The sequence below is a fragment of the Chaetodon trifascialis genome, chromosome 12 (genome assembly GCF_039877785.1).
Source record: "Chaetodon trifascialis isolate fChaTrf1 chromosome 12, fChaTrf1.hap1, whole genome shotgun sequence".
Classification (NCBI taxonomy): domain Eukaryota; kingdom Metazoa; phylum Chordata; class Actinopteri; order Chaetodontiformes; family Chaetodontidae; genus Chaetodon; species Chaetodon trifascialis.
In genome coordinates this window covers 12,277,741-12,349,127 of record NC_092067.1, presented here as the reverse complement: position 1 = coordinate 12,349,127, position 71,387 = coordinate 12,277,741, and the positions used below count along the sequence as shown (strand labels likewise).

General features: G+C 43.5%; 3 protein-coding genes across 5 annotated transcripts; 1 reads left to right on the top strand and 2 right to left on the bottom strand.

Moving 5' to 3' along the window:
• The first annotated feature begins 12,885 nt into the window (after positions 1 to 12,885).
• bcl9 (BCL9 transcription coactivator) lies at positions 12,886 to 39,929 on the top strand. Its single transcript, XM_070975722.1, has 10 exons — positions 12,886 to 13,052; positions 15,042 to 15,212; positions 29,187 to 29,681; positions 31,849 to 32,162; positions 32,829 to 32,936; positions 33,083 to 33,269; positions 34,152 to 34,248; positions 34,356 to 36,540; positions 37,074 to 37,346; positions 37,498 to 39,929. The coding sequence occupies exons 3-10, from the start codon at positions 29,395 to 29,397 to the stop codon at positions 38,535 to 38,537; spliced, it is 4,491 nt and encodes a 1,496-aa protein (XP_070831823.1). The 5' UTR covers positions 12,886 to 13,052; positions 15,042 to 15,212; positions 29,187 to 29,394; the 3' UTR covers positions 38,538 to 39,929.
• Positions 39,930 to 40,316: 387 nt separating this feature from the next.
• acp6 (acid phosphatase 6, lysophosphatidic) lies at positions 40,317 to 46,573 on the bottom strand. The gene is made up of 11 exons (XM_070975262.1): positions 46,476 to 46,573; positions 44,941 to 45,163; positions 44,713 to 44,841; positions 43,758 to 43,888; positions 43,520 to 43,599; positions 43,342 to 43,429; positions 43,023 to 43,155; positions 42,177 to 42,277; positions 41,990 to 42,082; positions 41,729 to 41,894; positions 40,317 to 41,642 (listed from the first exon to the last, which is right to left on the bottom strand). The coding sequence occupies exons 2-11, from the start codon at positions 45,154 to 45,156 to the stop codon at positions 41,508 to 41,510; spliced, it is 1,272 nt and encodes a 423-aa protein (XP_070831363.1). The 5' UTR covers positions 45,157 to 45,163; positions 46,476 to 46,573; the 3' UTR covers positions 40,317 to 41,507.
• Positions 46,574 to 48,128: 1,555 nt separating this feature from the next.
• On the bottom strand, positions 48,129 to 63,565 carry gja5a (gap junction protein, alpha 5a). 3 transcript variants are annotated; one of them, XM_070975266.1, is made up of 3 exons: positions 58,740 to 63,565; positions 57,997 to 58,522; positions 48,129 to 50,746 (listed from the first exon to the last, which is right to left on the bottom strand). In XM_070975266.1, the coding sequence occupies exon 3, from the start codon at positions 50,653 to 50,655 to the stop codon at positions 49,510 to 49,512; it is 1,146 nt and encodes a 381-aa protein (XP_070831367.1). In that variant the 5' UTR covers positions 50,656 to 50,746; positions 57,997 to 58,522; positions 58,740 to 63,565; the 3' UTR covers positions 48,129 to 49,509. The 3 variants fall into 3 exon arrangements, with proteins under 3 accessions (XP_070831367.1, XP_070831366.1, XP_070831368.1); XM_070975265.1 differs by having other exon boundaries at positions 57,997 to 63,565; XM_070975267.1 differs by lacking the exons at positions 57,997 to 58,522; positions 58,740 to 63,565 and adding an exon at positions 51,822 to 51,893.
• Positions 63,566 to 71,387: the final 7,822 nt, after the last annotated feature.

Below are 71,387 nucleotides of genomic sequence, written 5' to 3'. Positions count from 1 at the left end.
GCAGGAATGCTTGGGCTGTACCAAGTGCAGCCAGGCGAGAGGGGGGTTCCACAAGAGGAACAGACCCGGATTGAGGAGCCAGTGTGTGGCTGAAGTAATCCTTCGGTGGTGTCGGCTCTTTGATGTTGTATCTTTGTGGATGTGTGTGTGTGTGTGTGTGTGTGTGTGTGTGTGTGTGTGTGTGTTTGTGTGTGTGTGTGTGTGTGTGTGTGTGTGTGTGTGTGTGTGCGTGTGTGTGTGCGTGTGTGTGTGTGTGTGTATGCTTGGGGAAAGGAGGGAGGGAGCAGTGTGTGGGTGTGAATGGGGCCGGAGAGAGCGTTCTGTATGGATATGTGCTCTCTCTCCCCAGCAGCAACAAAAGAGAGGGAATGAGACACCCCCCCTCCCCTCCCCTGCTCTCAAGAGAAAGAAAGCAAAAAAAAAGGAAAAGAAGATGATGAAACCTGAAGTGGTCCTGCAGTGTGAATTGTGTGTGTGTGTGCGCGTGTGTGTGTGTGTGCATGCATTCACACAGATGCTCATATGTGCATCTGCATATTTGTCTGTCTGTGTGTGTGTCTGTATGCATGCCAGTGTGAATAGCTTCTCCAATTTAATCTGTTTACTAACAATCTGCGTGAGCTATTTATGTGTGTGTGTGTGTGTGTGTGTGTGTGTGTGTGTGTGTGTGTGTGTGTGTGTGTGTGTGTGTGTAGCTCAATCTGTGGGTGGGTTTCTGCATGCAATTGTCCCTGTGTGTTTGAGTGGTGTGGTCATGTTATGTGTTTTCTCCCCAGTAGAGGCTGTTATTGTCCTAAGAATGTGTGTGTGTGTCTGTGTGTGTCTGTCTGTGTGTGTGTGTGTGTGTGTGTGTGTGTGTGTGTGTGTGTGCGTGCGCGCACGTGCACGAACCCACGAGGTCAATCTCCAGTAGCCTGTTGCTTTCTGCTTCTGACTGCTCTCAGCTCCACATCGGGAGGAATGCAGACTGAGATGGATTCCTGCAGGATTCCTCTTCCCTGGCTTCATTATTCCCAGTACCGCCGCTGAACAAACACACACAAAAACACACACATTTCTGCTGGCTTACAGGAATATTCTACAACCTGATGTGACTGGTCTTAATTATGAGCACACAGTGAGCAGTTTACTTCTCTTTCTCCCCAAAACTTGAGCAACTTTCCTCTCTAAATGACAAACTCTTGGTCCTGAGAGAGGGTTCTCATATTCTCATAGATACACACTCTGCTGTTGGCAGTCACAGGGTTTTATTTCCACACTCATCGTGTATGTGTGTGTGTGTGTGTGTGTGTGTGTGTGTGTGTGTGTGTGTGTGTGTGTGTGTGTGTGTGTGTGTGTATGTGTGTGTGGAAAAGCAGTAAAGTTTGAGAACGTCCAGTCAGCAGCAGAAGGCTACTGAAGAGCAGCAGCCTCTATATTACACAGGAGGAACTGAAAGCTCCTCTCATCCCCTCACCCCTGCTCATCATCTGTTTCCAGGGCTTGTGGTAAAAAAAAAAAAAAAAGGAGGCCAAGAAATGGGATGCAATTTTAGATGAATTAGGCCGTGAAAAATTTTCAGGATGTCAAAATGTATTGGGGTGAAGGCGTTTATGTAATTGGAGCACTTGGTTCACTGGTATACAGCTTAAGAGAGGAAATTCTTTATTAGGACTGGAACACACTGCACACACGCAACCCGTAACGAATACACACACATATTCACAGACTTTAATTTGTGCACGTATGCGTTGGTGTCACGCCTACGCTCACACCTGAGTGATGTGGTTGATGTACTCGACTATGCTGACCTCATTTACATGTCCTCTTGAGGAGGTGTACTGTAAAGAACAGAGGGGACGGGGCAGGAAGAAGAGAGACAAGCAGGGGAAAAGAGGAGAGGAAAGGGAAAGGCTAAGGAAGAGTGGAGAGGAAAAGACAAGAGAGGAAAAGAGAAAGAGAATAGGAAATAATAGGAGAGAAAAAGAGGAGAGCAGAAGAAAGGAGAGAAAAGGAAAGAGGAATAGAAGAGATAAGAGAAGAGAGAAGAAAAGGAGAGAAGGGAGAGGTGAGGCGAGGAGGAGAGGAGAAGTAGAGTAGAGGGGAAAATGAGGCGAGTGGAAAGGACAGGCAAGGAAAAGAGAAGGAAAAGGAGAGATGAGATGGGAGAGGGAAGTAAGGGAGAGAAGAGAGGAGAGCTTGAGAGGGCAGAGGAAAGGAGAAGAGAGGTGAAGAGGAGAGGTTAAGAGATGATAGGAGAGGAAAGGAAACGTGAGAGGAGAGAAATGTTTAGTGAAGAGGTGATGATAAAAGAAGACGAGTTGTGCAATGTAACGTGAAATGAAGGGGAGGATAGGCTGAGCTGTGAGGAGACAGGAGAGGAAAGGAGAGAGGAAAGGGGAGGAATAGAGAGAGAAGAAAGGAGATGAGAATATGAAAAGAAGAGGAATAAGAGGCAAAAAAAATGAAGGGGAAAATGAAGCTAAAGGAACAGGGAGGGAAAGATGAGGAAATAAGGCAGGGAAAGAGGAAGTGAGGGAGGGTACATGGGAGGAGAAAAAGATGGGGTGTAAAAGGGTAGATGAAAGAGAGGGAAAGTTGAAAGGTAAAGGGGGCGGAGAAAGGAATGAAGACTGTGGCGAAGGAAGGCAGGGATGGAGGGAGGGAGTGAGGGAGGCTGGCGGAGGAGGGAGGGAGGGAAGGGGAAGGGAGGAGGGTTGATCTCTGGGGTTTGAAGCACATTAGTATTCATGGGGAAGAGGAGGCCACAGACAGCAGAGAAACAGAGGGACCAGACTGAGAGCAGCATACCACACACACAAACATAAATACACTCACACTGCGTGTAAGCAAGCACTCACACATCTCTCTGCGTACATGCCCACACACACACACAGCGTATGTATTATGTGGATTTAGATGCTACAGAGGGCCTAACCACTCCTTGCACTGAAAGCAGAGACATTTGCGCTCCATCTTGCTTAATATCTCCAGGTTGCACACATTAATGTGCGTGCAGGCCCTGATAATCCTCCCCAGAGATGGTTTAGTGGTTCAGGCCTCCGAAACCACACGCACCCCCGCTGGCCTCGGATCGAATCCCGCTTCAGAAGCGTCTCTCTTGTGTTTTCACCGCTTTGCATCCCTGTCCTCCCTCTGAGCTGTCAATAAAGGCAGAACACACCGGAGGGCTGTGGATGACGTCTGCCCAGTTTGCTTTTCCTTTTCAAAAAAGAAGACCTCAGCCGCTACCGTATACCTACAGAAGCGTAGAGGAGCGAAGGAGTGCAGGTGACTCATTTCACTGTGGGAGAGAAAGGGCTGGGCTGAGCTCTGGGGAAAGGGTGGAAGACAGAAAAGATTCCTATCGTGTTGGAGGCCACTTGCAAAACACCGCTGACGGTGGCAGGAGGAGAGCAGGGAGAGGGAAGAGGAGGTGGAGGGAGAAACAGCAACACTCTCTGGGTGTTCTATTCTTAGTCACTTCTCCTCAGACTTTGGGTGTACGTGTGTGTGTGTGTGTGTGTGTGTGTGTGTGTGTGTGTGTGTGTGTATGTGTGGGCAGGCAGGTGGTGTACAGCTGACAGTTGATTTGCTGTGACACCAGACACACTGGCTGCCTTGGACTCCCGTGGCCTAGATATCAGAGTCTCCTGGAAGCCCCTCACACTCTATTTCACACGCACATGCATGGTCACACACAAACACACACACACACTTAATCACATGCACACACTCATCTGTGTCACTCTCTTTTCTTTCTTTTTTTACCCCTCTCTCTAGACCTACATATCATTTTCTGATTGGCAAGCAGGTGGTCTCTACTGTATGTCCTTTAGGGTTTGGTAAAAAAAAAAAAAAAAAAAAAAAAAGCCTAGTAAAGATAAGACCAGCAGCAAGGCAGCAGGCGAAAGGAGCCAGAGAAAGAAAAGGGAGCTTGAGACTGAGGAGTACAGGGAAACTGTGACAAGAGAGAGACAAATAGAGTGAGAAACAGGGAAAAGGGAGAAAAAACGAGAAAGAGAGGAGTGACGGAGTGCAGGAAGCTGATAGAGAGAGAGAGACCGATGGAGTGAGAGGGAAGAAGAGAGTGAGATCCCATCATGTAAACAGTCTGAAGCACCGCATAGAGATGGAGGAGGCTGTTGCCATGGCGGCAGAGGCTGCATCCTTTTGTTAAAGATGTCACTCAGGGGGAATCAGGGCTAATGAGGAAGGACTTTGCGCCTGCTCGCGCGTGTGTGCGCGCCCGGGTGTTTTGTCCATGTGTATCTGAGCAACACGGTCCGCTCGTATTCTTGGCAGTATAATGGTTCTTACTTCGGGAAATAAAAAAGAGAAAAAAAGTAAAGGGTTATGGTGGAAAATACAGTTGAGAGCATGAGCATGAGTGGGGAATTAAAAATAGAGGAGAGCTGAAGTCAAGCAGGGGTTACACGGTCCATGTGGAGAAATGTCAATGTCATTTGTGAGAAGGGCGCGAGGCAGTGAACTACAGATGAATGTATCTGTGTGTGTGTGTGTGTGTGTGTGTGTGTGTGTGTGTGCCTGAGTGAACTCTATTGAGACTTAGGCAAGTGATGTGCGTGTGTGCATGTGTGTGGTTTGGTGTGGCGCTGTGCTGCGTAGGTGGTTTGTTCTCTGTGCTCTTCATCTCACTGCAAATTAGTGAAGAATCAAAGGGAAACAGGTTTCATTTAATCCTACCCTCTCTGTCTCTCCACGTCTTCCTTTCTTTTTCTCTCTTCCCTCTCTTGTCTCTCTGTCCTCGGCAAACAGCCTTGAGCCTCCCACAGAGTGAATGCAGACATCTGCCTCCACTTTCTCTATCTCTCAGTCTCTCCCTCGTTTTCTGTCTTGGAACCGACACACAAGCACACACACACACACACACACACACACACACACACACACACACACACACACACACACACACACACACACACACACACACACACACACACACACACACACACAGCATATTTGTTTTGCTGTCAGCACTGTCATCAAAGAGAGTGAGAGAGGTGTTCACGCCATTCTTCCATTCTACTCCATTTCCCTCTCCTCACTCATTTTTCCCTCTCTACCAGCCCTCTTTTTCCTGATCTCCCCCTCTTTCCCTCTCTTCCTCTGCCTTTATAGACAGGGATAAATAATTTGATCTGGAGGGTTTTTAAATTCCACCACTCTGAGAGGCGTGACGTTAATCTTTTATTATCTGCTCTCTCATTCTTCCTCTCCCTTTCTCTTCCATTCCGTTTTCCTTCTTATCTCTCTACCAGACCCCCCACCCCCCACCCCCCTTTCCCCCAGCCCGTCCTTGCAGTATTCTAATGATTCATATTTCACATCCACTGCCTTTTCATTTAGCCTGTCTACACCGCTTCAGGGACAGCTACTCACAATCTTAATTGACTGAGGAGATAGAGGGGCTGGGTAGGTGGCAGAGGTAGAGCCACCATCCAACCCCCCACCATGCACAAACAAGGGTGAAACAGAGAAAGACGCGAGTGCACAGAAATACTCTCTCCAGCATCCGCCTATTCGAACAGAAACACATTGGTGCATGGGCAGGCATGCAGATTTGCATGCTGTGGTAATTAAACTGTCGATTTTTCTTAGGGTCAAGGGAGTGACGCAGGAGAGCAGAGCAGAAATGATGATGTGAAGCAAAGGATGCTCAGATGAGGAGAAATGAGAGGACTCACTCCCTCCTTTCTCACCTCTCTCTCTCTCTCTCTCCATCTCTACCTCTCTCCTCCTCTCTCTGTCTCTGTAACCCCCCCTCCGAACCCACCCTCCCACCACCAACCCATCTCTCTGTCTGTCTGTGCCTCTCTTTGATCTCAGCCTCTGTCCCACACTGCATATTAAGATGCCCGGGCCCCTGTTTGGTATTCTGAGGCGGGCACTGGGATGCCAGTCTCCATATCCTCTCCTCGCTTCTCTCTGAAAGAGAGCAAAAACCCCTCTGTCTGTCTCAAGATGCTTATCCCGCTAAATGGGTCTGAAATAGCTGGAGAACAGGGCGGGGGAGCGGTGGTGGCGGCAGGGTAGAGAAGAAGAGAGATGCATGGTGGGGGAGAGGGCGGTAAGGGGAAGTATTAGACACACCACAGACGGGTGGCGGGGGAGGAGGGGAGGGGGCAGGGAGTGGGAAGAGGGGTAAGGAAACAGAGGCAGAGTGATGGGGCTGATTTTAGCTGAGAGGATAATTAAACGCTATTATCACAATGGGCCAATAATACAGCTAGCTTGTACATAGAGAAGCCAGCCCTCCCATGTTTGCCTCACTAAAAGGAGGGAGGAAGGAATGAGGGAGGCAGAGGAGAGGAGAGGGAAGCACAGATTAATAGGAGGAGGAAGAGCAAAAGAAACAGAGGGAGAGAGACGGGGAGGGGAGAGAGAGAGGGAGGAATAGAGAGAGAGACGGTAAAATAGGCAAACAGAATTAGAATGGGAGAGTGAGTGGGAGAGTTTAGTGGTGGGGTGATTGCTCAGTGTTTGGGATTAGCATGACTCTCTCTCACCCACCCTCTACCTCTCTCTCTCTCTCTCTCCATATAGCTCCCTCTTTCTTTCTCTCCCTCTCCTTCTATAAGCCCTGGGGATGGCACAGCTTTAGTTAAACTGCTCTATTAAACGGCGCCTGCTGAGAAAATCAAATTATAACTTCCTTTAATCAGCGAGTATCAGTGGCCCACACAGGAGCAACCGGCTCTGACAGCACAGAGAGAGAGAGAGAGAGAGAGAGAGAGAGAGAGAGAGAGAAGGAGACTGTGACTGGAGACCTGAGGGAGGCCGATATGAACCTGTCTCCCGTCTGCTTTGGTTCCCATGGCAACAAGATAGAGTGAGGGGGAATATGGGTTGTGGAATGTCTGCATCTATCGTTTCCTCTCGGTAAGCATTCATACACAGAGATAGGAGAGAGGAAGAGAACACGCTCAGTGAGCCAGGGCGTTCGTCTCTTTGGGTGGAGTTTGGTGGTGGGTACACATGCTCTCAAACTATTGTCATCTGTGTGGCCCCTGTGAGACCTGAGCCGTGGTGGAAAGAAACTAAATAGATTTACTAAAGTACTGTGCTTAGATACAATTTTGAGGTACTTGCACTTAATCTGAGAATATCCATTTTTGAGGCTTCTAAAATTGTGAGGGAAATATACATTTTACTCCACCACATTTATCAACAGCTTTAAATTAATGTTATATTAAAATCCTACGATAAGGTTATACAACCATGCATTCCAAAAAAGTTTGGATGCTTTGCAAAACATAAATCAAACACAATGTGATTATCCTGTTTGACATATACTCTATCAACAGCACAAAGACAATATATTTAATGTTTGACCTCATCAGCTTCATTGATTTTTGAAAATATCTGCTTATTCTGAATTTGATGCAGAAACACGTTTTAAACAAGTTGCAACAAAGAGCAAGAGCAACTTAAGACTGAGAAAGTTGTGGAATGTTCCAAAAACTCCCGTTTGGAACATTCCACAGGTAAACAGGCCCATTGGTAACAGGTGAGAGTATCATGATTGGGTATGAAAGGGGCTCCATGAACACAAAGGATATTAATACATGGGCTCAGGAACACTTCGTAAAACCCTTTGCAAATGATTGCATTCTGTTTTTATTCACACTTAACACAGCGCACCAACTTTATGGAATAGGGATTGTAAGACCTACATTTAGCCACATTGTTTTCCCAGTTATGTTGTACAAATACAATTGATGCCTGTATTAAGCAACCTTTTTGGCTGGACTGCAGCAAAGCAGGGTCAACTATATAAACTGCCCCGACTTACTGAATGAGTGATTAAGTTACACCAATGGTCTGTTGAGTGTTGGACTTTCCCCACTGGCCGTAACTCCTTCAAAATGAATAGGGGCAAACAGTCTTCAATATCGTCCTCAAGGGGCTTTTACAGTGGTTCCACTCATTGACTGCCACTCCTTTCAAGTCAATCACACCCTAAGAATGGAATATTCTGCTGGTCTTGGATACTACTATCTCAAGACTAAAGACTTCTTCTTCATCTTAAGTCAAGCATCTTAAGATATGAGTGGAAAGTATTGTTCTTGCAACTGCATTTCTAACATTTTTGGACTCAAACGTAGCTTAACCATGTCATGTGATATACTTCAGTGCACTGCAAGAACAAATATAACAGGGGCCACTAGAAAAATTGCAGATGTATGATTAATATTCAGAAATTCACATTACAGACACTACTGTTTACTCTCCATGTAACAATTCCACCACAATTTATCACAAAAACCATACACAGTCCAGTCATTTATGAGGGTTTTGACCTTGTCTTGTTTTTCGAGGGAATGAAGCGCTACATTTATGACCCAAACCAGAGATGCAGGGACCAGAGACTGGGGTTCATCTGTGGTTAGGTTTAGGCAATGAAAGCACTTTAGGCCTGTGGTTTCAGTTCAATGTTAACTATCACATTGCATCTGGTGATTCTAGTCACTACACTTTAACTGTATTAAACTAAATCATGATCTTTTCCTAACCAAAAGAAGTGTGTAACAGGACATAGCTAAAACCAGCCCCACCTTGACAAGTAAGTAAAACATTATTCACACACTGATGCATCTGTGTTAACAATCTAAAACTGTCATAATACATTAGTAGGTAGGTTTAGTAGGATTATAAAGGCAGGACTTTGACTTGTAGTAGAGTATTTCTATATTGTTATATTGGTGCTTTTACTCAAGTAAAGGACCTGAGTACTTCCTCCACCAGTGGAGCACAGCTCCTGCTATCACTGTTAAGGCCTCGGCTATATAGGCATAATAGTCTCGTGCAATCATAAATCCTTCTCGTTAGGAGGCGATCTAATCGCTTTTGCCTCTGATTAGTCATTAACAGTCCAGTTAGTGAAATGGTGAGACGCAGGTGGGTGGGCAAGTGCTCAGATCTCCAGGGTCTGCCTTGACTCGTTAATGATCGGTTAATTAACATTGTTTCAGTCCTCCAGCTTGTTTACACTCACCTGCCACGGGGAAGAGTCAGAAAACACTGCTGCAGGGGACAGTAAACAAGGGGAGGCGGGAGGAAGACGGCAGGGCAGAAAGGAGGAAATGAGGTGAAATGATGTTGAAACTTATAATTGAATTCAGTCTTTATGTCTGCAATCTAAGTTCAGCTTCAGCAAGACCGATACAAAGAGAAGAAGTGTAGAAAAGAGCAGGGCTGGTGGTGAAAGTGACAAGAATACACTGGAATAGAATAAGCCAAGTGGCAGCATCTCAGTGCATCAACCATCATTAGGGATCCGTGAGGCAGTGCTTGTCTCTGTTACTCATAGCAACACTGCATACCATGATAATAGGCTGACTGATGATTGGTCAGGCTGCCACACTCTGGTAAGTGACCTCACTGCTGTGTGAGTGAGCTCACTGTCTCAGTATTTTGATAACCCAGCCAGTCCTGGCGTTCTTTGCAGCACCGCCACCAAGCCAATTAATGAACAAACCTGAACATGACCAGCCTATCCTGCTGCAGGCCAACATAAGAGCCCCGGGGATACAGTGCACACTGCCCATCCTCCGAACCCACCATGCATCCCAGTCTTCCCACAGCTGCTGGTCTGAGGCCAGCTGTGTGCCTGTTTTACTGTATTCTTTTAATATTCTACATGCTCATTTGTCAGAGTTACTGTCTTTAAGAGTATCACACCTCCAACCCCCCACCTCACCCTCCCCCCTGTGTCTACAGTGTATCTCTCCAGCGTAAGACTGTTTATCGAAGCTTTAAATAATGCAGATGGTAATATGATAAGTGAACAGTCAATGTTGGTGTCCTGCTTAAACACACACTCGCTCACACAGATGATGCACACACGCCCACGCATGCAGGCAGACAGATGAGCACACATACAAACGTTGTGCTCGCAGTGCAATAAATATGATTCAGATTTTCTCTGTTTGTTTTAATCTGACATTGGGCAGAATCTGGATTTTTGTTTTCCTGTTTCCGAAGTATTCTGGGTTAGTCATGCCAGAGAGTTGCAGCGCTGGAGAGCCAGAACATCGACCTGAAGAGCTTTGCTAGTGTGCATGTCTAATGCAACCCAGTCTGGGAATACTGCCAGTCTACTGTTACTCCACCAGTGGGGTTTATCATACACACATGCACACACCCACACACTTACACACACGGAACCAGAGAGGGAGGGAGCGTACTGAATGTGTGTGTGTGAGAGAGAGACAGAAAGAAAGACAGAGCTTTGTGGTGTGTCACTGATCTCTGCTAGCATGCACAAACATGTCCCACGTAGCCATGGCCTGCTTTGTCAAAAGTCACAAATATGCAGCACTCATCCCATGATTTTATGTCCTATGTACTGTAAGTAATTCCGCTATGCTTGCTGCAGTAAGAAGCCTAAATGTTGCTGGTGTTCTACAGCCATGTACCATGTATGCAGAGACACATATGGTGTGTTAAACACAGCAAGAAAGAAAGAAAAACAAGGGTTCAGCCAAGTCTCAAACACAACCAAATAACTAATTAAGTTCACACAGACTTAAAGAGGTACTAAAAGAGGTGGTTTAAGTAAGAAGAAGTTATTGTTGAAATATTTTTAAGCAAAAAATCAAGCAATCCCAGCTTTTAAAATGAGACTATTTGTTGGTTTTCTTGGTCTTCTGTGATTGCAAACTCTTTTTGGATCATTGGTCTGACACAGCAAGCAATTTAAAAATGTCAACTTTGGCTTTGGGAAATTGAGATGGACATTTTAAACTTTTCTCTGATATTTTGTAGACCATGAATAGAGTGAAAATAATTGGCATGGTTAGTCAATAAAGAAAAGAATAGTTTCTGCCCCAAATGATACAAGTATTGAGCACAAAACATGCAAACCGAACAACTTTAGAGCAAACCACATGTACTTTCTGTGTGTTCAGTTCCAAATATGCTGTTACTACAGGCTTTTTTCCAGCTAGTTTGGCATTTTGAACATTATGAGAAAAGAAACCCTGTTGCTAACTCAAATGTATTGATGCAACTCCTCTTAAAAATTCAAGATACAATACACCCATGATTCTGTCCTTGTACATTTAGACCGTCGTGCACACGTAAAACTGAGCCTTCAGCCTCAAACAGCCTCTTGAAGAAGAGTGCTCTCAGTTTGCAAAAAACATCTTCAGTTTGAGAGTCTGAATCAGTTCTCAGAGAAGTAAAGGAACCCACACACACACACACACACACACACACACACACACACACACACACACACACACACACACACCACACACACACACACACACACACACACACACACACACACACACACACACACACACACACACACAATCAGGCCAGCTAATGATGTGTGCACTTAAACACCAATTCATTCAATCCCCATGTCATGATTATACATTTGGGTTAGATTTGAAATGTATCTTGATTAAATATTGAGGAGGACCACTCTCACATTGCAAGCCCTTAATGTTTCACTCTTCCTCTGAGACTTGTGATAGTCTGATAAATGTGTGTGTGTGTGTGTGTGTGTGTGTGTGTGTGTGCGCGCGCATGTATGCGTGTCGTCTTGTAACATTAAATGGGTAAACCAACTGCATCACCAATGACAACCATCCCCTGTATGAAACTAAAATAATCCTGTCCATTTATACATACATGGATTTGTATATGTGTATTTAAATGTAATTTAAATGTACATGATGGTATGTAAATCTGTGAAAGTATGTTTTTAGACCCTCTCTGCTTTAAAGGTCAGTTTACTTGTCACAAGGGGTACTGCTCAGCCTCTGCAATATAACAATATTTGTCTAATATCTTCTGAGGCTTTGAAAGCAACATTGTCAAGTCTGAATAGAGTGACCCCCGATGATGTCATCAGGGTTATCTCAGACTGCAAATTTACAACAGAAAACATGAGTCACAAACTGAAAAGTGTGAGTTTTTGAAAGACATGGGTATTCTCCAGGCTGGAAGGATCTAATGAAAAGATGGTTTATGGATTTATGGATAGTGTAGGAGCAAGGGTTGCTGTGGCCCAAAAAACATGGATGTTGCTATCTTTGCTGCTTTAACTATGTCTTTCTCAAGTGAGTCCCCAGCCTTAGGAAAGTGCAATATTAAATGGCTGGATTCATTTTAGCACAAATGTAGATAAGTAGGTGCTTCTTTAAAAAAACAACAACAAAACAACAAAACCAAGAGACTTTAATATGGCTGTTGCTGTATTAAAAAACAAAACAAAAACAAAAACAAAACACGACAATATTAATTCCACAACTGGCTATGAATAACACCAGGACATTAACAGTAAAACTTGAACCCAACAGTTATCAGAAGATAAAATCCTGAATATTTGTCACAAATTCCTGAAAACCTGTGTGACTATTGCCTGTTCACTATCGTAGAAGACAAATAAAATCTCACTGTTGAGAAGCTCAAACTAGAGATGTTTGACAGTTGAAAAATATTTTCCAATGAGTAATCGGTTACCAAAACGATTTGGCTGTCTTTCTTCTTCTTCTTGTTTTTTAAAAAAGCCGATTGGACTAATAATGTCATAAAGTGTGCGTTTGCACTGAAAAGCTTTATCCTGTGACAACTTCCACAAGTTTAATGCTTTCCGGCTCGCAGCTCCTTTCATGTGAGCAAGTTCGCTGTCAGCACAAAGACGACGGTATAAGTCCGCAAAAAAATGTTTCAGACACAGTTTAGGTGTGTTTGTCCTCTGTACAGCTGCATCTTATATAATGTTTACCGTGTTACGTGGAATGGACATTGGTGTCTTGCCGCTGTCCGACAGTAACATTCACACTGGCACACAGACCTGACCTAGAATTGCTACTTAGAATTCGGACTAAACCATCGCGCTGGAACGGAGGGGGGTGGAGAGACGACAGGAAATCTTGACTGGGATGTAATGGAGTAGGACCACTGGAAAGCTCGGGCGAAAGGGGGGAGACATATTTCTATTTTACAATGTTACCGTGATAATGTTGTGATTTGATAAGTGTACGACATGAATCCGTCGTTCGAGGAAAACGGAAATTAAGCTAACATTCCAGGTGAGTGCTCTCTTTTTCAAATCCAGGTGGAAAGTGTCGGTACCAGAGCTCGCCTCCTGGCAACGGGCACACGCGGGTCCTCCTCCCGGGGACATCTCACTCCGGTATCCGTTCTTCTCTGCCTCTGTCCCCGAAGGCTGGCTAGCAAACCCACGTCGTGTCTGGCCTGGCAGACAGTGAGCACCCTTTCAACCGTGAATGCCGATGTTTTTTCCAGCGCACCAAAAGCGGATTATTCACGATGTTTTCAGCATGGTGTAAAACCCGCGGAGAAATATTGGTTTTTACCCCATTATACTGGAGGACCGCCCGTGCTTGGTGAAAATGAAAAAAGGATACAATGCAGCATGCATGTTCTGCATTCTTCGGGAGTACCACACCGCTGGTATTGTATTTTCTTTCTTAAAAATGTCTGTGATATCATTTATAAACGCGTAGCGAGATTATAGGCCTCGGCTGCTGATTGTGTCGGCCAGCCCTATCATCTGCCGAGCGATTTAATTGTTACATTGTTAACGGAGCTAGCACAACTTGAAAATGAACGTTTGCCCGAGGAGTGTCTGAATTGTTTTATTAGCAGGCAAAACCCTCAAACGAAACGCATTTCGTGTGTGTTTCTGCGTGTGCTTGTGGCCGACGTCGTTGTTCTCGCTCTCAGCCGCCGTCCAGTGCCTCCCTCTTCGGGGAAGACTTTGTTTGCGCTGGCCGACGCTCCATGAATGCAAGTGCTGAAGTCCTCCCTTCCCCCCCAGTTCTCTGGCGAAACAGGAACAACTTCTTTTAGGAAAAAGAAAAAAAAAGTTCCTGGAGTTTCAAGCGCCATGGAATTACTTTGTCCGCCAAGAGTTGTCCAGTGAGGCGCTGAGATTTCAGGGGGGAAGTCTAGACTCTGGTTGTTGTGAGCTTTGCGTTTATTGCACAGTTTTAGGTTTGTTGCATGTCTTGTGTATATTTTAGGAGGACTTCCTCGAGTAGGCCCGTTTCAGAGTAACTTGTGTGGCATTGTGCTGCGTTACCTTGGCAAGACCAGAGAGCTAAACATAGCAAAGAATGTGCTCAGTCTTTTGGCTTTTTTTTTCTCCTCAATCAATCTTTTTTAACTTGGCTTGTAAGTGAACACAAACCAGAGGCCCTGTAGTGTAGAAATGTTTGGTAAAAGACGTTTTGTGAATTAACTCCTCTAATGAATAACGTCTTGTTACCTTTCAGGAGTTTATTAAAGTGTCACTAAGTCCTTTATTTTCATTTTTTAGAAAACATTTTCAAATCAGTTTTTAAAACAAATGCTTATCCAGCATCACATTGGTTTCATGCTAATGCTGTTTTCTCTCCTATAATTGTGAGCAGAAAACCTCAGCGCCCTTTGTGCTTTGTTGCAGTCCGCCTTTAACTGATGCTGTTATCCAGAGCGACTTCTGGGTTTGCAGGTAGGGGCTTGGTGGTCTTGTTCAAGGACCGTTTTGAAGCATACCTGCCAGCGGCTGAGACTGAACTGCAGACATTCCTGTTACAGGACTCTCGTCTCTTCAATTGCTAGGCAACACCGCTGTCTGCCATGAGCATGTCTATCTGTTGCACAGTCTTTGAGGTGTTTCATATTTATCTTTTCTCTATTTCTCTATATAAGTCTACCTTATTTTCTTTGCATTGTTGAGGTGTGAAAAAGAAAAGTCACTTTTTTGCTCCCACAGTTGATATTCGGAGGAAGTCCTCTTGGATGCAAAGAAGCAAGGAAGCTCTTGATGGAGTATCATATGCTATCTTGTAATCCCTTATGTGTACACCGGTCGATAACTGAAGTTTAAATGAATGTCTGGGTTAAAAAGGCGAGTATACACAGCTCCTGTAGCCCCTAATGACTGAAGCTTTGCGCTGGCTGTGTGTTTGCTACACGCTGGTCATGTCAACATGAGCGACTGAGTGCTTTTCCTTGCCGTTTGCTTGTTTGTGTTTCACCCGATGAGCAAAGTTCTTCTCCCTCTGTTCCAGGTGTGAATGACTTGTGGCTGTAGGGTGTCGTGAGTGGGCCAGGTTCCTGCACAGCACAGCCTCCGTGGCTGACGGGGAGGAGTCGAGTGGAGAGCAGACATCAGTGCCCAGGGGACCCGAGACCTGGTTCTCCATATGAGGCCCTGCTGAAAGGGCAGGGGGGCTTCTGAGGTAACACAACTCAACTTTGGCTCTCTCTCACTCTTTTTTTTTGACTTTGTCACACTTCATCACCCAGTTTCTCTCACACGCATACATCTCCACTCCTCTCAAAAACACACATCCATGACAGACGTACAGTAAATAGGATTCCCTTATTCTAATTGCTTTACAACTCTATGAGCATAACTGTTGACATACTAAGAAACAAGTACCACAAGAAGTGGCAGGAGCCCGTGGGCTGTGTCAGAAATCGCTCTCTATTTGCTATATAGTGCACTATATTTACTGTCCTCCATTTTATTTGAGAGTCTGAATTCTGAGTATTTTTGTGGTGCCCTTTCAAAATCCCCACCAAAAAGCAGTATCCATGGCATGTACAGTGCTTTCTGCTAACAATCCCACAATGCAGTGCTCCATATGCAGTCATTGTGTAGCAATACAGCAAGTATTTGCTTACCATACGTAGTATGAAGTGAAGTAGAATGAGACGTACCTGTTTGACAGCTTTTCCTCTTGACTATAATGTTTCTGTTTTTAAATCTAAGGCCAACTTTGGTTGCGTTATCAAGCACAGCAGCAAACGCTTCTCTCTCTGACTCAAAGACTAACTGGTGCCACAACTTGATAGCTCAGTGCTGGTCTGATGCAACACTAACAAGCCAGGCACAGACTCTTCCTGACATTGGTCACTATCTCTTTGACATTTATCTATGGATGTGCTCACACTGATAGCTGCATTTTGATGAGAGAGGCCTTGAGTTGGACAGCGGTTACCCCTGTGTGGCTGCTCCTGATGCTCAGGGAAGAAGCTTGAGGAAAAGGGCCTCAGAGCTGCACTGTTTCAGACGATCAGTGCGATGTTTGGTCTTATTCTCTGATCTGCACATGCTGAGGACACGACATGGTCAGGGCGCTCTTCCTAAGAATGCTGTCCAGACTGTTTATTTAACTGCTATCTAATCCGAAGCGTGTTAACCAAAAACCACAGTGACGGACGCAGGGAAATGGATATTGATGTAAGGTGGCAACAGATTTATTTTCTCCTCTGTGAATTGGCCTCTCATGTTTCTGTGCCCTTGTTTGCATAGGTTTTGTAATTAAAACTCGCATGGCTTGTTGTGTGACATGGGAGGAAGTGTTGGAAGGACGGGTTGTCTCATTGCCTGTGCAGTGGGTGGCAGTGGGCTCCCCTCCCCATTCATACAGTAGGTTAGATCTAAGTCTGTACCTCAGGTTTTTTACGAGAAATGTTTATTTTCACTCTGTTGCCTCATTCAGATCTCTTTTCTCGTACCGGTTTGCTCCTAAACTAAGGAGTGTTGACATTTAGCATAATACCCATCAGTTTCTCATTTCTTTGTGTGTTCTGATCAAGATGTCCATTCACAATTAATTAAAGAATTTAGTTCATCCGCTGAATGACTCCTACACTCGTCAGGCCTCCATTGTACAGCAATTATGTAGTATCCCCCAGGGAGCTGGAAAAATGCTATTTGGTTTTTAACCATTGCAGGGCTGCCAGTTTACATTTAACCCATTTGGAAGTGTAGGGGCGGCATGTTTGACATTTGCCACAGAACATGAAAATATATCACTACAAGACACAAAAAGAAAATTCAAAGATTGTATTTAAAGAGCGGATTTTTTTTTTTCTGTGCATTCCAAGAAACTGGCTTGATGGAAAACACTTTTTTTATTCCTCAGTCTGTAAAAGTTTGGTCAAAGTTAAGTAAAATGAGCATTTGATTTCTGTGTCTATTGATTGATCCATCCTCCAGCAGTTGTGTGATCTGTGCTGATCTGATGCATTTTATGTGTATCAGCACCCACAGTGACTTAATTAACCCGGTATTGGCCAGAGGTGACCAGTCCACACTAAATACTGTATCTGTTGGTATAAAATCGAGCCACCACAGTATATAAAGCTTCTAAACACAACATATTTCAAATCAGTTTGGGTGAAAAAGTAGACTTGGTGTATCCATTAAAAATAATAATTGTGTAGCACTTGTGAAAGGCCAAGCTGTGAAGTGCACAAGCAAGTTAGGAATAGTAACAATAAAATGTGAAAAACAACAACATCAAAAAAAAAGATAAAATGGCAGACAATACATAAAAACATTTGATTGCAATTTAGAAAGCAGGAATTTGTAATGGATTGATGATGGATAGATTGATACTGTTTTGGTGTTATTAAAATAACTAAATTGGTGTTCAATAAAGAAGATCTTATTTTTGTAGGAACACAAACACCACTTATTTAAAACCCAAACTAGTCTGTCACTCAATTTATGGTCATTCATGCATGCAGACTGCTGACCAATACAGCGCGGTCTTCAGTTAGACATATGATAAAGGTGAATTATTATAGTTGAGCATCGATTACACAAGGTTTGAGGCTTCGTTTAAAAACACATTTTTTTAGTAGTAAAAAAAATGTGTGTGTCTTTTTAAACAGTCACAGCTATAAAAATGAGTGTGTTTTCTTTCAGCTGCATTTCATATCTTTTTTTAGTGTGGGAGGTCTCAGTCTCACATGTGTGGATGTGTGGTAGGATTGTTGCCCATACAGGATCCTCAGGGACGTGTCTGGCTGAGTCAGAATGTACCTGTAATTCTGTGATTGACAGTTATTGCATTGATGGACTGCCCCCCCCCCCCCCCCCCCCCCCACTACTGTGAGGGGAGGGTTCCAGAACTGTTCTCAGGTAGAACCTGAGGGGTGTGGTGACCTGCAGTTACCCATCAGCATTTCATGCTAAAAACTGCCAGCCAGGCTGAGGACCTGTCAAGCTGCCAGGTTGGCTATTGCCACTGGCTAGCCTAGTTTAATGTAGCACCATGACACAGTGCAAACCAGCAGATGTTAAGAGAGCCAAACCTCTTTTAAAATCTGGTTTTCACAATCCACTTTATTAGATGCAAGCACTGGACAGTAATAGCACTCAGGAATAATCCATATCTGTCCGCTGCAATCAGGCTGAAGTGTTAAAGTTAAGATTTCAGCCACTATACCTGCAGAGATTTTTTTCGGTTCAAAGAGGTTGGTTTTAATTTGAAATCAGTTTGCTAATTTTATGAGCCAGTGATAAGCGTCCATCAACTGTGTCAAATCTTCATTATCTAGTGTTCTTTGACTACGCTGTGAGTGTAAATGAGAGGAAGCTTCTGGTGTGTTAAATCCTTTATGTTCCGCGGTTGAGCTCCTGATAAGTGAGGTGGCGTGTTTGGCAGTACTTTCCAGAATCTCACTGCAAGTCTTGAACATTAGTTTGGAAGAAAATAAGCAAAACTTTACTGAAGTGTATATTGTTTGTATTAACCCTGCTTTCTGATATAGACATTTGTTCTATATTATTTCAATGAGAGCACGCTAAGATCTTTGGTGGAATTTTGAAATGTGAACGTAACGAGCTCGTGATGGTGAGTGTGTTTGCTTGTTTGAGTTTATGTAGGTTCAGATTTTTAGAAAGACTTAGTTTTAATTTTTCTATATTTAGTTTCTCAGTAGTATTAGTTAGTTTTTTTTAAGGCCTGGGCTGAATGTGTCAGTTTGTAGCTACATGCATGTGCAAAATACAATCAGATATCTTGCTATGTTCTATGCTATGCTAATGTGCTAACATCTATTCTGATTCCCTGAGTACTACAATTCTGTAAGGTTCTTGTTTTATAGGAATTTTGGTGTTTTCTGGTTGCTTTTTTAAAATGGGATGAATAAATTTGTATTATGTTATGTTATGTTATTATATTACACATCTTCCAGGGTTGTGTCTGGAGTCTGTTGGGCAGGTAAATCAACAGGTTCCCTCCTTTCAGCGTCTGCTGCGTTTAGTTCTGGGTGATGTCGAGCTGCCTGCATGTTGGTTGTTTTAGTGCCATAATTTATTTTATTTGCAGTAATTAAGACAGTCTTATCACGATTCATGTCAAATTTTAAAATCGTGACATCCAAAACAGTGCCACACCTTGGATTAGAACTGCTCAGACCTCGTCTTTATCCTCCATGTTTGCCTCTGCTCTCTGTCTAGCAATTCGAGCCGTTTGCTTTTGCTCATAAACAAATGAAGTGAGTCTGTTTTTTTGTGCCTTTCCATTTATCGCTTTTACCCACCTTGAATGCAATGACAAAAACAATTATATCCCTTAAAACACAGCAAAAAAAACATTGATTCTGGAATCATAAGGAAGATACAAAAACAGGTGTGACAAAAGAGTGTGTAACAGCATTATCGTCTCCACGCTCCTGAAAAGATAAGGTGTTAAGTGTAAGGGAGGAAGTTTTTTGTGTCAGGATTAATTGGCAGACTTTGTTTTAAGCCACTTTACCTGGACTACATGGGCAACATACTGCATGCTTTGAACACATCACCGCGTCTTGTTTCAGAGGAACCTAAAGGAGACAGAAATGCTAACAAGTAAGCAAGCTTGGACTCATGGGAGCAGTCGATGTCATTATGTTGTAGCACAGTTTCACTGCATCTCAGGCAATATTAGGACAGTATTGCTGCGTGCGGGTGTTTGAATGTGCAAAAGAATGAGTATGTGCATGTATATTTCTCTGTGCTTGTATTTTTAATTGGGCAGGTCTTAGCCAGTGTGTTTAAAATTCCATGGGAATGACACGAGTGCGAACTGGGGTAATTCAGGGACACAATCTGGCTCATATCGTCTCCAGAGTGCTAATTTTGTTGTATGTTAGCGGAGAGGAGACAGCACATGTATTGCGTACTCTGCGTGTTTGCGAGTGTTCTGCTTTGAGTAAAATGTTTTTGCTTGTTTGTTGTCATGCCAGGTCAGTAGAGATCGCTGAACTGTGTCACATGGGCTGACAGGTTGAGATGTCACTTTTTACTTCTGTTGCGTAGTGATTTGTAATGCACATAAAGAATCTAAATATATTTTGGGCAGCACATCCTAAAATTTCATTCCTTTCCTGCTTAATGTTCTTAGCGCTATAAACTGAGGCTTTGCACAGTGTGGGTTGTATTGACTGCTGCTTCAAATGTGGGTATTTGATGTTTCTGTGCTGTTTGTTGTGAGGCTCAGTATCAAGACATTAATGACAGCCATGTGTTCGTGTTTTACTTGTGGCAAGTGTGTAATATATTGGCCAGTGGCTTTGAAGAAGAGCCTTTTGACTGGCAAGCGAGGAACGCAAGCGTCCTTTACACTTTTACGTCTACATGGCCTCTACAGGGCCTGGCCGTTGGGATTTCCCACAATGCTTTTAGCCACAGGGAGACGTCCTCCCAGCATGAGCAAGGGAGGAATGTGGCCTGAGTGTGGGAGCGACTGTCGGGATGGAGGGAGGGAGTCACGGACCAGAGAGCATGGTCAAGGGAAGGGAGGAAATAAGGGGTCTGCACAGAGGGCAGCAGATTCCCTCTTAAGCAAATGGAGTTTCTGTTTGGCTTTTTATTTGAGCTGCAAATGAGAGAAACCTACTGTAGAGGAAAAACATGGAGTTTTTAATTAGCAGATTTGCTTTGTGTGTATGCATTTGCACTGCAAGTGTGTCTTACTTTACTATACTGTTAATGTCAGTGTTCCTACCGTTGATTTTAGTGGCACTATAAACAGAGCGGGTTGCTCCAGCCTTAATTAGCAGTTTTGTGTTACTCAGTCATAAGGAAGTGCCCTTCTGCTAGAGGCCTTCATGTGTTCAAAATTTTGATCCCATGGAAAATTCACCTTGACCAATGTGCATACATTAATAGAGAAAAAGGGACCCAATTCAAAAAGAATCTGAAAACCTTACAACTAGACCTGACTATAATAAGCATAGTTAGTGGTGGTGTTTCATGATGTGCTGCAAATCAACAAGCAGCAGAAGTCTGAAACGGTGAGAGTTAATCTATTGAAGTGTTTGCCGGCAGTTTGCATGTGCACAGTTGTAAAACGAAAGTAATGTAAAAGAAAGGAAAAGAGCACAATTGTGTGTGCCCGATCAAGAAGAAATCTTGCTGCCTCAAGATTGCGTACATTTTGTCGCTGTTTGTCTTCACGTGTTAGCTTTAGCTTTAGCTCTGCTCATGGTTCTTAGTTTTGGCTTTCATTGCTCTCACTTCCCCATGTATTCCGTTGTATTTCTCTACAATAATGGAAAATCTTAAAGACAGAACAAACAGTACTGGCCAACAATCTCACAATTAAGTTGTAATCAGAAGTAAATGCAACCCAGCAAGAAAATCCTGGGCGTGAATGTCAGACTGGACTCTTTGAGCTAACGGTGAATTAAGCTTTAACTGATGCTGATATATTCAAACTCACCATTGACGTTTTCAGAGTAGTACAATCTGCCAGTTGTTGTTGAGTGCTTGTTGATACACACACCTGCTAAGAGACCGCATGGCATTAAATGCTGAACATTCGTTTAGAGCAACACTGTGTCGCCTTAAATGTTGACCAGATTTGATGTGCAGCCAGACTTACCGCATTGCATTTCACAGTTCTGAGCATTCATCATGGTCCACCTGTCAGAGCTTTGTCACCTTAGCCATACACACTTGTATCTAGGGACAAATAAATATGAATTTCATTTTTTTCATAGTTACCTGATTTTGGATTTGGTTCTAACCTAACTTTCACTTTCCAATCCGAAACATGAATGGATGTATGAAATTGAAGAGACGCAGATGCGCTGCATTTAAAGTACTGTCAGGTCAGATGTTACTTTTCACAAATAACCTTCTGATATAAATGCTGTTTTAAAGTGTAAAGTGTTTATTCTCATGCTTTTGAGTCCAGAAGCTGATGTATCTGCTGACGTGATCAGTCCTTCATTTAATGAAATCCAGGGTTAACTGTGTGTTTACCTGGTTCTTTCTTATCACTAAACGATTGGCCACAACAATCGCACCGTAAGCATTTGATCCTGGCACACCCCTAATTTGCACCCACGCTTGTTGTATCAGAGAAATAATGGCACATTGTTGCCATTTATCCAGTCTCTTTGTCTCATATTGAGTAGAAGTGTGTGTGTGTGTGTGTGTGTGTGTGTGTGTGTGTGTGTGTGTGTGTGTGTGTGTGTGTGTGTGTGTGTGTGTGTGTGTGTGTGTGTGTGTGTGTGTGTGTGTGTGTGTGTGTGTGTAAAAAGACACACCCACTTTGCCAGAGATGCAGAGACAGAGGGCAGATCGACAGAGATGGAAGTGCAGGGTGAAGTGTGTGAGACGGAGATCACAGCAGGCTGGAGTGCTGAGTGCCAGTCCTGCTGCTGGAGCTGGCCGCCACACATGGCACCATGCCCAGGCTACGCCAGCAGATGTGTCACTAGTGAGTCAGCTGTGTGCATGTGTGTCCGAGGCACAGACACCCACCCTCACACTCTATGAAGACAGCGACTTGTGTAATAACCCCCCCCCCACGGGTATATCTGTATTGCACCCCTTTCCCATCCTCCTGTTTTCATTGCCACTTCCATCATTGTGATGGACACGGTGAGGCTTCTGTCACCACGATATGATATGACGAAATGTGACATTACACACATGTCGCCTCCCTGGGGATGAAGGGGCATCGTCTGCCAACCAGAGGAAAGGATGTACTGAGGACAGGGGAGCAGAAGAAGATAAACCAGCAGAGTGATGGTTGATGCTGGGGGTAACAGAGGGAGTGAGGGGGGCAAAAAACTAAAAACCATTCAGGTGAGCAGAAGAAAAAACCTGGGTGAAGAAAGATGGAGATATGCAGCTCTTCTACTCTGGGAGTAGTTATTAGTTTGGAGAATGCGGAACACTTTTAAAGTTCATTGTAAATATTTGCTTGGTTTCAGTCGAGACAGCAGCTCAGTCATACTTGTGCGAGCGCTCTCGTTCCTGTCACGGCACATGCATTATGTCAAATGTTACATCTGTGGCGTCACAGCTCTATCTTTAGTGACACTCGGCATTCCTAACATTCTGCATGTACTGAGTGTGAGTCATGAGTGCTGTGTGCAGGGTGTGGCATGTTGGGATGGTGCTCTCAGGAAGCCACCTCAACAGGTCAGTGTGCAGGTATTTCCGCAGCTAAAGCGCTGCAGGACGCCCAACAATCTTTGCTTGGAGGCTGGCAGACGCCTTGCTTTTTGCTCCTTTTTTAAATAGAGTTAATGCTGTTTGTTCTGTCTGCAGTTAGTTACTTTTTCACTAGCCGAGAGGCAGGTACGTATGTGTAGGAAGTAGCTGTAGTTAGGAAACCAGTTATTTAGAAGGAAATGCTGAGCTTTTTACTCGACTAAAGGTGACAAGAAATACTGGATTGATATTATCATCATTTTGGCTTTTTAGCGATTGTAGTAAAAAAAAATAATTGAAGTTGTCAGAAAAAGTAAAGTTTCAGTATTGGTTTACTTTTAATAGTAAATAAGCAGCTAAAGAATTAAGGAGTAGCACATTCATTTTCATACAAATGAGAAGTTTCAGTCAAAATAAGTCATTCACTGATTTTATGACTCAGCTCTGTAGAAGAAGTTGTTGCACACTAATAAATTTAATGTATGGGTGCGTTTGGTCAAAATATGATGTTTGAAGGAACCAAAATGATCCGGCTTCATGTTCATCACTTTATTTATGATGTTTCAGGTCTTAGTCCATCAGGGAAAAATTCATAATTCATACCCCAAGAGGACAACAGGAAGTAAACACACACTGTAGTACCTCGTGAGAAGACTTGTTGTTTCCTGCTTATGGTCCTGTTTCTTAAGAAACTGATGATGGCATCAAAGTATTGACTAAGGAGAGGGAAGTTTGGGAAAGTATGAAATGTCACTGTGCCGTTATCTCATAATGTCCACCTGTGGCTGCTTTGCAACAAAAGTTATTCGACTCAGTGTAGGATTTCCTTTTTTTTTTTTTTGCATACTTTCATTTAACACGCATGTACAGTCTTTTAGACTATCAGAGTCTAAATCTTCTTGTCATTGAAATGTTGTTTGCAAAGCTCTGACTTGTGATTTGTGAGCTGGATGCTGCTTCCACACACTGTACAGCTCCCCGCTTATGGCTGTGCACATTTGTATGTTCTTGTGGAAAACTGTGAGGAGAGGTGGAAATAATGTTTCTGATATAACCCTAAACAAATAATGGACTAAAGAAGATGGAGGCAGAGCAGACGGAGAGCGTGTAGGGGAGCTCGAGAGCGAGAAAAGAGAGAGCAATACTCCATTGTGACTGAACTGCAAAATGGGATTTGCATAAATAAGGCTGAAACATCAGCAGGCCCTTTTACAGCCAACAGCAGGACTGAGATGAGGGAAGAGAGTTGGTGTGTGTGTGTGTGTGTGTGTGTGTGTGTGTGTGTGTGTGTGTGTGTGTGTGTGTGTGTGTGTGTGTGTGTGTGTGTGTGTGTGTGTGTGTGTGTGTGTGTGTGTGTGTGTACGTTTGCACTTGAGTTTTTTTTTTCCTTCTTTTTAAAATAATGTCTTTGTAGCTTTGTGGTGTTAAAATTTGAGCCAGTGGATTGGGTCGGCAGCAAGGTCATGGTTGCTCTGCTGTTATGGATCCCAGTGGATTCTCCGCTGGTATAAAGCCTTCCATCTCCCCTTCAGAGGAATTTGGGTGACGTAGCAGGGAAGGGTCTACTCTCCACACTGTGCTCAGCCAGCGTACGATGACTGTTACATAAGCATGAAATGAAATGCTCCCTTTTAGTGCCACCCGCATTTGAAAACCCAAATCTAATTGAATTGAACTATTTTCTGCCCTCTTTTCATGTGGAACCTCATATTTATATCAGAGGCGAAAAGCTCATTTTTAGAGCCTCATTATACTGTTTTCCCATTAACTTGCATGCACTGCAGCTCCTCGTGTGTGCTGTGATAGACAGTTCAGCGTCTTTACTGGAGATAGAGGGAGAGAAATCTCTGATTACCTCTACGGTGCTTTGTTGTGTGAGCGTGCGGTTGGCTGTTGTGTGCGCCTGATGTGCGTGTGTGCGTGTCAGTGTATTCCTTATGACAGTCTTGTCAGCAAGCTCCCCAATTAGTGTCTCGTTAGCGTGCGATTGGAGGGAACAGATGATTGACAGGTCCTGCTGTTTGTGTCTGTATTTGTGCACGTACACACATTACGAACGTTTGCGTATGATTGGGGTTTAGGTTTAGATGAGACCCTTTTTGGGCAGAAGGGTTGGGCGGTAGTTTCTATTTTTGTGTTGTCCAGTCGTGGTTACAGAGATCACCGATAGGCGATTCGATCGCCAGGGAGTGGCAGGAATGGGAGGGGGTGGGGGGAATTACGCCAGTGAGATGGCAGCATGGACGATTTAGTCTTGGTGTCAAGGAAAACATAACAGCTTTCAGTTTGGGATATTATTGGTTTTACCCAGATGCCAAAGGTGAACCTAAGCACAGCAGTGTGTGTGTGTGTGTGTGTGTGTGTGTGTGTGTGTGTGTGTGTGTGTGTGTGCGTGCGTGCGTGCGTGCGTGCGTGCGTGCGTGCGTGCGTGCGTGCGTGCGTGCATGCGTGTGTGTGCAATAGTATCACAGCATCATGTTCAGTTTCACATTATCTTTAATATCACAATCCAAAGCATATCCATGTTAACTACTCTCATGGAGTGCAGAGCAAAGGTTTAGTGAACAGCCAGATGGAGAACGGAGGTGCAGGGAGTCAGATCCATGGAAACGGGTTTGTAATTCAGGATTTAAAATTCACTCACGTGTGCTGATTAACGGGGCTCAGTGGGCGGACATGTGGCACCACCACAAACATCTGTCAAACCAAAGTAAGGCCCAGATTCTAGAGATACTTTTTATAACGTCTTGATTTTGATAATAAGTTAGTTGAAAATCACCTTAGTATTGGCTGGCCTAGAGGCCGAGAGGGCGTGCTGTAAATGGTAGTTTGGGCTGAATGAAGTCAGTGCTCTCTAAACTTGTGTGGTATGCAGCAACACATTCTCCACGCAACATTTAAGGTTATAAAGGGTACATCTGAAATGTGAACAGGATCATTATGAATAATAATTATTTGATACTCTCAAGGCCATTAGCAGTTTATTGATCAAGAGAAAATAGCTCATAATGTGAAGTTATGTGGCTTTTAAGATTGAGCTAGCTGGCTTGCTAACTTGCAACTAACTCACTGAGATGAGTCTTCGTCATCCACAGAGCCGACGTGCCTCCTCTTCAGATGCTCCAGATAGCTGATGTGCTTCCATGCCAGGCAAGGTCAGCTTTGCCAATGTTGCAGTTGGCAAGTTTGGCTCAGTTAAGAGTGAAATGCGTCCACACGTTGGAGGTTTTTGGTCATGAAAGTGCTGCCATCGTACTATTGTTCACTTCACTCCAGTAAATTTGCAGGATGATCTCCAGTGGGCGATTGGCCGTCATGTCTCTCTGAGGCGCCTGTGGTAGATTAATTCAGCCAAGGCTCTTGTTTGTCCTTGCCCCACAGTGGAGCAAAGGCCGGAAAACTCACTCGTGCCAAAGAGCTCAATATGGAGCAGCAGCATATTAACCCCCCCCCCCCCCCCCCCCCAAAAAAAAACAGCTTTCTGTACATTGTAATAGAGGCGATTATGTCCATCACATTTTGTAATGACCTGAAACTGAAAATCCGACATTCACACCCACTTCATACTGTGAAAGAACCTTTATGTACACTTTAGGGTATGAGATCTTCACAGTATGACAACTCCCAGTTAAGATCATATTGTTGTAATTGTTGAATTATTTTTCTTAATATTATTACAATTCAAGAAAACCTGCAGCACTGGCACTGTAGCATTCAACACACTCTTAAAAAGACTGAAAACCTTTATTGTAAGTCACTTCGGACAAAAGCATTTGTCAAATGAATGTAATGTCTGATTTCTGTGTGCCATGTAATCCTCACTTATCAAATGTGTCCTGTAATGAGTTTTTGCCCACACCGTCCATTTTTATGGAAGAGCATCAGATTGTGAGTGTTATTATTTACAGTGTTTTGGTTGAGAGCGGCTGTCTGGCAGGTCTTTTCCACTGTGACTTACATAAGCCACGGCTTCACTTTGATGAGCAAATAACAGTCAACACCAAAATCAAACTGCATCTGTGTTTTTGCCACTTTTTCATCTCGTCCTCCCTCACACATTGTTTTCCTGCCCTTAACCCAAACTCTGCCCCAACAAAACCCCCAAGTCTAGAAACAACCACCGATCTGAAAATGTTGGACTTATTTAGATGCAGAGTGTTCGTACTAGGTCCACAGTTACAGCAGAAGTGTGTGAAATTTCTGCTTATGTCTGTGCGCACATCACTGCTGCAGAATTACTCATGTATAATTGTGCGCTGTGGTCCTTGTTTCCAAAGTTATGTATCAAACTGTGTTGTGTCGCAAAATAGAAACATGTCATTTCACTCAGAATAGAGGTCTTTCGTGCTGTTCTGTTGTAAATATGTCATATCACAAGTTCAGCAATCACTAATCAAGTGAAGAGCCCCCACTTCTGCCACAAAGTGTATTTTTATATTTAAAAGGTTAGTCTAATCAATGTAGCTTGGATAAACAAGGCTCCTCTGTGCTCCCCCCCCACCCCCCCCTCGTGGAGAAGCCAGCCTTTGCTCATGTGCAGTAGTGATCTATGGTCCTCATCGTCGTAAATCACTTCTCTTGTAGACCATGGGGAGACGAGTGTTGCTGCTGTAGTAGGAGACGGTGCATTTGTCTGGTTCCCAGTGACCACACCCCCACCCCGAACCCCCCGAACACTCCACCTCCTTCTCCCCAGGGGAACTCTGGAGCCAGTTACAATGTTGAGTGTTTTGGAAGAGCTCTTAAATATTTTCAGGATGACAATGTAATCTGACTGACTGGGCCGCTCTCTCTCAAACAGGATTCTCATGCGATTTTCGTGCTCACTCACCAGCACACACACGCACAGAAACACACGGCGGTTAGTTTGGACCACAATACTACCTCTCCCACTCCTCCACCACACTTCACTGTGTGCTACGGTTGCATTGTAGTGCTGCTATTTATTTAGTTAACGCAATACCCCACCCAGAATCCTTATAGCGTTGAAGACTAAGCTGACTGATGTTAGACTTAAGTGTTAATTTTGTCTTTTTTTATTCAGTCTTTGTCCTGTGTCAAATGTGCTTGTTAATTTTTTTTTATCATATTTAGTCAACCTCACCCTTTTTTCTCCTTTAAGTCAATTTTTAGTTGATTTTGTCGAAGTCAAAGATAACTAACTATATTTGTCCAATTTTAGTCAATGAAAACTGTTTTTTTTAGTCATCAGATTATATTAAACATTTCAGCCAAATCTAATCAAGACAAAACCTTTAATTATTTTGTCATTTTAGTCAAACTAATTTCACATAATTTTGGCTAGTTAGCTCACTAGTTTTAGACTGAAGCTCCTACTGCTGCTTTAAATAAACTTGCAATCTCGCTGAAGCAGCCGTGCAGTTCGTCCTGCTGCAGTTTTCACAACAAAATGAATGCTGGGATCCCTTAAATTTCAGTGTTTGAAGAACAGTCACGGTGTGCACTGAGGGGAACAGTTGAAACATAAAGCTGAAAACTTGTCAGTGTTCTCTGGTGGACTAACTTTGTAATGGTGACTCTCTTTGGAGTTGAACCCAAACATATCTTGTCCAATTTATTGTTCTAGCTCCACAAAAGACTCAATGAATGGTAGCTGTAATTTGGCAGCATTGTAAAAATTCCCATTTCCATCTCTCGCCATACCAAGCACACAGATGGAGATTATGCTGCAGGAGAGTTTTGAGACATTTTTTTGTTATTAACACCTGTGCTTTCACTGCTGGGAAATGTCAAAATGTCTGCCGTGGTAAAGACCTGTTGGAATCCTTTCCCGCTGGCACAAATTAAAGCTGACCACTGTGACAGAGAAAATTACCAACTTTTAACAGGTGCAATTCAAGCCTACACAAGTAGATTGGTATTAAAAAGATTTTTGGTGGTGTGTGACTTTAAGTTTGGCCAGACTGTGGCCCTGTTATCCAGTTTTGTTAACTGTCTTCTCCTCTCTCTTCTCTCTTAACAGTGTGCCCAAGGGCCGTTGAAAGCCCCCTTGGGGGAGTTTCATAAGTACACACCGAAAGAGAAAAGACTCCTGGACTATTGTTATTGTTTTCACACTCTTTCACACACACACACACACACACACACACACACACACACACACACACACACACACACACACACTCCCACACGCACCCACCCACAGACACACAGACAAGGACATAGAGAGAATGTTGGAGGTCCAAGAGGAGAGGCCAGCGGCGGCAGGTACAGCAGCGACACATTTCAGCAAGAAGGAGCGAGGGAAGAAAGAGCGAGAGGAGGCCAAGGACAGTCGAGCAAACCTCTCGAACATTGGGAATCCTGTTCCTGGCTCCAGGAACGCGCGCGGAAAAGCGCCACTTCCGCACACAGGCAGTCCTCACCAGCTCATCACTTCACCCTGTTCTGTAGTCCTGGGAGCCCCATCAATGCACTCCAATAGGCTAAAGAACTCCCCGTCCACCAACACACAGAGGTGAGTGGACTTGTACACCGACATCCTGCGGGTGTAGTGATGATACAGCTATGCAATGCTGTGATGGCAGTAATAAGCAAGCACTGGTTTGTGTGTACATGTGAGATCATGATGGTTGTTATAACAGCCCAATCAGCCAAACACCGATGTGAACATTGATTAAAATTATGCATTTAATCCAGATTTTCTGCAACTGCACAGCAAGCAGAAGTAAAATTTCAACTGCTCCAGGTTGTTTTTATGGCTGCACAGCGTTGTTGTCGTGAGTAGGGGACACTAAATCAAGTTTTCATCCTATGTATTGTTGTTGAGTGCTGATGACTGAAGTACTCAGTCATGTCTTTCAACATCAATAAAATGAGCAGGTTTTACTGGAGAAGCACAAGCGTCTGTCCAGTCAATAAACCTGTTTCAAGTAATTAAAAAAAAATCATCACACAATATCAAAAATGAATAAACATTAGCTGTCAGTGTTTATTAACAGTTTGTGAAGAGAGAGGAAACACAAACACTCAACCCTCTGTTCAAAACAGCATTAAGTGAAATAAAAACAGGTCTCTGTAAAAATAAAAACACGGATGCTACTTGAAGAATGTATGGACCCAAGATTTTTGTGCACTTCAGCCAAGTACAGATGCCAGTTTGTTGGCTGATAAGATTAGCTGTAGAGTGATCAGTGCATCCTGGTGTTGTGAAACTCTCATATCTTACCAGTTGCAAGGTGCATAATGTGCTGAGTTTTAAATTTTGAAAAAGCTGATCAGGAGAGAGTCCACAGAAAACTTCAGATACAGCCCTTAAACAGCATTTTTTGTTATACTTTATTAATACCTGTGGGGGAAAGTGACCCATCCCATCTATTTAAGTACAGTGAGCAACCGTTTCTAAGGCCAGAGGCTTGGTCGGTGAGAGAAAGCTCTCTGTTACTGAACATGCATGTTTTTTCAATGTGGGGAGGAAATCTGATGACCTGGCGAAAACCCATGTAAATTTGAGGAGAACACAGAGCCAAACCTGATGCCTTGTTTTAAGGTGTCAGTGTTAACTTGCTAGCTTTCGTGCAACTTTGAGTCTTGGCAATGTTAAGTGGACACAAACCTGAGTGTCACATTTGCCATACCCATTCTGTTAGGAGAGCAAGTGTAGGTCAGGTGTAATGCAGATCTAAGATCAGCTTCCCCACTCCTTTCTTTTACCTGGAAGATCTTGATGTGTGATCCAGAGCTGTTTTAGGGTCAGGGAGTACACTGAGCTTGGAAGTTTTCCCTGCTGACTCATGGTTCTGGAGCCTCTGGAAACGGCTGTCTGGACTGCCAAAATTCTGGCTTTGCCTCCTTTTTCTACTAGCTGTGTGTCTGTGTGTATGTACATAAAGTGTGCTGTGCTGCGGCTGTGCTTTTTAGACATGTTGGCATTTGTTTCATGCTAATTGTACAAGTGTGTGTGTGTGTGTGTGTGTGTGTGTGTGTGTGTGTGTGTGTGTGTGTGTGTGTGTGTGTGTGTGTGTGTGTGTGTGTGTGTGTGTGTGAGGGAGAGAGAGACAGAGAAAGAGATTAGGGTGTGGTAAGGGAATTCTCTGCCAATTGGATGTGTCCTGCTTCCCTAAACTGAACTGCTCTCATAACTAGTAAGCAGTAGTCTTTTGTAGATGGCCTGTGTCTCTTCAGTGTGTTCCTTCAAGTTTAACTGTGCTCATGGATTGATTACAGTACCGTTCAACCTAAACTTCCGTTCATAGACATCCATAACAAGTGCTGGGAGATATGGTGTTAAGTATTTGCAAAGGAAAAAAGTGGGCAAAAAATGAACAATCACGTTTTCTTTTCAATCTCTTGGGCACCACAGTGGGTAACATTGGTGCATGTTATAGTGGGAAGCTGGGAGATATTTCGTGGCATAGGCCTCATGATTACTGGGTAACCTCACTTCAAGCCCTAGGCTTTTTGCTTGATATGCCCCATTTCCGCCCTGTTGTGTGTGTTTTGCTGAGTGAAAACAGTGTTACAAATGTTTGTAAGTTTGTTGAATGTCTTGCTTCATCCGAAGCACACTTATAGACCGTTATATTCAAATTTGTTATATATCTATCACCTTGCACTGTTTTGATTTCTTAATGCACAGTATAAAATATTAATTACGCTTGTGACCTTTTTCCTCTGTCTGTCAGCCCTAAACCTAAGACGGAGGCCATGGTACGCTCACCTCCCGTCATGTCCCCCTCCACTGCCACCCAGATGGACTCTAAAATGCCCAATCAGGGTAAACCAGGGAGCACTGGCAGCCAATCACAGCCCTCACCCTGTGACCCCAAGACCCTGGGTGCCAAGGGGGCTCAGAATGTGGCAGGGGCAATGGGGTTGAAGAATGGCCAGGGCCTGACCTCTGGCCCAAGCTCCAAGGTTAAAGTCAAAAGGGAGAGAAGCACCTCGGTGGAGTCGTTTGAACAGGCAGAGAGCGGCACACCCACTAGTGAGGAAAAAGGTAAGGACCACTGTAACCTATACTCATTATTATCAGACCACTTCATGTCCAGCAGGTAGCTGGGGTCACGAATTGACAAAGAGTCCTTGTGAAGTGCTACAAGTCAGTTTGATTTGTAGAATTGGATGTTGTTTTTATTCTCACCAGAATGCTGAAATAGTTGAACTAAAGTAGGTGGGCAAGGTGCATGAGTTTATTGATGATGTTTTTAGGAGAGTAATTAGCAGCTGTGCTTCCATACATCTCTCCATTTGTAATGAACTGCTCAGTATAGATAAAATACCTACAGTGCTTAAACAATGCCATGTCAGTAGTGCTTGTATTGTGATTGTTCCTGAACATATTGTAGTTTTACACACCATTCCCTGTAGAGGCAGTCTGTCAAATTTATTCAGCACTCACTAATGGAGGAAATGGCACACATTCTTCCTAATTTCAGACAGCGTTGGTTGTTGCATTCCTCTTATCCTGTACCACTGCAAAACTTTATTTTCATTATGTCTTTGGTGTAAAACACAATATGCCCAGAAAAGCCAGCAGTTGGAAATGCTGAAAAAGGTACTTTGCAGTCCCACATTGACACAGATAAACCTGAGCCCACTGATAGATTGTGTGTCTGTGTGTGTCTGTCTGTGTGCATGTGTGTGCCCGTGTGTGTGTTTCCAGACAGCAGCAGGGTGAAGAGGATGTGTGTGGCAGAGAGGAGGCAGCCGTATAGTGGAGCTGACTGGTGCTCTGGGGGAGAAAGTGACGAAGATGACAAAGGATTCTTCAGTAAGTGTGTTAACGTGTTCATCCAAGCATGTGTAGCAGTCCCTTTGCTGATCAACTTGACTTGTGACAGTTCCTTAGTAAAACTACATTGCCCATGAGCCTGTGCAGGTCCTAAAGCCATAGTCTTCCCTGTTGTCTCCCTATAGACTGCAACTCCAGTGATGTGAAGCCCCAGGACTCAGTCACACATTCTACCTCCAATGCCGGACTTAGTCGCTCCTCCACACCTTCCCACAATACCCTGGGAGGTCAAGGCTCCACAACAGAACCTCCTAGTGGCCAGAAACCAGGCTCAAAACTCGTCTATGTCTTCACCACAGAGATGGCCAACAAGTAAGGAAACCAACATATATATATTTATCTGTTGGGGCTACTACATTCCATAATATTGAACCTAATAATAAGTTGATACCCAAATCTAGAACTTGTGTATTTTACATGATGTGTAGTTACTGAACTGTTAAATTATGATTTAGTCATTAGTATTTACAGTTAAAGCTTATTTCTACATGTTTTAATAATGTTTTCAGACAGGCTAATTAAATCATCGTCTCAATTCACCTCATTTTTCAGAAGCAAAACACACACCCACAGCGAAACCCTTTGTGTAATTGCAGTTCAAAATGAAATGGAATTACTAACAATGTCAATTGCCTGAAGTACATCTCGGTGCCCCTTTCAGCAGCAGTAGTTGTTGTTGTCTTTGATATTTGTTGCAGCCTTTTTGACACTAAGATACTTGCTTCCCACCCCTTCTCTTCACTTCCCCAACTTTCCCACTTGTAGCCTAAATCCATTGTGTGTATCTGCACAAACGTGGGCTCAGTGGGAGCATACACTTGGCTTAGATTAACACCCTGTTGGGAATTATAGATCAAAGATGTGGATGCTCGATGGAAGTTGTGTGTGTGTGTGTGTGTGTGTGTGTGTGTGTGTGTGTGTGTGTGTGTGTGTGTGTGTGTGTGTGTGTGTGTGTGTGTGTGTGTGTGTGTGTGTGTGTGTGTGTGTGTGTGTGTGAGAGTGTGTGTCTGCATGCGCACACAATAGTTTACTTAGTCTGTTGACCTTGGTTTTACCTTCATGCTCCCATCTAGTACTCATTCATCCAGCTCTCTGTCTCTCAAATGCACACATGCACCCACACACACGAACCCACACACATATATTTATTGTGTCTGATGACTGATATCTGACTGTCTGCCTTCTTGTCCTCAGGGCAGCTGATGCAGTTCTAACTGGCCATACAGAAAACATCATTGCCTTCCACATGAAAAACATCTCCAACAGCAAGGACAAAGCTCACCTCCTCCTGGTAAGGACACACACAAGCTCTTTTTTATCATACACATATGCTTTCATACACTAACATGTCGCATGAGTGTTATGATTTAATCCTACTTCTGTCCCTCTCTGTTAAAGAACAATGCAGCAAGCACCCTCCGAAATGATTCGAAGCCTCCCCAGCAACCGCCTTCCCATGCCCAAGATCAGAGCCACCAGCCTGGATCCAAGCCGTCCTTACCTGGCATGGCAGAGCCTGCCCCACCCCAGCCTTCAAACCAAGGGAACCAGTCTGGTGTTCTTCCGCAGGAAGGGTCATCCTCTGCAGGCTTGGAATCCAAAAATCTTCCTGGCAGTAGCCCCAGTAACACTACTGCCCCAGTTGACCAGGCCCCTGTCACCCAACCTGAGGCTGGCCTCAACCCTCCAACAGTAGGTGAAGGAGGGCAGGGTGGAGGCTCTGGTGGAGCAGGTCTGACACCCCAGCAGCAGCAACAACAGCAGCAACTGGCCCAGGAGCTGTTGAACATGGAAGCCAACACGGAGGGTTTGTCCCAAGAGCAGTTGGAGCATCGACAGCGCTCTCTGCAGACGTTGCGAGATATTCAGCGCATGCTTTTCCCTGATGATCGTGATGCCCCACCTGGGCCCCCACAGCCACATGGTGGACCCCATGATGGAGGGCCTGACGGTGCACCCCGCAGATCTGAGCAGGGCCCCCTTCAGGCTATGATGGCGCAGTCTCAGAGTCTCGGACCGCCAGGTGGGCCAGGGGGACCTCGTCCACAAGGTCCACCCTTTGGCCCACCCCACGGTCCCAGGGACATGCCCCCATTTCCACAAGATGAAATGGGTGCACACATGGGGGGGCCTGGGGGCTGTGGAGAAGGAGATCAGATGACCCCAGAACAGGTGGCTTGGTTGAAGCTGCAGCAGGAGTTTTATGAGGAGAAGAGGAAGAAACAAGAAATGCAACACCGGCCACTTCCTCCAGACATGATGATGCACCCCCATGGTCCACGTGGCATGATGCGAGGGCCCCCACCTCCCTATCAGATGGGCCCTGGAGAGATGTGGGGAGGACCAGGGGGTCCACCAGAGCACTACCAGGAGCGCATGGGCATGGGCCCTGGCCCTGGCCCCAGGGGTATGCCCCCACATATGCAGAGGATGCCTGGCTTCTCTAGTATGATGAATCCTGAAATGGAGGGACCCCCAAGGCCTGGAATGGGCTGGCCTGATGACATGCCTCCCCGTATGGGAGATGCACGAGGATTCCCTGGAGGGCCCGGGGCAATGTTTGCTGGTCCAGGGGGTCGTGGTGAGCGTTTCCCAAATCCTCAGTCAGTCCAAGAAGCAATGTTTCACCAAGGTATGGGTGGAGAGAAGGGCCTCCCTCCTGCAATGATGATGGACATGCAAAGGATGATGGGGCACCAAAGAGGTGGAATGGAACCTGGTAATGGTATGGGTATATTTCCCAGAATGCCTGGTGATGGTCCCATGAGTCCATCTTCGAGGCTCCAGGGAATGGGAGGCAGGGAAATGGGGCCTGAGTTTGGCATGGGACCTGGCCCTGGGCCAGGACCTCATATGCACCCTTCCAAACTACGAGATCCCAGCATGAATATGAGTCCTGACGAGATGATGAGAATGAGAGGAGGTGGAGGACCTCCAATGGAGAACATGGGCCCTCAAGGCAGGCCCATGCAGGGGCCTCCCTTCCCTGAACAGACACAGCCAGGAGACTTTCCTATGGGGCCTGGGCGGCCCTTCCCAGGGGGACCTGGAGGAATGAGGGGTCCACATGGAGAGCAAGCCTTTGGTCCAGAGCACAGATCTACACCAACAGGAGGTAATGGCCGTATTAACCACCTCCCCTCTGCAGGTGGCCCTTCACAAGGTCAAAGGGGCCGCAAGCCAGCAGATCTGAATGTCCAAGCAGGAGGAGGGAACTCTCCCAGTGTCAATCCACTTAAGTCCCCTCCACTAAGGCAAGTGCAGTCCCCCATGATGGGCTCTCCCTCTGGAAACCTTAAATCCCCTCAGACACCGTCCCAGCTGGCTGGCATGCTCACTGGTCCCACAGGTCCCAGTGCCCCTCCAGCTCCTCCAGCTTCAGCACCAATGAAGTCCCCCCACTCCATGATGGGATCAGCTGGTGCCTCTCCTGTTCATATGAGGTCTCCCTCTCTTCCTAACCCCTCCCCAGGATGGGCTTCCTCACCAAAACCACCCATGCAGAGTCCTGGAGTACCGCCTCAGGGTGGCAAGCCTCCTCTCAGTATCACCTCACCAAACATGATGGGGGGCATGGAGCAAGGTATGACAGTCTCTTTCTTCCTTTCTCTGTGTTCATCAGCATGTGTGTCTCTGCTTCTTTGTTCAATATATAATTCACCATCTTTTTTTAGTGCATATTCATTAATTACCATTCAGTTAATATTGGGATTTCTTTTGTGCATGGTTTTGTATCAAATTTTATTTCTATTGCATTTTTTTTGTCACTGGCCTTAGTAATTGTTAACATCACATGTGAAGTGTCTGACTGCCATTTTTTTGTCCTTTGAAATCAGAATTAGTCTTCCAAACTAAAGACTGAAAATAGATGTGGGGGCAACCATTCAAGTGCAAAACTCATTCAAGTTAACACATCTGTATGAGGGGTGGGGTTTGGTGGGTTATGGTCCAGTGGCTCCCTCTTGTGGCCACATAACTTGGAATTTACTGAGTTCCACACACTATTGCCAATGTCATCACAAATGAAAACAATCTGCCAGAGAATCAAAAGTCTCAACTGCTAAGTTTTATCATGTCTTTGTAATGTCATCTCTTTGTCATCATTTCGTCCTCTAGGTGGGAACGGCCCTCCCTCAGCTCCTCCTTCATCAGGGGCTCCATCTGGCTCCATGTCCCTCCCAGGCAATGTCCCGTCTGGCAGTCCGTACACCATACCCCCTGAGCCAACTCTATCCCAGAACCCTCTCTCCATCATGATGTCACGCATGTCCAAGTTTGCAATGCCCAGCTCCACCCCACTCTACCATGATGCCATAAAGACTGTTGCCAGCTCTGATGATGATTCGCCCCCAGCTCGCTCCCCTAACCTGCCATCAGTGAACAATAATGGTAAGACATCTGAAATATCATACACTTATTGTTTAATTTGTCACTTCGGTTCCACTCCTCATGGTTCATATTTATACTTGTCTTCCTTTGATCTCCTTCACAAGAGCTTGTTCTGAATATATAATCATCTCCTTTTATCTTGCACAAATAGGTATGGCAATGAATCACCAAGGCAATCCACGTATGATGGGACCTGGAAACGCTGGACCCATGTCTGCCCTCAGCCCTCTGGGTATGAATCCAATGGGATCCCAGCCCCTCTCCCATGGCATGCCCCCACAGATGCCCTCTCCCAATGCCCCTAATATGGGCCCAGGCATGATGCCTCATGGCATGATGATACCACCAAATCCCCAAGACCCTGGTATGGGAAACCCTCAAATGATGCCCCAGGGTCGCATGGGTTACCCTCACCGAAGCCAGGCATACCCCCTCACCCAGTCGCCATCCCAGCAAGGCCCGTTCTCCCCGCACAATGGTCCTGGTCCCCAAGGTTTCCCTGGCCATCCCATGGGCTTCCAGGGAGAAGGAGGGCCTATGGGAGGACGGATGGGTAATATGCCTCATGGGGGAGGGGGTGATGGCGGTATGTGCAAACCCAATACCCCTGGAGGGCCAGAGTTCAACAACATGCAAGGTGGATTCAGCGATGCAGACCTTCATGAGGTGATGCGGCCGGGAGCATCTGGTATTCCTGAGTTTGACCTGTCCAGGATAATCCCATCAGAGAAGCCCAGCCAGACTCTGTCTTATTTTCCCCGAGGTGGAGGAGACAATGCTGGGGTAAAACCACCACACCCCTCTGGCTTCCCCATGCAGGGCATGATGGGCGATGGTCCACCAAGGATGGGGATGTCCATGCAGGGGATGGGGGGGATGCCAGGGGGGCCTGGTGGGGGAATGGGCCCCCAAGACATGCCAATGGGCAACCCTGGCCACAACTCAATGCGGCCACCAGGATTCATGGGCCAAGGCATGATGGGCCCCCAGCACCGGATGATGTCCCCTGGGGGTCCGGGAGGGATGATGCAGGGGAGACAAATGGCCCACCCAGGCCCTGGCGGCTCACCTAACATGATGATGTCACTGCAGGGCATGGGAGGCCCCCCACAGCAGACAATGATGATGGGGGGTCAGATGAGGCCACGTGACATGGACATGGGGTTCAGTCCGGGCCCTGGAATGTTCTAATCCAACAGAAACCTTGTATCTAGAATGTTCTTGGACAGTACGCATGGATGGAGTAAAGGTTATGGTGCGTGGAGATTGTTCAAAAAACTCTGACGGACTCAACTAAAGGAAGTATAATACCAGAGAGAGGATGTACCCAGAAATGAACAGAATGGAGCTAACCAGTCACCTAGTAATGTCCTGTGGGAACTATTCCAATGGAGACTCGGACAGGCCCAGATTGGAGTACTTTTGCCACAAGAACATTTAATTTTGAACTCATGAACTTCAGAATGTATGGGATTGTTGTGCATCAGTTTCGCAAAACTGTTCTTGTGTTTTTTGATTATCTGACTATAAAGATGACTTCAACATCAAAGAGGAATCAACCTAACAAGTCAGCGTGGAGATGCTACAGTATATGTCTACTTTTTTCAAATTTAAAAAACAAATTTGTCATGAAAGTGGAAAGGAATAAGAAGAATTTGTGCTCTGTGAAGACTTTAGTGGAACTCCATCTTGTCTCTCGCTCCATTGTTTTGACTGTTTCTGTACAGTATATACGTGTGAGAGTGCGTGTGCGTGACAGACTGTATGTTTGTGTGGTATGTATGTATGTGTCTGTATGTATAGGCATTCTATCAGTGACCTCTCAACTCCTCTTACCCAACTTTCATTGGGGGAGGAATGCCCCCTAAAAATACTGTACTGTTTACCATTGGTGGGCTATTCGAATTTTAGTCTATTTTAATTTCCTTTGTAACTCCAGTGTATAACAAACCAAACTATGACCTCATTAAGATAATAGTATTATTAAAAAAGCACAAACATGGACCGTCTGCAGAAAGCGTCTTCTTTCTCTGTTTTTACCATTGAGAGCAACACATATAGTGTGAGGATCCTGGCAGCTTTGCAGCACAATGATAGTCCCCAGTCCATTACAAGTTATGGATGACAGCTGACTTGGTGCTCCAAATCTTTCAGGACTCAACTTTCGCCAGCGTGAATAATACTGCTAATACCCAGATGTGCTATGTGTGTTCTTCTTGTTCCTGTTGTGTTCCTGTTTTGTTTTGACTCTCTTGTTGACTCTGGGTAATAATCATTCCCACAGCAATAATCCCCAAATGGTCAGCAGAATGGGACAGGAGTGGCTGAAGGCCACAGCAGGTATGCCAGGTATTATAGAACTAGAGCTAGGTAGATCTGGTGAAAAAAAAAAAAATAGTACGGCAGGTGTGGTGTCCAGAGTGAGACACAGAAATGTAAACACATACTGCTTACCATCCAGTTGACTTCCTCTCTTTTCTCTATTGTATAAGCTTGTCATGTGTTTCTCCATTGGCTTTGGTGCAGAATAGCCTACCAGGGCTGTGGTGATGGACTACAAATAAAAGATATTGTTTTGGTATATACATGTCGTCTATGGAGTGTGTGTGTGTGTGCGTGTGTCTGTGCGAGCGAGCATGTATGCGTCCATGTGGCCCTTGACTATTCACATCTAGTCAGTTATGTGGAGCAGGTGGTGTCTTTGTCATTCTACATGTCAAACCAGCTCACCAACATTTAGCTAGAACAAAGAGAGCAAGTCATACCAAGAAACAGCATTGCCAAGTTGACATTTTATCAGGTGGTACTTACTGAGAGCTATTTTCAGAGGACATCACACTTCCAAAATAGATGCAAGCATGTTGATGCATTTGAACTCTACTAAACTAGTCGTACTTGTCTAACAGATGTTTTATTCAGCTGGTAGGAACAGTAAACAGAACCTTATGTGACAGGAGCCAGAAAAAGAGACAGCATTGACCAAAATCTTTATTTATGCCTCATCAATCCAACCCACACTTGCACATTTTCAGTAACAGGTCACAGGAACTCCCCTGAGGTACAATATGTGTTATTGTAACACGGTAACTCAGGTGTATATAATGGGCACGTACCAATGCCGACATTAGTCTGTGGTCTGATAATATCAACAAATTCCCACAAGAGGGCAACCTGATGTTTCACTCTTCAAACATAATATGGCAGAATTATGCCCTTTCTGCAAGTTCTACATGATTATGAAGACATTCACCGACACACTAATGTACAATCCACTTTCTGCACGCTTTGTTAATGAACATAAGATACAGTACATGAAATGCCTAGTATCCCCCTGAGGAATGAAAGGACTGAGTATGAAAGATTTGATTGTGAACACAACCAAACTGGCATAACTGCATCAGCAATGAAATACATCTATTGAAGATGCCACATTGGTCAATCTTTAAGATGTGAGAGGTGTATTGCTCTGTGCCATATACCGCCATCGTCTAATAACTCTTGAAAACATACAGGTGACATGTTCCTTCATTGCAACTTGTCCTGGTGCTGTAAATACTCACTAGAACGTGTTTGTATCAATCCGCAGCTGAAAATAGTCCCTTACTAATGCACAACTGACTCCAGATCTGAACTGCTTGCAAAAAAACAGCTGTCTTAGGGAATTACTTAAACTTTTCTTTATTTTAAATGACACTAAGTCTTTCCAATCTGTTTTTAAAGATACTGAAGGTACTGAAAGATGGGCAGACATGACTGGTTTTAGTTGGTGACAATAATAAGAAAAAGATGGAATAACATCAGCCTGCATCATTAAACCAAACACATTAGGTACAGGAAAATGTACATCTGTGCAATAAGCAAGTGATATCAGGCATAGACAGTAGAGCAAAATCATTCAACACACACACACTTGCCAATATGCCATAATCATTAAATTAATTTACTATATGGAGTCTGATGTAAACTAAAAGAGGCTTTAATCCAACACTTATTGGTGTGCCCATGAAAGTAGCCCCCGGTATAGTCCAACAGTGATGTATAATCAACTGAGGATGGCTGGATGGAGTGAGAACTGAGAATGTAACAAAAACATGATGTGTGGTAATCAAAGTGTAATGTCATAGGCAGGGCTATGTTGAGAAGTCAAGGTTTGTTGAGTGTTCATGGTTTGGTCAAGCCCTCAGTTTTGTTACAAAGTGACTGGTAGAGTTCAGTGCTCAGGGTGTATGCTGAGAGGACCTGTTTGAACTCCTCCAGGGGGCAGTAGACTCCACTACAACCTGGTATGAGTTGATCCTACAGAAAGACAAGCAAAGAGTAAAACACAAGGAAAGAAAAGCAACAGCTTATCAAATAAATACAGGAAAAACCTCATCCCATACCTGGCCTATGTATGACACTTTCACAAAAGCCTTGTTGGTTTGCTGGTGTTGGTGCAGCTCCAGAGTGATATCGGCGGCATACGGTGGCCATCTCATATCAAAAACCCCCAGAGCCATCAGACAGGGAATCAAAGTGGTGTCATGTGCAGAGTATAAAAACAACTTCCTGTTTGAGAGAGGATTTAAACAGGGGACCATTTAAAAAACAAACACAATCCAGCTTGTGCAAGAAATGGGTGTGTCCGTCCCGAGGTATCCAACCTGTTTGGCTCTGACGAGGTGCCCTGTAACTTCTCCTCAATGTTGCCTAACAGTGTGTGCAGGAGGGGTCCCACACACAGCTGCAGGTTCTCCCTGACGAAAACAGAGCAAAAGAATTAAAGGTGGCCTGTTGGAAACGAAAGGCTTAGGTAACGCTTCTTCATATGTTGACTTTGTTTCATCTAACCTCTTGCTGGGTTCGTACACATGGCACATCATGTCCACAGCTCTCTGTTCCACTTTATTCCTCCAGGTGTCCAGCACTGGTGGGCAGGGCAGGCCGTGTGTCTGTTAATGTGCATACAAAATTGGTTTCAGTTCTGCTGTTGAGCAACACAAAATCTCTAAAGGAAACTTCTAGCATGGTCCAGAGTAGATACTTTATTATGAGATATTTGCCATTTTCCCCTGAAGTTGCGTTGTTGCTCTAATTCATCAGCTTGAACGAGTGGTAACTTGTAACAGGTGGATCTGAACATTATCAATGAGAATGTTGAGTAGGGCTCTAGTATTTGGCTTTGGCTGGTGAGGGGAAAAGAATATCCAGCAAAGCCCAATTAGAGGCCCCTTCGGCCTTGTTTCAGATCTTTTAGTGGCCCCAGTTTGCACATTTAAAAGATGGTTATTTGAACATCTACGAAAAATGCCCCTCTTAGCCTGATATTATCCTACTCATTCAACTCTGCAAAAACTAATTTTCAATCTCTTGTCCAGCAATGAATTTCTGTCACTGACTGAATTAGAAGTTTTGCCATCTATGCAATTCCGAATTTAATGGGAACTTAACTGATTTTAAAATATCTTCAATTACAGCATTGAGTACGTTAGACTGCAATCATGCTGAATCTGTTATTTTAGCTTTTTAATCTCTAGAAGCTTAATAAACTCTGTTGAAGAGTTTCATTTTACATAACTAGCAGCTTGCTAGGTTTCCACTCTAGGCAGGCAAAGTCTTGATAATAATGGTATGTATTCTGATAGCTTGTGGTGAGACCTAATAAAAGTCGTATGAATCATGATGTGGCAATGTCACCTCTCTGGCAACCATGTCGTCCCTAATGAGGATGAAGTCGATATGCTGGTGAGCAGCAATGCCCAGCGCACTCTGGATGCTCTGCAGGTCTGCTGCAATGTCTGGCAGAGTGGACGACTCTGCCCAGCGGTGGCTGCACAGAACACACAATGTCAGACACAAAACACAGACACACCATGACAACCTGTCAGAGGCATCTCAACTCGGCTTATAATTTTGCACAACATATTATTCAAGTTTCAGGTTTTGGGTAGCAAGTGCATAGGATGTTTGAGGCCTGGTGCGACTGTTGGTTGGTATCAAAATATACTCTACATACCTGCCAAGAATTTGGAGCATCTTGCATCCATGGTAGTTTGGATACAGGATTTCAGATTTTGCCTCAGTTGTTAATATGGGCACAATTTCTTGAAGTAGAACAGAAAATTACAAATACAGATTATATGAGATCCATAATAGAATAAATAACATCATACACACGTGGATTTCTATCCTACCTTTTTGTTTCTGTTGGAAGAGCCCTGCTACCAGGCACTTGGCAGATTCAATGGTCCTCACAATGTTAGTGGAGCGCACACTAAACAAGGAAAAAATAGGTCATGGAAGCTAGCCAACTCAAAAACAGTAAAGCATTTAGGCTGATATCCTTTGAACTGCAGTCATAAAGCCAATGTAATAAAACTGTGCAGTACAGAAATGTGTTTGTGCTCTTGCTACATGATGTGCACCACTTACTAGACCTCAGCTGGGCTAAAGGTCGAGCTGAGGAAATGCCTCTCCTCAATGTATCTCCTCCTCAGCCTCTTGCCCAGCTCATACAGCTGCTGCATGCCCACTGTGGTCAGCTGACCGGGGAACGTGCCACCCTGCAACAAACAGGATCGAGTTTTACTCACAGCTGTGGCCTAACAGACACACACCTGTGATGGCATGCAAGAATCCACAGTGAATACAGTACAAAAATGGCAGGAGTCCATATTGTGGGATTTAGTTTTCTAAGCCAAATCCTGCACAGTAAACCTCTTTACCAAAGCAGCTAACTCAGCACAGGAAACTATCACTTCTGTGGACTATGTGGATGGCAAACAGGAAGGAATATCTCACTGGGAAGTTCCACACACCATTCAGCAGCATTACAGAGAGGGGGTGAGTGAATGAACCCACTTTAATGTCATCTGTATGGCTTTGTCATGAATCTTAATGGCCACTAGAGGGAGAACGGCTAACTGAACGAATAAGAGAGGTGCATTCTGAATTCACATGGTTGGTCACATCTATAAAAAGTATTTAATGCAAAATCACTTGTTGCAACTTAACAAAAGAACAGTCCTTTATTCACCACAGCAGATATTAACTTGTCATAGCAGAAAAAGAACAGATGTAACTAACAATACAACTGGTGACTCTTGTCCAAGTTAGTAAGTAAACTGTGCCAGACTGCACAATGTCAGGGCTGTGGCACTGGCACACCTACATGGAATGACATTATGATACTACTTGAACCTGTGCCTTTCCAGCTACTACATGTCTAAATGTGCGCAGTGAAAATAAACATGTATCTAGCCATTCCCCTCCCACAGCACGTACTGTATTATCAGGAATCAGCTGCACAAGTTGCTACAACTGAGTTTGATCCTTGAGCTCTTATTTTGTCAGACTGCATTCAACACCACAAAACACACCTACTCACGGTCAGTACGTTTTTCCGATAGCTGTCCTCTACAGGAGCTGGGGGCTTGGGGCCACCATGAAGATCTGTCACTACATAGTTCATATGGGTGTATGCTGGAGGCTCCAAGAGCGTTGGAACCCATTGGGCCTTTGACAAGACAAACATGCCCAGACAAAGTGCTGCTTAGTTTAACATGCAGATATCATTTGACTTTCAGCGGCGATAAAATGCAGATTGTTTTTTTACCTCCATCACATCAGGTATTGACTTCAGTGGCGTTCGAGCACCATGTCGGAACAGGACTTGCACCAATTTTAGTTTGTATGGAGAACTGGGATTTGTGTCAGCAGAGGTGCAACTGGAAGCCACCTGGTCTGATTCAGTTTTCTGTGACCACAGCATTGAACCAAAAGCCATCGACACCGAACCTAAAACGCCTGCTTTGGTCCATACACTCCTCATGGCTGTGCTGTAGAAAAAACAAAACAATAAAACAGTCCAATCACCTCCATGTGCACTGACTTTTTATCATGACTGTAACAGTAGCATAGTCTGCCTAATGTTACACAGCAGTTTTGCAACACATTAGCTCAAACTTCCTCTGTATTCTGTTGTAAGACAGCAACAAACGATTCGTGTCACGATCAGTCTGAAAATGATGTTCTTAATTAACTGATTAATTGTTCACACTGCTTATTTGGAAGGAATGCAATATTTTCTCCCTGATTAGTTCTAGCTTTCGATTAGTCGGTTAATCCTTTCAGCTATGGCGAACTGCAGCAGACGATTCTTTCAATTATCAATTAATCTGTGAATAAGATTACTTTTTCTTTTTTTAGTCGATTGATTGCTCTGTCTACAAAATATGGAAAAACTTGGAAAAACAAGATGCTTATTTCAGCCTCTCAGAGGCCAGGGTGACATCCTCACGTCTTGTTCAACAACAACGATAAATAAATACATTTGAAAAGCGGGAACCACGTGCTTTTTGGCATTTGACTAAAATGATTAATCAACTCTCAAAATGGTTGACTTTTTTCTTTGATGCTGACTGTTAGACGTTCGGTCGAGCTTTACTTTCAGCTATGTAATGCCGTTACTGTGTATGATGTAACTTCAGACACTAACCTGCTAATTGATACAATTAAGCTTCCGGGTAAGTCCAATGATGTCGATGACCGTGATGATGATGATGATGATGATGATGATGATGATGAAGTAGCAATAACGTTTAATGACTCGAGCAGTGTAAGTAAGGCAGAGTGAGCACCTGCACAAGGCCGATCAACAGGAAGATCCTTAAATATTCATCATACTGGACGTCAGACATAACCTACGTTAAATCAGGTAAAAGCTAACAATGAGACCAACTGCAGCACATGATTGTGTAACGAACTGTTCAGGGGGCGTAGCAGCTTTTCTAATCAAATATTTCCGCATTCATGAAATATATTAAGTTCATATAAGCTCCTTATGCAATGAAACTCCCAAGTGCAGTTCGCCATAACGATCCTCTAAGATTAGGACTATTCACCCTACGGATAAAGTTAGCCAGCAAACATTGCTCAAGCCGTTTCAATACAAACTCGTAGCTAACTGAAGCACGTTAAGAAAACACCACTTGGCACAATGCTAACGTTAACTCTTTCAAAACTAGCTAGTTGCAACACAACATGATAGCATGAAGTTTAACTTCCGTCCCAACGGTCAACTTAGCTAGCCGTGACGTTACCATGACAACGAAGCTCGCTCTTATTACAGGTATACAGGTAACTACTTACTTTGGGGAAAAAAGTTCTTCTGCTACTCTCGGTATGAAACACAGCGTTCAGTAAATGATAAATTCACTTGTCATTCACCAGTTGTAGCTACCAGTTCAAGCCAAAGGAGATGACGGGAAGTGTAGGGCAAAAGACGCCACTGCACAATTAAAGTAAAGGCGACAGCTACGAAGGTAAAAATACATTTCCCGACAAGGACAGTACAGCGTGACCTTTCTTCTTCTTCGAAAAGATTTACGGTAATGGAGATGCCTCAAAGTGCGTTGCTGCCCTCTGCAGGAAGTGTGTCCGCACGCCACAGTGCTCGAGTGATAAGAGAGTCCTCTATTATCCCTAACAGGACAAAATGTCTTGTCCTCAACAAAGGTAACTTTGTTATCATAAAGAAGACACGATAAAACATCTGCTTTATGACTGCTCACGCAAATCTGCATTCTGGACTAAAACAGAATATTATTTGACCCATCAGATAAATCATATAAAGAAGATGGATGCTATAAAAATAAAGAGAAAATAACTCGTTTTTCAATTTTCTAGAGCAATTTTCTAACTCTTTTGCATTATCGATCATGGCTAATGATATCATATCAACCATGATATGATATCATTATTCCCCTCTGGGGAAATCTGAGAGCCATGGTTACATTTCAGGTTTAAATTTCAGAAACACGTCATAAGATTGTTAAAAAAAAAATAAAAATAAATAAAAATCATCATTGTGCCTACCATTATTTAAGGTAGTAAGAAATAGCTGTTTACATGTTAATGCATCAGGATGATAATGATAATCCAATAATATATTATGCAATGTTTCACAACTCTAATGAGTTGCTTATCTTTTGATACTTCAGTAGATTTTACTGCTTATAATTTTGACTGAGTGAGTGAATTATCTTCTTCCACCACTGATTACTGATCCATCATTAACACTCACCTTTCATCTTAAATGCAGATTCTTCTAATCTCCAAACCTTGTGGTGTCAAGCGGTTAAAATACATTTCATATGGGTTTTTGTCCAAAATAAGAAATCTGAGAAGCATATTCCACCTTGAATGTTTATCTTGGTTACATTTCAAATTAATATGACGACAAACAGCTTTGCCCGTCGGTGATTTACAGAGAGAAGATTTTACTGAACAGTAACGTGGAGTCATCCTATGTAAAAAAGATGAAACAAGGGGAACTTTGCAGAGGTGAATCTGATCTGCAACCAACAAACCAAATGACAGCAACTACCGCAGCTTTCATCTCAGCTTGTGACAGACCAAGTTGGGTATTTGCACTCTTCTTGGCAGAAATGGCGAGACAGACTTTGCTTGTGTAAACACTGTACATCTCCCCCCAGTCTGTCTCCTGCAGGTCCATTCTGGTGAGCACAGACTGAAAAATACAAATGGTGATGGGATCCTGATGTGGAAATGCAAAAATCTCTCATCTTGTTTTCATTTCCGCTTACCTTTTAGTTTACATCATTTCCGTATTAATCACAAGGTTTCTGATAAGCTGCAAGTTGCATTAATGTAACTCTGATTTTCTGAGCTCAGGGTTAGATAGTCAGTGTGTGTACATCTACATATTATATATCCTTTTGTACATACATTAGTATGTGCTGATGTAGAAATACTTGAATAAATCACCTGGAGGACAACAGAGCAGATTGTGCAGTTGATGATTTATTGATTTGTGATGGGTTAGTGATGACATTTATTGCATAAAAGTCTGTGTGAAAGAACCAGAGACTGCTGCCTGTGTACAGTAGGATGAATGTTTGTTGTGGGAAATATGTGGGATTAATCTTCAAACCCCCAGTTGTTCATTTACAAACTGCTGTCACACACAACCTGTAAAAATTATTCTTCATATAGTAAGAACAAGACACTGGAAATGAAATAAAATACATTCAAAGACCTCACATACGTTGCATAGGGACAAATTCACTATTTACACAATGGCTGCAGAAGAGAAACTGAAAAACGTAAGTGCAATGTTGCCACCCAGCGGCTGGATCTCCTCATAACAGCATCCATGCAAGACCTCTTCTTTTTCTTTTCCCTTGAATCTCTCAGAAGGAAAATCCCCAAACAGGCTTCATTCTTTCATCATCTCTGCGCACAAAAGGCTGTCAAATATGTAACTAATGAATACAGATTCCCTCACACTATTGTAAAATGATTTTTCTTGAGTTAAATTCTATGTTTGTTGACCTGCAGGTCTTGTGCAACCACATTAACAAGTCAACAGATGGCTTTCTTTAAATTTACAGTCTTTGCCATTTGGGCTTTTTGAAAAATATACATAGAAAAGATTTTATGTGGAAAGATATTTTCACACATTAAGGCACTTTGATGAACTGATATGTGCGGCATACTATAAAAATATCCAATTTATATACTGCCAAGCTTAATAGTTTATTGCATAGTAAGTCCTAGTTTTGGTTTATTGCATCTCTTATTTTTTGCAGCAGGAGAATGGAACTGTTGGTTGTGCTGTTTAAGTTACAACTTAATCTATAATCAATTAAAGAATTGAAATGTGTGTCATATTTTGCCTTATAATGAAATGATTCCCTAAGTCATTTCACACCAAGCACAGCCATTCTCTCTGCAAAGTCTCTTTATCTCTCTTTGTTTTTTGGCTTGAACTGTTGAACTAAAACATTAAATGTGCAATAGTCCGGTCTGACACCTGTTACCCTGTACTCATCTCAAAATATTTTTTCTTTTGCAGTTTGGTTGTCAGTTTTCAAGCTCTCGGACAGATTGGCTCACAAGCACTATCTGCTCACAGAGTTTACACAAGTTTACATGGTCCACACTCAGGTCTCAGTGTCTCTCTCTAAAGTCAACATTTAGTCCATCCTCTACAGTCAAGCGTCAGGCTTCAATGCCACAGTTTGCATAACTACCCTGCACTCATGCTCCTTCACTCAGAAATATGACTCAGACTCCTCTTTGTGTCTTCCTAAACTGATCTTTCTGTCCTCTCTCTTTGACTCCAGGTCCAGCCGTCCCTCCTCTCCCCCTGGTCGTGAGTTTATACTGCCAGGTCATCTTGGCGAGCCCGGCTGCTGCTTCCACTGGTCTTGCTCAGGCGCCGTTTGTCCCTCATGCAGCCAGAGTGCAGCAGAGGCGACGGGGAGCAGCTGTTGGGCAGCTCTGTGGGCGCTTGGTCATATCTCATCCTCAGGAAGTCTTCCTCATCCTCCAGGTTGTCGCAGCTGTGATGCCGCTCGGTGGCCAAGTTGACTGAGTTCTGCTGTAGTGCCATTCTGTTGTTGAAGGGATGAGAGACCATAGAGGTCATGGGGTTCATTGAGCTTGGGGCTGCCAGGCACTGGCTGAAGTCAGGGGGTGGGGTGCAGGAGGTCGAGGGCCGAGGTGGACTGTTGGGCTCCAAGGCTGCCGACACGGCCACGGTCACAGCTCTGTGGTTGTTCCTCTCTATCACCTTGTTGCGCACACACCTCCTGATGCTCTTCCAGCCGAGATGGTAGAGCTCCAACACGGAAAGCAGCAGAGACACACCGGCCACCACCAGCATGAAAATGATGAAGACGTTCTTCTCTGTGGGCCGGGACATGTAGCAGTTGACGGGGTTGGGGCAGGGCCAGGCCTTGCACAGGTACAACGCCTTGAGGAACACCCCATAGATCAGGTACTGCACCACAATAAACGTCACCTCCATCACTGTACGGATCAAGATGCTCAGCATGTAAGTCTGTAGCAGTGCCCCTTTCAAGCGAACACGGCCAGACCCATCAGATGCCATCACTCTTTCACTCTCCTTCTGCTGGAGATACTCCTTCTCCCCCTCCAGGGCTCCTTCCCCTCTCGCCTCTCTCTCCTCCTGCTCCCTCCTCCGCTGCTTCTCCTCCCGGCGCACTGTGTGCATGGCGTGGCCCATGTAGATGAGGGACGGCGTGGAGACAAAAACGATCTGCAGCACCCAGTAGCGGATGTGGGCGATGGGGAAGGCACTGTCATAACACACGTTGGTGCAACCGGGCTGCTGAGTGTCACACAGGAAATCGCTCTGCTCGTCGCCCCAGGAGGACTCGGCGGCTGTGCCCAGCACCAGGATGCGAAAGATGAAGAGGACGGTGAGCCAGACCTTCCCGACCGAGGTGGAGTGTTCCTGAACCTCCTCTAGGAAATTCCCCAGCAGACTCCAGTCCCCCATCACTGCTCACAAGCCAAACACACACCTGAGACACGAAGACTGGAGATAAAGGACAGATAGAGGGAGATCTAGAGGTGGTAAAGTGAAGTCACTGAGATGGAGGATAGACAGACCAGAGAGGAGGATAAAAAAGAGACAGATAATCAGTCAGAGACAGCTGTAGGCTCCTCTATATTCCTGCACATGAAATGACCTGGGTGTGTGTGTGGCATCATATGCATAAAAATAGCCTCTCTGCCTGTGAATTGCTTGAGGACTGGACACTGGTATGTGAACAACCATTTTCCCATGAGTGAGAGAGAGACGCGCAGAGAGAGGAAGTTCAGGAGTCACGTAAAAGAAAATAATGAGGTTGTTTTAAGAAAAATTATTCCATATCATGTTATGCGTGTTTACATTCCCCACGTGCTATTCCGAGTTATAAATGACAGACAGAGATCACAGGCCACCGCGGGGCAAGTCAAAGCTAGGAGACTTTGTCCTTTTATTGCCGTGACCTGGTCTGAGCTGCACATCTCGCCTGTGGACCATGACCAGCAGACTTCACTCACACTCACAATACAGCAGCTATGATGTCCGCTGTCCTCTGCGCAGTAATAAAAACCTCCTGCACAATGCAATCTGGATCTATCCCAGAACGTCAATCAGAACTGTCCATTGTGTGTGTGCTTCCACCTCTTGACTCCAGCATTAGTGAGAGTTTGGGTAAGACCCAAACATGGCAGTGACAGGCTGGCAAGTCTCAGCTGAGAATGACCCTATAAGGCAGCTCAGCAGACAGCTTTAAGGGTGCAATAAATGACCCCTGTCACTGAGGGGTTAAGAGGACCCATCAAACTCCATTGAGGAGCGACCTTTGACATCTATATTTGCTATATGCCTACTGCCAGCTTTTACTATGCAATTACAGATCAGAGACAGATGAGTTATAATGTAAGAAAGGAGGGCTGAAAGTAGCAGTGTGACAGGTTTTTCCAACACGTCACACATCTGAAGTCGCTGCCCTACTTGGCAAAGTTAGAGAAAACGTATACATTCCTCAAAAGCTGTGCCTTAAGACAAACAGTTATTTTAACGGCGTGCCTGGTAGGATACACAGCATAATCATTACAATCACAGACAGTGAAAAAAGCCAAACAGGGACTTAATATTCCCTCTTACCACACCTCATCTCCCTCCAAGTGAAATCCACGAGCAGTTGCTTTCACTGTAAGTTACTCCCATTGTGTAGTCCTCTGTGCAGGGCTGGCTGACACTGGTTATGTGTGAGAGAGAGATGGTCTAAATGACCGTGATCATCTGTCTGTCTCTCCCCCTCCCTCAGTGTCTCTATGAAGTATATATATGGCAATAAGATGGAAAATCAGTGTGCGTTTATCTGTAAAGCAGAGAGAGGCGGGAAACAAAACACTCCCATGAAAACATGTGGGAGAGGAAATGTTCAACCTCTGTCCATGCACAAGGCTGACACACCAGTGCATACCACAGGAAAATTTGAGGTCTGACACTTGTTTTGCAGCATGCACTTCATGCCCGCTAACGTCAGACTCGTCATAGTTGGAGATCAGTTGGATCATCTGTTAGTGAAGCGGGTCCTCATCCCACTCAGAGAACTGGCTCAGAGCCCTCTTCGGACATAGCTGATGATCTTTACTGGAAGTAAATCAAAAAACAGGCAGAGTGTCGGAGGAGGAAGGGAGTGAGAGTCCAGCCGGCACAATGGCAGGAGGTACACTTCACAGCAGCCATGTTCTTATCAGCTAATGCTGACAGCAGGCTTTCCTCACCTGCGCAGACCCTGGTAACAATACATCTCCCCCTCGACTAATTCAAGGTCAACCTTTGTGACAGCGTTTTACTATTTTGAATCAGTATGATGACTCTAAACTCAAAGTGATCTAGACATTGTTTTGTTTAGTATCCTAGTAGGCTACAGCATGAAAACGTTAAAGTTTGTAAGCACACAAATATTAACTAATTAAACAATACAGCTGAGTCTGATGGGAATGCCATTAGTTTTGCTAGTATTTGTTCATAAACCAAACATGGCTACATTAGAAGATCAGTGACATAAAGTAACAATTCTCAAGTGAATACCAGTACATCAACCTGTACTAACACTAACTGAGTAACTGTCTTTACTCTCCATTATTAGTGCAGTAATGTGGTCTGTCATTCTGGGAACATACATGACAGAATACAAACAGTACACACACCGCTGTTTATACACAGTGATGCCAGTGGAGGCTTTCCTCTCCTGAGAAAAGTAGACAACGTGGAGTTGAGATCAGCTGTGGAGAGGCAGTGGTCTCATTCTCTTTGTCCTTCCCTTGACCACCCCTTCCTGTTCTCAGAGGAAGCAATCTCAAACAATATGATTTCCGAAGGACAAAAGGAACAAGGTATTAAAAGGAGTGGGAGGCAGAAGGGGCAGAGAGGTTACAGTTGAGCTATTCCAGGGAACTTCTCTGCTGTAAAAGCACTGTTTGCTTGATGTACTTGTGCCCCGGTTGGCCCTCTGGAAGCCTGGCAATAACCATGGACTTGCTGTCATACATCGTGCCCTTTGCCGAGCGGTCTGGTTTGCCTGTAGATCATCATGGCTGTCATATTTGTTTATAATCTCTGTGGCAGAGTAGTGGAATCAATCTGGTTATAAGGCATTCACAACGGTGAACTACGCAAATGGGGTATTATGCACCTCTGAGGTATTTCTCTCTGACGACAATCAAAGCATCAGGGGTGATCTCTGTGTGATTGTATGCGTCCTGCACTGAGGAAGAGTGAGTTCAGTGGAAAGGCATCAGAGAGATATTATGATAAACCAAGCCAGAGAGTAGACTCGGTATGAACTGAAGCAGTCATTTCACCACTTCATCATCAGCTCAAACTTAAACTGAAATTTAGTGACTACATTAAAATTTCCAGTCAGATGTGCTTGCACTCTGGACAGCAGCCAGGCAGCTGAGAGAGAAATAGCAGTGACTAAACTGCATCACTGTGAAGTGACGGCTGCCGCTGTGACTCGCTGCAGAGCAACAAGAATAAATGCTGTGTTTTCTCTACCCTGCAACAATAAACAATAAATCCTGCGGGCTGTTGGACCAGCCTCAGTGTTTCCTTAGAGGGCAGTGACTCTGGCTGGGCCCGTGGCATCACATCAGGCTGGAGAAAGCCCTGGATGGACGTTTTATAGGACCATCAAGCCGTGTTTTTTATTGCTGTACGGTGGCACATGGAGCAGTGGCATCAGATTTATGTCTCTCACATTATCATTGGGCAAAATGTCTGTTTAATAAAAAGCTGCTGATGATTCAGTTTTTCTTTTCTAGTTGACTTGATGGGTTTCAAAACTCGCTCCCACTTCTCTGCCAATCTTTTCCCATTATCTCCCAATGGCTGGCTGGTTCCCCTCAGGCCGTGATGTATCCACAGATCAGGAACAACAGGGGGCAGGGTTGATTTAAACATTCCTTCTGTGATCTGCACCTTTCAGCACTAAGCCGTGTTTGACAGACTGTGGATCCTCACAGAGGAACAGGACACACCGCCTGCTCCACACCGTCCTCATACACACACGGGCAGTTAGATGGTGGGGTATACATTTTCTCGGCCTGCTTCCTTTTAATGGGGCATGTTTAGACTAAGATCATTGAAGGAAAAAGTCTTTACACAATGTTGTGCATTAAGTACAATTGTGTTATTATGTGTGTCCGAGAGGATTTGCTTGAGAGGAGGTAAATTTTGCAGCAAGTCTCTCAACATGCTGGCTTAACAACCACATTACCTGACAAAGTCATTTATCGTTTTCATTGGAAAGCAAAACACAGTCAGAAACTTCTTTTTTTTTTCTGGAAAAATGTCGACAGTATTTGACATATCGTAGAGGGACAAATTAGGCCACACAGGCTCACACCGGAGGGGCCCGACCGACGGGACGTTCTAAAAATACAGTGGAGAGCCAAAATTGGCCGGGTGGTGTAGGACATCTTTGTAACTACATGGCTGTACTATTTATTCCAGATCAGAAAACATCAAATATTTAGACTTTACGGCTGCGTTATCTCTTCAGATAGATTCTCTCAGTACTGTGGGAGGATTACAATAATATATGTAAATATATGACCTGATTCTAAATGATCCGTGTTGAGGTGTGTTTATGTTAACCACTGCCAGGATCCCAACATGAGCATCCAAGCAAAGACTTAGATCGCTGCTAATGTTCTGGTAGCATTTTTTTTATCGTTTTCAAAATCAAAGCGAAACCATCCATTAAGGCTTTTCAAGAAAGGCTTCTGTATTTATTTACCTCCCTCCACACACACACACACACACACACACACACACACACACACACACACACACACACACACACACCCCTACAACACATCTCCTATCTCATTAAATATTGTACATGATCCAATTACTGCTTAATCTCAGATATTCCATATGTACACGACACTTTTGGAAGAAAAAGTTTTGAGTATTTTGCAGCTTTTAAATGGAATGAACTGCAAATCTTCCTCAAGCTTGATGAGGAGAAATTAAAGCTTTATTATCTGAAGACTCTTTTTTCAAATTCTGTTGCTTAATTGTTGGTTGTCTGACTTGTTCTTTCCTGTATGCCGTCTGTGTGGTTGCTTGACTGTGAATGCTTTTTGCTCCAAGCTCTCTCTTGGAAAAAGAAAAAAAAAGACTTTGAATTGAGTCAAGTTACCAAGAGAGAAAAACTCACATTACAGCTCATATTAAATGACCCCCAACAAAAAGCCTCTGCTGGGAGCTCTATAACAAAATATCTCTGCCGGTAGCTGTTCACTTCTGTTGCCACAGCTCAGCACAGCGGAGCACGAGGAAAATGTCAGACCAACCACACAACTGCTCTGCGCCAGCACATTTATACACAAGTTTCATTGGTCTCATTTGACATCAGCAGACCTGCACACGGGATGCCAAACATACCCAGGCTGCAGATACTCAGCTCAGTGATTGTTATTTTTACTCTCTGAGCGATTGAGGTTTTTAATGAGTTTGTTTAGGTATATTAAAGGAAATAAATGCAGATTAGTGATTAGAATGACTGCCTACACATATGTGTCAAAGTTCAAGCTCAAAAGGTATGCGTTATATATAAATCATGGCTTTTAAACTTGGATTTTAACACGTGTGGAGGGTCAATCCCAGCATGCACTGCAGCAGCTGTTTAGCTGTGGGAGTGCTGGGGTGGTGTGTGTATCACTCCCCTGAGCGCCGGGATTATGATCAAGGATGAGGATGTTTAAGTTTAGTGGTACCGGCTTGGTGGAGGGGTGAGTTAGGGATAATTTGACCTACAAAGTGGATCTGATGCAGGATGAGGGGGAGAATACTTCTCACTCATGTGAGTCACCTGTTGCCACCACTTGCAAGCCAGCGTGGATCTAGGCTACCATATATCAGTCACACCAGCAGAAGCCAGCGGGCTGATGCACTGCCTGCTACCTTACATGGCTGTCTGGCTCTTCATCTGGCCACTACTGCACACAGACCCACAGCCCTGTTATGATGTACTGTTTAGCTGCATATGGCATTACACTGGAACCCTCAGGCCAGGCAGCTGCATGGTGTTTCATAGAAGAAAATTCTCACAAACACACTCCTGATTAGAAAGGGGGGGCAGCTTAGATGAACAAATCTCACCTCTTGTTTAGCTTGCCATGTTCCACCGAAATATAAGTTGTTTTTATGATTCTGTTGGGAGTTGGGGCTCACACTAATGTCACAGTGCTGGTTATTTTTCAATGGATGTGTTGTCAGATTCAAGCAGACAAACACTGATTCAAAGTCGAGTCACTTGATGCTTATTCATCTGAGGGTGTGTCAAACAGATTTGCTGTGGACACTCATTTCAATTATGTCTCTTTATTGACTTTTTAGTTTTGTCTTGATTCAAATCTTCTGAGTCTTAAGTATTTGTTTTATGAAGAAGGCTACATGCAGAAAACAACTCAACACATTTGAGGTACTTTACTTGAGTACTTTAATTTTTGCTACTTTTCACTCATACTCCACTGCACAGAGGAAAATATTGTGCTTTTTACTATACTGCATTTATTTGATAGCTATAGTTATATTTACTTATAGCTGTGGTTTTTATAGTTATTTATAATTATAGTTATTTTCCAGATTAAGATGTTTAAAAAAAACTATAATGAGCATATATTAATGACGCAGTGCTACCTATGCACAGTATATTAAAGCACCCAATAGTGCAAAATAGAATCAGCTCCACCACAGTCAGCTACAACATTAAAATACTTCATATATGTTAATGCATAGGTAATAACAGTCAAGTGATGTACTTTATATATGTACTATATACAATAATGTAACACTGTCTAAGGTTATATTACCTGCTAATTACTTTTACTCCTAGCTTGCTGGAAGTGTGTGTTGCTTCTACTAGTGCTTCTGTGCTTTTACTACTTTGTGATGGAGTATATTAACACTGTGAAACTGATTCTTTTCCTTTCCTCCACCACTGCTATTGCTTTAAAGAATTTAAAATAAAAGGTTAATCAGCATCAGACTTATCAGATTAATTTGTTCTCTGTCTATCTGTACATAAACGAGCTGCTCGCCGGCACAAGTGTGCATTTTCCTGTTTTTTCATGTCATTCATTTACATTTTGGTTAATTGGTTAATACTTTTTTGTTAGCACTAGCTGTATGAATTCCTGCCTTTGTCAGAGCCAAAAAAAAAGGCTAGTTTAGTGCACTACATCAATAGACAGTACAATCATCTCCAGCTTGAAATTCGCTGCAGGAAAATGAACATATCTCATGTAGTTTTTTAGTCATTTCTGTGTAGAGACAAGAAACTGTGGGGGATATTCGTGATAGCATTGAATCAGAATTTCTCTCTTTTGCCCCTGAGACACCACAGAGATAATAACTCCTCAAAGTCTTCATACAGTATGCACACACTGCTGGTGGCTCTGTTTTTTAAGGTCTCCAGTGCTGCACTTTGTTTGAATATATTTGTCTCTTCTGAGATTTATGAGCAGTGGGGAAGGAGAGAGAGACAGGCAGGGTGAGCTGGAAGGAGTGAGAGCGAGTAGGGTGACGACTGAACCTGTTGGGGAGGACGGGGACTCAAATGCACTCCAGGCCCCCCACCCCATTGCTCCAGGTCTACAAGATATCAGTTTGTCAGAGACGTCATCACTCAGCTTGAGTTCACTAGTTTTTGTAATGAGATGCTCACAGTGTTTACCCAAATGTCTCCATCCCTCTAGTCTTTCACCTAAGTAAGAGTTTTATGATGACATTGTTACATGTGATGTTCATTTCAAGGCTTACCTGCTCTTTCTGCTGTAGGATAGTAGTCTGATCCTTATCTGTCCCCTGGTGAGACAAGTCCCCGTTAACTCTGTGGACAAAAGGCCGGTGATGGTGCACAGATGAGGAGGCTCGGTGCGGTGGTGGCACTGTCTTCTTCTTCTTCTATTTGTGGACGTCAACAGGTGCTGGCTCTCGAGGACGACATCTGAGCTCGTTGTTGTCCCAAAACCAAACTGTTAGTCCACACAGGGGGCACAAGAAGAAAAGCTGGGGCATCACAGGAGAGTGTTTTCCCACATGGCCCTCCCTTCTGTCTCTCCTCCTCCATCTCCTCCTCTCCTTCCGCCCCTCAACCCACTCCCCCTTTCTTCTTATATCCCTGGTGATCTATTTTCTGATGGGAAGCACTCTCCGGCAACGGGAGGGGAAGTGGAATTGTTTTCTGGGATCAATGGCAATTCCCCTCAGAGTCAACTTCCAGAGTGCTCTTGTTTGCTGTGTGGTCCTTCAGGCAAACAGCTCTGTTGTCTTCACTGTGAAATTCCTATCATGCAAGATGTAAAAACAGTTTTTACAAATATGCTAAAAGTAATTCAACCTGTCTGTGTTTCCGCATAAAATAAGTTCAAACAAAGACAAACTGATGAATGAGTGGAAAACATCTATCAAAACTGTGATTTTAGCTGTATCTGGTAACCCTCAGTGGAAGCTACAAACATAGCAGTGGACACAGAAGAAACAGTCATAAAGTCAGCTCTTACCTTAAAGGCTTTGGTGGAGCTACAGTATGCACTGTGTTCATCTGTGTGTCTCTCTGGCCTCACTCCTCTCAAAGCTTGTGCTGGTCTGAAGCCACTCGCTGAACTTTGTTACAGGAGCAAAGAGTCACAGACAAAACTCAAAGAGTCCTCTTTCCTTCCTTCCTGCTCTTTTTCTTGTTGTAGAGTTACAGCCTCGGGCAATCTCTCTGCTCTGCAGCCTGCCTGCAGATACATGCTGCATTATATAATGGGAATCTTTTAGATTTGATTCCTCCTTGCTGAAGGCCAACGTGCATTCAAAGGCATTCAAACGGCTGTAATTATGTGGTGAGGGCACACAGTATATATAAGCACCCACACAGTGACAGACAGTTCGAATGTCCTTTCACCAGCAGATGTGACTTTAACCCTACATTCACGTCATTATTTCACTTGTTACATTACATATGTCTTCTCCTTTTGGTTTGGCAAATTCACTCCTGCCATTTTTTTTCCTTTGGAAATAAGCTTATCAATTTTATTGCAGAGTCAGAAGACCAACACCACTCTTCTGTTTGTCCGGTGAATGTGCCAGAGGCAGTTAGCTGAGCTGCAGGAAGACACCAACCAAGAAGTATGCCTACATTATATGAATTAACCAAATAAGATATAACGTGGAAATTATTGAGCTTTAGAGGCTCTGGTAGCTGGAGTGAAGGAGGAAGCAGTTTGTTACAGAACCACAAAGTCTGCAGAGGCAGCAGTTTGAGGTGGAGGGATGATCAACACGACAGTGCAGGAAGATCAGAAAATGGTTTCATTCTTGGAAAGGCGATATTGTGTTGTCGATGGTGTCATCAGATCAAAAAATTCATACCAATCTGCAGGGCATGGACCAACAATGTGTCTTCTTGTTTAATTTGAAGGCTTTTGGGGATTATGTTATGTGAGATGTTTCACCCTCTTCTTGTGCTAAAATAAGATAGGCTAGCTTTGTATCTTGTTAGCGTCATGTTTAATGAACACACACAAAAGTGGTACTGATTTATGTAAAATGTGAAACTACTCTGTGAAAGAGTTGCCTCTGTTTGTCGTTAAATGAGCGGTGACTTATTGTACTTTAGTTCAATCAAAAATACCCATCATTCTTGCTCTTGTTCATTTATTACATTTTCACTGCCAGTGTCACGGTCCATTCTGAAAGGCTAACTTCTCCTCTCCAAACAACTGTCCCTTTCACCACGGAGCAGGCAAAATGTTCTTGCATGTATAAATAGCAGAAGAAACCAAGTGATTAGGATCCCATGACAAACCCTGCCAGACAAGAAAAGACAGTCAGGCTGCTAGCCTCAACTCGGACTAATGCTAAGGCTAAAACACACAGCGTCTTAAAAAGTTTGCCAGCCTTCAGCAAGAATCGGCTGTGATTCCTAGTTCCCTCAAGCAAAAGCCTGTGGAGCACGTACCATCACTTTAGACCTCAGTCAGTTAAACCCCACTGTTCAATGGAGTGTTTGAAGGGATGGAAAAGATGTTGCTAATTCCTAATTATGAAGCCTTCCTCAGTTTAAACTCTACTCTTGACATTTTCATTGTGCTCCTCATCAGGGCGGATTTAGCAGTGGAAGAGCATTTATACAGAATAACAGCGTGAAGCCATTTGTAACAAAGAAGTGATGTTCCACGCCTTCACTTAATCTCATCTCTTACAGCTTCTCGGCGGTGCCAGGATGAGTTCTGAATGTGAGCATGTTCCAGAGAGATCAGGAACAGGAGAGGGGAGACAGGATGTTCATGTACGCCCCTGTATGTGAACACTGTATGTGCACTTCAGTGTCTGATGGAAAAAGCCCATACTGCCAGGATGCATTAGTGTAACTCACCTCATCCACCCGCCAGCCTGACCCCAGCCTGCTATTCTGCTCGTGAAACCAACCCGTTTCAGCCCTGCCTCACCCGTGTCCGAGGGAAGCCAGGCTTGATGGACACGTGCTCCTGAGCGGCCATCACAACCTCATATACACCCTCCAACCCGTCTCTGTAAGCCACTGCCTGGGAGATGGTCAGAGAATAATAAACTTAGAGAGAGGGAGAGGTTGAGAAGACTAACTCAAGGTTGTTTTAGTTGAGACGATCACACACAAACTGTTACTGACTGTATGTCAGCACAGTCAGTGACAGGTGTGATCCACAGCGCTGGCATGCTGTTGTGGCAGACTTCCTGTCAGTCGGACCTTTTTACCGTACTTTGCATTTACTGGCGACGTGTGGTCATCAGTCATCCTGATGCAACAGTCAAAAATTTCCATTCTCAGTCTTGCCTCATACCTTTGTTTTATTCATTTCTTCTTCTTCCTTCCTTTGCACATTTGTGCTTTTGTAACACTTTTCCCTTTAATACGTATTAATTTGTTGTATTACTGAAATGCTGACACATTAGTGGGAAAGAGCAATGAATAAAACAAGGAATAAATTAATAAAATAAAATAAAAATATAAAATCTCAAAACCAAAAATCTAATAAAAAATAAAGAATACTTGTTCATAGGATCAGTTCATCCCCAACTTTAAATTAATTGCTGCTCTTACAAACACGTTTTATACATTTATCAATAATACATTAATACATGATTTATCAACAATTAATGAATCGGTGTATGACAATCTATGAATCCTTTATGAAGTGTTCAAAAGTGGTTACTGAACTGGGAGTTTTCTGGTATCTCTCAGTTCAGCCTGAGACAAGTGACAAGCAGTATTTATTTGCTCTCAGGGTAAAGGACCACACAACAACTCCATCCATCAACACACTCATCTCATCTACATTTTTACCGTTGAAACCAGGTTATTATTAAACCAGCGCTGCTCTGTTGTCAGGCCGAGAAGAGGGCACATGGTCACGGGCAGTGAATGATTATCCGCTGAATGTTTGCTCATTATAGGGTGATGAAGCTTTGAACCAACAGGTGAGGGATTGCGAGAAGCTGACATGGCGGACTGTCGGTCATTCGTCGTGTATTTTAGACTTAAGACTCCATCTGTTTCCAACACTGGGTGAGACTACAGATTTAGACTGATGCTATTCTTGACTGACTGAAATGCTGTCTGGACGCATTGGTGATGAATAGGTTATGGATGCATATATGGGTCACACATGCATTATTAGGTGTGTCAAGGATGGCTTTCCATGTTTGGTTCTTGTTTATCTTGTTTTTTTTTTCCATCAACTCTGTTTGTTTGTGACTGCTTGAAAGTATTCTAATTTATTTAAAGCAAGACAATATAATTTAGGATAAAACATGAAGGAATTTTCTTTAGAGTTGCTTTAAAAACATTATTATTATCGGTGACACGCTAATCTGTAGCATAACAGTAGCACAAATAGAGAAGTCATAAATCATCAATATCTGTCTAAGGTTTACTAGAAGCCAACATTAGCCACCATAAGTTATTGTTATTTCTTCTATCAAAGGTTGCATAGTCATTTAAAATCAGTAATGTGAAACATGACATAAATCAGTAACACAGAGGGTTGAAAATAGAGCCAAACTGATACACTGGAGTATTAACATATGATTTTAGCGTATCACAGACATATCAGTGTATACAGTGTATCAGCCAGCAAGTGAGAAGAATTTCCATTATATAGTTTACCCACCAGAGAGCACTGACAAGGGCTTTTAAATGTAAATGTAAAATTCTTTTGAATCTTGTTCCACCAAATGTATATGACCATTATTATAAAATATGATTATGATGGCTATTTGTTTATATGAAATCATTGATATGATTGTTTTTAGGAACTCTAATACCAATGCACAACATTTTAGCACAATTAATTATCGCAGAATATTTTGTTTTATACTAATTATTAATCAAATCTGGAAACAACAAAATAAGCACACAAAATTTAACCCTGAACAAATAGTCTCATGTAAATCATCCATATTTCTCAATCCCTGTAAAACATATTTCTTTTAACTCTCAGCGGGTAGATCAGTTTTTCTGCTGAATACATTTCATGAGTATCTAACAAAAACGCAGTGCTCTGTCCCTGGAGGAGCAGCTCAACACTGTTTTCATGATGTACAGCCTGAATTTTTTTAAAAAAAAGGCACAATGCTGTGTCAGACATAAATAAAACAAAATGTGATAACTCGCTAATCCTTTTGGATGTATACCCAATTGAAAATTCACATTTTAGAAATTAAGTTGCCTCAGTATGGGCGTGACCTTAACCCCCTACAGTGAAGACGAGCTCTGCTAATGTCTCACATCATAGATTTGAAGGATCAGGATACATCTTGTAGGCCGGAGGCTGCAAATTCAAGGGTGCATGCTGGGTAGTTTCTGTCGGTCAAAGCGACCATTGACTGACTGAGTGAACAGTCAAAGTGTTCTCCTTCATGCACCACGTAACATTGCAGTCCTTTCATTTCAGTTTGCTGCAGTTTACATTTCAGTTTTACTATGAAACCAACACGAAAGCCCACCAGTTACAGAAACATTACTATCTAGTATACACAGTATATTTGTCAGTGCTAGAGCACTTGAGTTGGCTAATTGCTCTTTTCTTCTGTTGTAATTTAGTGTCACTCTGTAAGATTGCCTTAACTAGAAATGCCTGATGATATTTTGGTTACATCTTTGGGGAAATTTGCACCAACCACCAAAGCAACTTCTGGTCATGAGGAACACAAATGAAAATATGGTAGCTCACATTGCTGAACCCCACAGGACATGACACGAGATTCACTTGTAGCCAAAGACTGGGAGTTTTTTTTTTTTTCTACAGTTTAAACCTGGGGATAAAGAATATGTCTTATTTGAGAGTATCCTGGACAGATTGCCACAACAATGCTCACATTTGCACCTATGGGTAATTAACCATGTCTTTGAAACACGGGAGAAAGCCAGAGCACCCAGAGGTTTGGAGACACTGTCAGTCAGTCAGCCCTAACCACTACACCATCGTGCCATCCAGTCTTCAAGTAGAGTTTAAACAATTAGCTCTGATTATCAATCGCTTTTTTTAAATGCATGGCGTTGAGCTTTCTCTTAGATAGATAGATAGATAGATAGATAGATAGATAGATAGATAGATAGATAGATAGATAGATAGATAGATAGATAGATAGATAGATAGATAGATAGATAGATAGATAGATAGATACTATATTCATCCCCAAGGGAAATTCACAATTCCTGTCTGTTCTGGTGATATACATCATCAGTGATGGCTGAATTCCATTTAGCTTCTTCAGGTTCAAGGTGCTGGTATAGTGCATGCAGGCTCACTGGAACACTGAATAAAATGCGTGCTGTGAAAAGGAGCCTGTTGACCTCAAACATCCAGCGTTTGCCAGGCTGTAGTTCAAACCTTCAATCAATGTTTTCATTCTAAAACTCTTTATAAGATTACTGTATGTTTCTTTGTGCTGAGTCAATGACTGACAGTTCAACAGAATGAGAGTGAGTCAGTTCCTCCACCCTACTAAGAACAAGGTTATCAAGATGTGGAGAAAGCCAGAGGAAACATGGACTCTTAATGCCATACCCCCGAAGCCCCCCACCCTGTCACCACTGTGGAGTTACAGCATCCCGGTGTGCAGCCGCGGACAAGGAGCAACCTAACAAACACAGGAAGGGGGATATCTACAAGACCCCTCACCCAAGACAACCAACTAAGTCAGACATGAGGACAGACGGGTGCTGTGTGTGTGTGTGTGTGTGTGTGTGTGTGTGTGTGTGTGTGTGTGTGTGTGTGTGTGTGTGTGTGTGTGTGTGTGAACAGATTGACTTTGTACTGTATATGTTTTATGTGTGTCTGGTGATTGAAGACAGACAGGGGCAGTATGTGTGTTTATGTGCCCACCATACATCCTTCAAAACAAACAGTGCAGTTTTGAGGGGAGAGGGTATTGTTTATCAGGTCCAGCAGACAAGCGACCTGCAGTCACCAGCCAAAGGAAACCAAGAGGCCGTCCAAGCTTTCAGTCCAGCCTCTTCCTCCCTGCTCAACCTCTGACTGGAGTTATTCTAAATCAAATAAATAAAAATCAGCGGTCACTTTCCAGCTGATTTGGCAAATTAAATGAAATCATGAATGGATGTTTTGTATTTTTTGGGCAGCTTAGCACGTTCTCTGTCTTCTGCACTTCACTATGGCAATGTTTTATGACTTCCTGTTTGTCCGGGTCATTGTTAAAGTGATTTGACTTCATTTGAGGAAGCAACATTAAATTATAAATCATGTCTCTTAGACCCTGAATGTGTGTGAGAAACTCTTGTGGGTGTTTGCTGGTGAATGGTTGACCGTGTGTGCCGGCACTCCTATCCGTAGATAACATTGTGTTGGGCAGCTGGCTCACTGAGGGGACCTGGAGGCATGAAATCATCCTGTGTCGGGCCATGTGTTCCTCTGATAGAGACAGAGAGGGTGTTACCCTCCTCTGAAATCTACCTCCAGTCCGTCAGGCAGCTCTTCCTGCCCTGAGCGATATGTACGCCCACAGTGTTCCCTCTTACACTGCATTTCTCAGGGACCTCAGTCATCCTTCAAACACTTTTATCAAAAACCTCCCAATTCCTTTCATCCTCCTTTTGTTTTGTTTCCCTGCAAGTTTATGAGTCCCTTCACAACATGACTCCAAGCACCATTTTGCTGAACACAAATGAATAATAAGGTACCTGAAAACTTAACATCTTAAAGGTGTTCTAATCAATATTCTTTCATGACTACAGGCATGTACAACAGGCTGCTCTTCGAGACGAACCTACAGATCACGGCATTTCCTGTCAGTGCTATTGAGCATCTTAGCATCTTTCAGCTCATTGTTTTACAGGCTGCAGCTCTACTGTTCTGATTCACTCTCACAGCATCATTTTCAGTCATTCACAGCAAAAAATCTCTAAAACCCCACTGCTCTCTACCAAACGCCAGACAAGGCAAAGGCAGCGACTAGCTTGTGAAGCATTTAGCAGCTTCAGAACCAGATATTTTGCTCACCATGCTAATGTTGCTCTGTGTCTGTCGAATATGGAGATAAGCAACAAAGTTGTTGCCCCAAACAACCAAAAACCAGTTACTGCAGGTTTATCATAATGAATAAAGAACATGTGCAGAAGCACCATACAGTCAAACAACCATTACTAACAGAGTGTCTCAGGCTGCTGCTGCTGCTGTTCAGGAAAGGGCTGCACACCTGATTGTCAATGAATTGCACTATGACAGTGTTTCTGGTGTGGTTTCATCTCCTTTTAAACTTCATTTTATTCTATTTTAATTGATTTTATTAAGATTGTATTGCTTCTTGTTTTTGAATGACACATGTAAAGCACTTTGACTTGAAATCTGCCATACAAATAAAGCTACTTTGCCTCCCATTAGGTGTCCATTAACTGATCAAGAAATTGACCTTTTTTCACAGCATATTTTGGCATGTTGTAGTAAGAAAAGCACGTACTACTGATAACATTAAAAATGACTGCATTCCATTTAAATGAGCTACTTCCAGAGCCCATTGTGCATGCAGGTCTCTGGCATGCATTCATAAGATACTTAATGGAGCTTAGCCATCATTAATGAAATTTGTTTCAACTTTGCATTCCCACAATGACAAGTCAAAACATCTACCTCAAAAAAGGTCTGTTACAGGTCCTGCTGCTCTTCATAACAACAATGACTCCAAGTTTTTGTTAAATTGGAATTAAAAACTCAGCAAAGCTGCTTTTTATCATGTTTAAATTCTGATTGGTGTGTGGAAATCACTGACATTTACTTTTTCATCAGAGCCCTGCACACTTCAAACCAGTCAGAAGAGCACAAATAAAGCAAACATAAATACAGAGATATCTCACATGAAATAATCAAAACTGTTCCAATATTGGTTGAAAATAGTGTGTTGAAGTGCAACCCCATCACACACAGTAAGAAGACAGTTGAGAAATACATTTTCAGGGTCTTCAACACTGAATCTAAGTTGTCTGTTGTCGCTGTCTCCAGCAAGAAGAACAAAGCTAAACGTCAGATTTTAGTATCAATTCATCAGCATCCAAAATCAAGGATGTCTCAGGTCACCGTTTTATTTTACTTTTCATTAATTATACAAAATCTGTCAAACTGAAAATTGAATTAAAAGAGGCTGAGATGACTTTGTCATCAACTTTTGCCGAAATGTAAAATGAATGCAAGGCAGTCAGAAGTGGTGATGCATCTGAGGAAAGGTTATCATTACGGCATGGGTCATTATGAGTTGATGAGGTAGGCTGTGGGAAAGTGGCAACAACAAATGACACAAAGAAACGCAACACAATGCTGGTGTACACGAGTCCAAGAGAGGTGGTTCTTCAACTTCCTGTCTGTCTCCAACCAGCATCTCAGCTCCTTAGAACTCATCCTACGCTTCAGTCTCTTTCATCCAGACTTTCATATCCAGGCACACACAGCACTTACATCCTCCCTCCATTAACGCCTCCTGTCTGCCCTCCACCCACCCCTTCTCCATTGTGTGCACGTCGATTCTCCTCTCCCTCCCATGGTGCCCGACGTTGCACAGAGAGGAAGCTGCCCTTCCACTTCCTTCTTCACTGGTGAGAACAATTCCTGCCGAGTCTCTCACCTCCCGCTCTGTCTCTCTCTCTCTGTCTTGAACTCAGACTACATGAAGCTGCCAGGTTTCTTGGTTTCCTAACTCAGGGTCTGGGCCTATAAAACCGTGAAGGAATTTAATTACGGGCCTCAAACGGTCTGTGACATATACTTCCACTATGACTAAGAGAGAAAATAGCTCTGGGAAAGTTTACACAAATTGTGAACTACAGCAACTTCACTGGAAATAATGAACAATCTAACGTAGAATTATGATGCGGGACACCAGTTATAATGCGTTTGCGCAGGTGCTGTTGGACAAAAGCTACAAAGGGAATTAAGCTGCTTTATGTCATTACAACACACAATAATATAATAAAATAGAGAGTTAAAGCAAGCTTGTAAATGTATGAACTGTCAAAAATGTATGAAATAGGAGAATTAATGAAAATAAATGTAAATTATACTGTGAAAGATTTGTTTCTGAAGTGATTTAATAGAAGAAACCGTGCTTCACAGGGCCTGGAAACAGCTTGGTAATGTAGCAAGGTACCGGTTCATGTAGGACTATATAAGTTAGCAATAACAAATTTAAATCAACTTGAAAATGAACAGGCAGCAAGTGCATCGCCTCTAAAACTGCCGTAATGTGAGCGGTTTGCTTTAAGGGGCCCTCGTCATTGAGGGGAACCTCCAAATGAATCTAAATTGTGAACTCTCTTTGGGTTTCCAGGTTACTTTTCTTTGATTGTTACTTACTTTTTCTTCAGTTTCCTCTTACTTCCACAGTGACATTTTAGGAGATTGTCATAGATTTTGGGATTGTAGTAAACAGCAAACAACAACTCTTTCCCTGCGCTTTAATGATTGTAAGGCACTATTGCTGGAGACACAACACTGACTAAGATAACTCAAAGGTGTGTACCAAATATGTAATCTGTGTTTTAATCTCATGTTTCTGGCTGAGCCCTTCTTCTGCAAACCTGGTGTCACACATCAGACCACACCCAGGTGGCAGCAGTACACAATCATTTTTCAACAACATACATTTGGTGCAAGTAGCAACAATAGCATGAATTTTATGAACGCCCAAATGAATAAACATCAAACTTAAAATATACCAATATACCAACCAACTTTTTTTTTCACACTTGTGCTTCTTTACAGCCAGACAATACCCACAGATGAACCCTCATCATCCATTCATCCATCCATTGTCTATACCGACTATCCCTTTCAGGGTTGCGGGGGGGCTGGATCCTATCCCAGCTGTCAACGGGCGAGAAGCGGACCGGTCGCCAGTCGATCGCAGGGCAACATATACACAGACAACCATTCACACTCACACTCACACACAATTTTAGAGTCACCAATTAACCTAATGAGCATGTTTTGGTCTGTGGGAGGAAGCCGGAGTGCCCGGAGAGAACCCACACATGCACGGGAAGAACATGCAAACTTCGCACAGAAAGGCCCTGCCCGGGGATTGAACCGGTAACCTTCTTGCTGTGAGGCACGCGCACTACCTGCTGCGCCACCGTGCTGCCCAGCCCTCATCATGAGATCATATATTGTTTATTGATGCAGCATTTTGTTTTCATGTTGGTCCTGCCAAGACATCACATTTTACAAACTACTGGCTGCTACATGAGGCACTGTGAGCGACAGAGAAAACAAACATACACAAAAGAAAAACCAAAAAACAGTCCAAATGAATAACTTGTATGTCTCCTCGAGCAGTTCAACCAAAGAGGATTAAACAGGTTAAACTCCAGTATTTCACAAGGCAAATCATTGCTTTTGTGTTCTCTTGGATTGACCCACAGAAATAAAAGTACAATTAAAACAATCTGGGATTTATGGGTGCTGATATGTTGGGAACGATATGACAAAATGAGGCTCTTAATACCATTTTCCCCATAATGATGAGATTTTACCAAACAGGTGTTAAACTTCTACCAGTTTTTTGTGATTACTTGAAGCTACTGTTTGGTGATGACGGGGTATCAAATCTCTGACCACCAGACTCACACATCCAAATGTGTACACAAGGCAGCAGTGTCCCCTTTAACAACCCAGACCCTCACAGTCACAGGAGGGAGGTTTGGTTTGTTGTAACAGGACATGATGGAAACCTAAAGCACAAACGCAGGTAGTGAGTCCAAATAGTCCAACCTTCTCACCATTTAAACACACTGCTCTCTTTTGTAATCTTACCAACGATCAATATTTAACTCTCCAACAAACTGTCATACAATAGCCGGAGAAAAATATTTATAGAGGAACAAACTTAAATTTGCGTTTGTAATGACGCATTTACTTTCTGGTCGAAATTTTATGTACGTGAGTGTTTTATGTGACAGTTCCTGTAGTAAAGTTTGTTCAACAGACCAGGTTCTGCACGTCCAGGCTCTAAATGACCCCTAAATGTCCCATGAGACTACCGTCTGTGTGAGCAGTTGAGCACGGGAGGGACAGTAAGCTGGTCCAAACTCAACAAATCTGACCTCCTGAACACAATGGTCGAACCCAAGTCCAGCTGGGCGACAAGAACTCTGCCCTAATAAACACAATGCTGTGGCCAGATGTGACACATGTTGTAGGGCCTGTCTATGCATTCACATACACATGTGTATGTGTGAGTACGCATGAAATTAAAGTCATTCTGCCTGACTGGCATACATGTTTGTCTCAGTTTAAGATTGCAGGGTCAAGCTCTTAAACTGCAGCTTTTATCAATCTCGTCACCAGTTTCCGTTGGCTGATACTTAAGCGATTGGCCGCAGTGTCACTGTTGTTTACTCAGTGACTTTTGCGTTCCTATTTGAATGATTTCAAACTTTCTCACCATCGCAGGAAAGAAACGACTGCTTGGTTCTCAGAGGAAATGAGAAATTTCACACTTGAAAGTGAGAGAGGAAAGTCTGCATAAACATGGAATAACAAAGAAAGCTGCTGGTAAGTTGTTGGTATGTTGACGTCTAATAGCTCCGTTCAAAACAAAAGAAGTAGCTCTAAACAGATGACTCACGAAAAAAAAAAAAACTTGCAAAGAGGAAAAATGAAGGCTTAGTCACAGAGGCAGTAGGTCAGTAAAACACAAAGAGAAATGATGGGACTGACACATATGGGCACAAATATGTACGGACATATGTTTGCACACTGAAAAAACAAATGTTTAGAAACAAGTGTATCTCTGTCTTTAAGCATAAGCCTAATGCCATTGAGGTCTTAGTGTTGTGCTATGTCATGGGACTCAGCGCTGCCCCCAGGTCATGCTGTATCTGTGAAGGGCATCACAGATACCATCTCTTTAAACCCGCTGTGAATGCCTCCTTTCTGTGTATGTGAGACTATGTATGACACAGATGATTCATGTTAAGTTCATGAGCTTACAATAGTGAGTTGGAAAAAGGACATCATGAGCTTGGAAACAAATATTTTCTCCTCAATGTGTGATCATCTCAGTTTTGAATACAATAATTACAAATCCATGGTTTTATTACAATATGTTATCATGTGGAACTCTTTCACTCAGGTAAAAGTAGCAATATCTCAATGTATTGCATTATAAATATAAAAAGTCCTGCATTCAAAATGTGGTTCAGTACAGTACAGAAAGTACAGAAATTGTAGCAGTAAAAAGTGTCAATAGAAAGTTATTGATATCTAAAGATCAGTTAACACAGGCCACAGCATCAATTTAGATAAACAAACTGTGACTGTGAGTTTAACTTCAAGGTAAAAGCTGTGAAGTTGTCGTGTTAAGTGGTTTCACCTCTGTGTATGTGCTTCCTTCATCTATCATTTTTTACTTGATTTTCCAGCTTTTTCTCTTTCCTCCGCTGTCGAAAGATCTGTGTCACTCTCACGTCCGCACAGAAAGTGACGACCTTCCGTCAGCAGCCAGTTAGCCTAAAAGAACGACTAGAAACAGGAGGGAACAGTCAGGCTGACTTACCACCAACTCTAAAGCTCATTAATGAATACATTATCTTCATAATGCAATAGTAAAAGTGGGGAAAAAAAAAAAAAAGTTGTGGTTTTCCTGGAGTTTGGTGCTTGACGATTTCTTGGCTT

Bases quoted from the DNA above. Each gene is read 5' to 3' on its own strand.
- acp6 (XM_070975262.1), bottom strand. From the start codon at position 45,156: ATGAGGAGTGTATGGACCAAAGCAGGCGTTTTAGGTTCGGTGTCGATG. The intron at 41,895-41,989 runs GTTGGATACCTC...TCTCTCAAACAG, and splicing joins ACCTCGTCAGAGCCAAACAG to GAAGTTGTTTTTATACTCTG. The intron at 41,643-41,728 runs GTATGGGATGAG...GTCTTTCTGTAG, and splicing joins AAGTGTCATACATAGGCCAG to GATCAACTCATACCAGGTTG.
- gja5a (XM_070975265.1), bottom strand. From the start codon at position 50,655: ATGGGGGACTGGAGTCTGCTGGGGAATTTCCTAGAGGAGGTTCAGGAA.
- bcl9 (XM_070975722.1), top strand. From the start codon at position 29,395: ATGTTGGAGGTCCAAGAGGAGAGGCCAGCGGCGGCAGGTACAGCAGCG. The intron at 29,682-31,848 runs GTGAGTGGACTT...TCTGTCTGTCAG, and splicing joins CCGTCCACCAACACACAGAG to CCCTAAACCTAAGACGGAGG. The intron at 34,249-34,355 runs GTAAGGACACAC...TCTCTGTTAAAG, and splicing joins ACAAAGCTCACCTCCTCCTG to AACAATGCAGCAAGCACCCT.